Source organism: Gadus morhua, chromosome 4, assembly GCF_902167405.1.
Source record: "Gadus morhua chromosome 4, gadMor3.0, whole genome shotgun sequence".
NCBI lineage: Eukaryota > Metazoa > Chordata > Actinopteri > Gadiformes > Gadidae > Gadus > Gadus morhua.
The window spans coordinates 14,897,473-14,958,420 of record NC_044051.1 but is presented as its reverse complement, the minus strand read 5'-3'; the positions used below and the strand labels follow the sequence as shown (position 1 = coordinate 14,958,420).

General features: G+C 40.9%; 5 protein-coding genes and 1 pseudogene across 6 annotated transcripts in view; all 6 read right to left on the bottom strand.

The window, feature by feature from the left end:
- Nucleotides 1-736: 736 nt before the first annotated feature.
- LOC115542539 (myosin heavy chain, fast skeletal muscle) lies at nt 737-12,400 on the bottom strand. 2 transcript variants are annotated; one of them, XM_030354824.1, is made up of 41 exons: nt 12,352-12,400; nt 12,096-12,131; nt 11,775-11,993; nt 11,534-11,677; nt 11,287-11,443; nt 11,167-11,194; nt 10,911-11,022; nt 10,374-10,466; nt 10,228-10,291; nt 10,012-10,110; nt 9,770-9,873; nt 9,364-9,502; nt 9,123-9,241; nt 8,887-9,036; nt 8,626-8,796; nt 8,233-8,533; nt 8,019-8,089; nt 7,799-7,886; nt 7,575-7,692; nt 7,332-7,455; nt 7,103-7,239; nt 6,758-7,013; nt 6,418-6,660; nt 6,157-6,333; nt 5,917-6,062; nt 5,737-5,827; nt 5,259-5,648; nt 5,053-5,179; nt 3,859-3,977; nt 3,551-3,747; nt 3,282-3,465; nt 3,017-3,182; nt 2,791-2,915; nt 2,389-2,697; nt 2,096-2,299; nt 1,872-1,997; nt 1,621-1,791; nt 1,435-1,539; nt 1,250-1,345; nt 1,035-1,166; nt 836-856 (listed from the first exon to the last, which is right to left on the bottom strand). In XM_030354824.1, the coding sequence occupies exons 3-41, from the start codon at nt 11,979-11,981 to the stop codon at nt 836-838; spliced, it is 5,811 nt and encodes a 1,936-aa protein (XP_030210684.1). In that variant the 5' UTR covers nt 11,982-11,993; nt 12,096-12,131; nt 12,352-12,400. The 2 variants fall into 2 exon arrangements, with proteins under 2 accessions (XP_030210685.1, XP_030210684.1); XM_030354825.1 differs by lacking the exons at nt 12,096-12,131; nt 12,352-12,400 and having other exon boundaries at nt 737-856; nt 11,775-11,981.
- An 8,360-nt stretch (nt 12,401-20,760) lies between these two features.
- On the bottom strand, nt 20,761-34,904 carry LOC115542541 (myosin heavy chain, fast skeletal muscle-like). Its single transcript, XM_030354828.1, has 39 exons — nt 34,698-34,904; nt 34,457-34,600; nt 34,210-34,366; nt 34,090-34,117; nt 33,834-33,945; nt 33,296-33,388; nt 33,150-33,213; nt 32,934-33,032; nt 32,692-32,795; nt 32,286-32,424; nt 32,045-32,163; nt 31,809-31,958; nt 31,548-31,718; nt 31,155-31,455; nt 30,941-31,011; nt 30,721-30,808; nt 30,498-30,615; nt 30,255-30,378; nt 30,026-30,162; nt 29,681-29,936; nt 29,341-29,583; nt 29,080-29,256; nt 28,840-28,985; nt 28,660-28,750; nt 28,182-28,571; nt 27,955-28,081; nt 27,662-27,780; nt 27,354-27,550; nt 27,085-27,268; nt 26,820-26,985; nt 26,594-26,718; nt 26,192-26,500; nt 22,285-22,488; nt 22,049-22,174; nt 21,800-21,970; nt 21,614-21,718; nt 21,422-21,517; nt 21,206-21,337; nt 20,761-20,880 (listed from the first exon to the last, which is right to left on the bottom strand). The coding sequence occupies exons 1-39, from the start codon at nt 34,902-34,904 to the stop codon at nt 20,860-20,862; spliced, it is 5,811 nt and encodes a 1,936-aa protein (XP_030210688.1). The 3' UTR covers nt 20,761-20,859.
- A 10,164-nt stretch (nt 34,905-45,068) lies between these two features.
- Nucleotides 45,069-46,115, bottom strand: LOC115542554 (myosin-7-like). Its single transcript, XM_030354846.1, has 5 exons — nt 45,935-46,115; nt 45,750-45,854; nt 45,558-45,653; nt 45,338-45,469; nt 45,069-45,160 (listed from the first exon to the last, which is right to left on the bottom strand). Exons 1-5 carry the CDS (start codon nt 46,097-46,099, stop codon nt 45,140-45,142), a joined length of 519 nt encoding a protein of 172 aa, XP_030210706.1. The 5' UTR covers nt 46,100-46,115; the 3' UTR covers nt 45,069-45,139.
- A 78-nt stretch (nt 46,116-46,193) lies between these two features.
- LOC115541340 (myosin heavy chain, fast skeletal muscle-like) lies at nt 46,194-46,723 on the bottom strand (annotated as a pseudogene).
- A 4-nt stretch (nt 46,724-46,727) lies between these two features.
- Nucleotides 46,728-49,005, bottom strand: LOC115541339 (myosin-4-like). Its single transcript, XM_030353014.1, has 10 exons — nt 48,817-49,005; nt 48,594-48,737; nt 48,347-48,503; nt 48,224-48,251; nt 47,986-48,097; nt 47,789-47,881; nt 47,642-47,705; nt 47,432-47,530; nt 47,186-47,289; nt 46,728-46,889 (listed from the first exon to the last, which is right to left on the bottom strand). The coding sequence occupies exons 1-10, from the start codon at nt 49,003-49,005 to the stop codon at nt 46,728-46,730; spliced, it is 1,152 nt and encodes a 383-aa protein (XP_030208874.1).
- An 8,664-nt stretch (nt 49,006-57,669) lies between these two features.
- The window catches only part of LOC115542543 (myosin heavy chain, fast skeletal muscle-like), an 11,530-nt gene continuing 8,251 nt past the window's right edge, over nt 57,670-60,948 (bottom strand). The window contains exons 29-41 of the mRNA XM_030354832.1: nt 60,733-60,851; nt 60,425-60,621; nt 60,156-60,339; nt 59,891-60,056; nt 59,665-59,789; nt 59,261-59,569; nt 58,968-59,171; nt 58,733-58,858; nt 58,483-58,653; nt 58,297-58,401; nt 58,105-58,200; nt 57,889-58,020; nt 57,670-57,790 (exon numbers count right to left, since the gene is read on the bottom strand). Coding sequence (XP_030210692.1) covers nt 57,770-57,790; nt 57,889-58,020; nt 58,105-58,200; nt 58,297-58,401; nt 58,483-58,653; nt 58,733-58,858; nt 58,968-59,171; nt 59,261-59,569; nt 59,665-59,789; nt 59,891-60,056; nt 60,156-60,339; nt 60,425-60,621; nt 60,733-60,851 — 1,955 coding nt within the window. The 3' untranslated portion in view covers nt 57,670-57,769. The remainder of the gene's footprint in view (nt 57,791-57,888; nt 58,021-58,104; nt 58,201-58,296; nt 58,402-58,482; nt 58,654-58,732; nt 58,859-58,967; nt 59,172-59,260; nt 59,570-59,664; nt 59,790-59,890; nt 60,057-60,155; nt 60,340-60,424; nt 60,622-60,732; nt 60,852-60,948) is intronic.

Here is a 60,948-nt window from a genome sequence, read left to right as displayed (position 1 = left end):
TGTAGGACAATTGGTGCCTCAATCCGAGTCGCAGTTTGTTTGGAAGATCGCCATTGAAAACATTGGCCTGTTAAATGACATGTACTGTACGCAAAATCTACTTTTGATTGTTCACAACAATGAAAAACACTCCTTAAATTCCTTATTCATCATGAACACCATTAGCGAATGGTTACTAGCAATTAGTTAACTTTTAATTAGCCCTGGGTGAATGCTTACTTCAGAGTGAACTAATATCAATTAATGGTGAATGATTGTACCGTCAAGTGTCAAACTGATTAATGGATAACATAATAAGGCGGATACTTTATGGATACGGGACCTGTTCCTCTCACATTAAAGGATCCCCGCCCCATTTAACATGGGTGGATTTTTTTTGTGCCAGTGTGAATCAGAAAGACAAAAGTAAGGTTATTGAGTTTCAGGAATGGTTTTGGGGTTGTTTGTTCGCCAGTATGAATTGTTACCTCATCTCTTAAATGTACAGTAAACCTTTTGCATGGCACAACTTTGATTCATTAAACAACTGATGAATATACATATCATATTTCAGTGATCATTTTCTGTTATAATATATTTCATAGTGCCCATTCCAAAATTGTGCTTATCTGTACAATTTTGTTTTCATATTCATTATTATCGACAGTTTCAAATTAAAAAATTGGTGAAATGGTGGTGAATGGCCAATTGTAAGTCAAAATAATGAAGTAATTAGTGAAACGACCCACAAAAAAGATGCTTTGTAATAATATTTTATTGCAGCTCATAATTTACTATAAACAAGAAGTCATATTTTATGACATGCATTTATAAATGTACAATGAAGCATTACATCTTATTCAGCTGCCTCCTTTCCCTGGGGAAGGTAAAAAAAAAAGATAATGATTAAACCAACCAACATTTTTGTTTGCATTTAATTTCTTTCTGAGTCAATGGGCTTATAGTGTGTTTGAGATGCCTTGTACACCTGGACAAGTTGCAAAGTGGTAAATCTCCCAGCTTTTGAACAGACCATTATACAGTGATGATCTTACCTTGCCACCATCACGGCTCTTAGACCTCAGCTTATTGACCTGAGTCTCAGCGATGTCAGCACGTTCCTCAGCCTCCTCCAGCTCATTTTGAACCTTCCTGCACTTGGACAGGTAAGAGTTGGCCTGCTCCTCCTGTTGGAACATTCATGTTTTGTTTAAATAAGAAGTACAAAATTGATGCAACAACCTGATTTTGTTACATTGTTTCTACTTACCGCTTCCTCAGCCTGCCTCTTGTAAGCCTTCACCTTCAGCTGCAGCTTATCAACAAGATCCTGGAGTCTGGCACCATTCTTCTTATCCTCTTCAGTCTAAAGTAATGAAAATGGTTCTGTCTCAGACTGTAGTCTTTTCTGATATTCTTTGATTTATATATTATTTTCAATGTAAGCTGGCATACCTGGTAGGTGAGTTCCTTCACTCTCCTCTCATATTTGCGGACACCCTTAACAGCATCTACTCCACGTCTCTGTTCTCCCTCAACCTCTGTTTCCAGCTCACGCACCTTAAGAAATCAAATATTTTCAATAAATATACTCTTATTATGCTGTAACTGTAAATACGTCCATGTGTGCCCGTATCTTACTCTGGACTCCAGTTTCTGGAGCTGCTTCTTGCCACCCTTCATGGCCAGGTTCTCAGCCTCATCCAGGCGATGCTGCAAGTCTTTCACTGTGACCTCCAGGTTCTTCTTCATCCTCTCCAGGTGAGAGCTTGTATCCTGCTCCTTCTTTAGCTCCTCAGCCATCATGGCAGCCTAATATAAAATATAACATATTAATCAGAAGTTCAAGCAATGTCCAATTCAATGAAATAAGAAAATAATACAAAACCTACATCAGTGATGGCCTTCTTGGCCTTCTCTTCAGCATTCCTGGATTCCTGGACGGTGTCGTCCACCTCGCCCTGGACTTGGACCAGGTCAGTCTCCAGCTTCTTCTTTGTGTTCAGAAGACTTGTATTCTAAAATGAATGTCAGTGTTTATGACACGCATATAATCTTGCTAAATATTTTAGGGAACTTGGGAGCATTTCTTGGAAGAATATGTTTGTTTGTTTACCTGAGAGTGCAAAAGTCCAACTCGCTCACTGGCATCAATCAGCTCTTGCTCAGCCACTTTGCGGCCTCTCTCTGTCTGTTCCAGAGCTGCCCTCAGCTCCTCAATTTCAGCCACCATTAGACCGTTCCTACGGTCCACCATGGCCGCCTGCTCCTTCAGGTCTTCACCTCCTCTGACAGCATCATCAAGATGCAATTGGGCATCCTAAAATGAAAATGAGAACACCATGGAAGATGTCACAACAGGAAACAAATGTCCAGATATTATGCCCTGTACAGTAGTTTAGTTCATACCTTCAGTTGTCCTTGAACATTCCTCAGCTGCTTCTGAGCCTCAGCAGCCTGGCGGTTGGCATGGCTCAGCTGGATCTCCATCTCATTCAGATCTCCCTCCATCTTCTTCTTGATTCTCAGGGCATCATTCCTGCTCCTGACCTCAGAGTCCAGCGTGCTCTGCATGGAGTCAGTGATCCTCAGGCTGTTCCTCTTGATCTGCTCCATCTCCTCATCCTTCTCAGCCAGCTTCCTGTCAACCTCACCCTTAATCTGGTTGAGCTCCAGCTGGACACGCAGAATCTTGGACTCTTCATGCTCCAGAGTACCCTAAATTATAAACCAATGTTGGCATATTCATTACATATTCTATTTCATAATAAATACAATTTCACTAGATTCTTTCTTTTTTTTTGTAGTCACCTCAGCTTCCTCTAGGGCTGTCTGGATCTCACTCTTCTCTGTCTCCACTTGCTTCTTGGATTTCTCCAGCTCATGGATGCTCTTTCCAGTCTCACCAATTTGTTCAGTCAGGTCAGAAATCTCCTCTGTTGAGAGGGTTAAATATTGTTGTTTGCATGAATTCTAATAAAGTTATATATGTAGTAATATAGGAATCATTGATGCCAAAATGATCAGTTTAACTCACGTTGGAGGTTCTTGTTTTCACGCTTCAGGGTCTCCAGCTGATCCAGAGCTTCTTCATAGGAGTTCTTCATCTTGAAAAGCTCCGTGCTGAGAGAACGAGCCTCTTTCTGAGTTCCTTCAAGCTCTGCCTGGCCCTCCTCATATTTCTGCTTCCAGTCAGCCAAAACCTGCACAATATTGTTAATAAAGCGGTACATGTTAATCACTTGAAGAATAATAAAAGGATAAAACAATTTAAACGGCCATCTCAATGAATGACAAAACACCTTGTCAAAGTTCCTCTGCTTCTTGTCAAGGTTGGCAGCCAGTCCGTTGGCCCTCTCCACATCAATCATGAGATCCTCCACCTCACCCTGCAGTCTCTGTTTGGTCTTCTCCAGAGAGGCACATTTTGAGTTCACTGCCTCAATCTGTTCCTCAGCCTCCTGAAGGCGCTGGGCAAGCTTTTTCCTGTTAAAGTATCACATGGTTTAATTTGTGGACATTCATCAAATAGAACGTGTACTTTAGATAAGATATTAAGTATTTGACTCACTTGGACTCCTCTAGCTCCTCAGTGCGCTGGATAGCATCAGTTTCATACTTGCTCCTCCACTGAGCCACCTCACCGTTGGCCTTGGACATTCCACGCTGCAGCTCTGCCTTGGCCTCCTGCTCCTCCTCAAACTGCTCCCTCAGAAGGTCACAGTCATGGCGAGCTGATTGCACACCATGAGCAAGAGCATTCTTGGCCTGCAAAAGGTGATTGTCTCAATAAATTCACACATCTAAATATACAGAAATGTAAAATCTGCAATGACATAATGAAATCATGAAATTAAATGAATAAAAATGATGGTTTACCTTGACTTCCTCCTCATTGAGCCTCTTCAGCTCCTCAATCTGCTGAGTAAAGGCCTGCTTGCCTCTGGTAAGCTGGGAGACGAGACCCTCTTTCTCCTCGAGCTGACGACCAAACTCACCTAGGTGATGACATAAATTGTTAGTAGGGATGGGCACGAGTAGTAAATTCCAAACTCGAGTGATCGAAGGAATTCCTCGAGGATCAATCGAGTACTCGTTAAATCAAATCTATTTTTAGAATGCAACGCATCTGCAGCAGGAATAGGCGGCAGGCCCGATGATGAACGGCAATATTACCAACCAAACATGTAATGCTTATTCTCCATCAAAACAGTCAGAGTTATCAGAGTATTCATTATTTATTTTTGCAAACGTTCAAAACACATTTTCCTTACAAAAATAAATATGCGCAGCGTCTCACAATTTAAATCACGTCGAACCAAGGCCTGTAACAGTTTAAAAAAAACGAAACAAGTAGCCTAACCATTGCAAATAAATGCTTAAAGCTGCAAATAAAACGGCAGCAAATGGACTATGGAAATACTCAGAGTTGTGATCTTCTCTACACGCCCGGGATTACAGCTGCGTCTTGCGGCGGTGAAAATAGCCGACACAATTTCACCGTTGCTGCGGGTCTGCTTTCCCGAACTCACCGTTGTGTTTCAGGAGCATATGTTGCCGCATAGTACTTTCTGGTAGCTCGATTTCGCTTGGCATATTTTACATTTCACCTTATGATCTCCTATTTCTTTAAAGTATTTAAATTCTTCGCTGCGATTTGCTTTAACTGCCATCTCTTAACTTTTTGAATTCTGGCGTGCCTGCACACGGCACGGAACGCGCCATGGAAATGGATGCATTTAATTTTCTTTGTGCCCACGTCATCCGTTAGTGGCGCCGACAGAAAATTGATACATTTGCTTCAGAAAACTTTGTTTGTGTGTGTGTATATGCCAACTCGAGTTTGCCTGTCCACCAACCGAGTTCATTTGTAACGAGTAGTACTCGAGTAATCGATTCCTCACGCCCATCCCTAATTGTTAGCTATAAAATATAGCAATACCACATTTTCCCCCTAAATATATGAATAAGGTTGGGTTGCATTTGTTGGTGGTTAGTGTTAAGGTTATTTATGGTTATCATTAGGGCTATTCTAATATGCAGGTTTTTCTTTAAGTAATTGTGAATACTTACCATTCTCTGTCAACAGCCTTGCTCTCTGAGCACTGATGTCATTTATCTGGCGACTGTTCTCATCACTCTTGGCCTTGATTTCACTCAGCTGGTCCTCCAGGGTACGGCACATCTTCTCCAGATTTCCCTGGTGATACAACGTTTTACTTGTTAGCACAAGTGGTTTCTTATACAGATTATATTATATAATTTGAAAGATAATTCACCTTGGCCTTTGCAACTGCTTCCATGTTGCTTGAGAGGTCATCAATCTCCATCTTGTACTCGCTCTTCTCCTTCTCAAGCTTCTGCTTGACACGCTGGAGGTTGTCAATCTGCTCTCCCAGCTCTGCTACACTGTCAGCCTGCTTCTTACGCAGAGCAGCAGCAGTGGCTTCATGCTGCAGGGTGGACTCCTCAAGGTCACGACGCAGCTTCTGGAATTCAGCCTCACGCTTCTTGTTCATCTCAATCTGAGCAGAAGTGGCTCCACCAGCCTCCTCAAGCCTCTCACTGATCTCTTCAAGTTCTCTGGAGAGATCAGCTCTCTGCTTCTCAACCTTGGCACGAGCAGCACGCTCAGCCTCAATTTCCTCCTCCAGCTCTTCAATACGGGCCTAATAAGTAAGGAACACATAATACTTTGTAAGAATGTACTAATATTTATGAAACATTCATGTGGGATTGTCATATATATTGCCTTACCTGAAGCTCCTTGATCTTCTTTTGAAGCTGAGCACCCAGGGACTGCTCATCCTCAATCTTGCTTAGAAGCTGACTGGTCTCAAAGTCTTTCCTGATGATGAAACAATACCACATAACTTATTAACATACTTCTTGTGAATCTTTCTAATCAAAAGCACGATTTTTGTTCAATCACATTACTTTTTGAGTTTCTCATCAGACTGCTGTTTGTCATTTTCCAGATCCATTATTGATTCCTGAGCCAATTTCAGGTCACCCTCAAGCTTTCGCTTGGCTCTCTCAAGGTCCATACGGAGTTTTTTCTCTTGTTCCAGAGAACCTTCAAGCTGCAATTAAAAATTATATTTTATTTGACTGCATTTCAAAAGAATAACCATGTTTTTTCTAATGTCAGAAAGGAGGGTTAGAAAGGAACCTCACATCATCCACTTGCTGTTCAAGCTTGGTCTTGGCCTTGGTCAGAGTGTTCACTTTGTCTTCCTCTGCCTGTAGGTCATCAAGAGTCTGCTGATGTGCCTCTTGGAGGGCTTTCTTCTCCTTTGATAGCTTAGCAACGCTCTCATCCTGAGAGGCCATCTCCTCTGTAAGGTTCTTCACCTAAACAAAACAAAATTATGTGTAATGCGTGGAACATGCTTATTTGTATTTTATTTAATCTCCTTTCAAAGAATCTTTGCAAACCTTGTTCTCAGTGGCATGTTTCTCCTTCTCCACTTTGGCCAAGGTAAGCTCCAGGTCATCAATGTCCTTCTTGAGCTCAGAGCATTCATCCTCCAGTTTCCTCTTCTTGGCAGTCAACTCAGCATTCATTTCCTCTTCATCCTCTAGTCTCTCGGTTGTCTCCTTGAGTTTAGCCTCCAGCTGGATCTTACTCTTGATGAGTCCCTCACACCTCTCTTCAGCATCATTCAGATTATCTCCTTCCTGTTTAAAATGTGTCATCATATCAGTCATATCAAATATCATATCACATGTACCTCATTGTGTCTACATGTTGAGACGGATAAACATTTTTACTTACAGAGGCCACTTGCAGCGCAAGATCATTCTTCTCCTGCAGTAGAGAAACCATCTTTTCCTCAAGTTCCTTCTTCTTGGCCAGCGCAGTGGCCAGGTCTGTCTTCATCTTCTCATAGTTCTCCTTCATTGCAGAGAGCTCCTTCTCCGTTTCAGCACTCTTCAGAAGAGGCTTGATCTTGTAGTACACCTTCATCCATGGCCAGGTTTTGACATTCATGAATGAGCGGATGTTGTACTGAATAGTGTAAACAGCTTCCCTGTGGCGAAAAGGCAGTCCATTTTAATGCAACATTTTTGATTTGACAAAATAGCAAAACTTCTTATGTGTCAATCTTTTGAAACATACCTTGTAGCTGTCATTTTCACATACTCCTTCCTCATGAGGTAACCCCGAGAGAGAGCCTGAATCATTCCGACCAAAGATGCCAGCTTCTCATCTCGCATCTCCTCAAGAGTACCCAGAAGACCAGCTTTGAAGAACACCTTAATGTAAGAAAGACATCTTGTCAGAGACTATCTTTCAGTATCAGGGAAGTATCCGGTAAATATTTAATTTTTGACAACAATAAACAGACCTTGGTGTGTCCAAATTTGTACTCGTCGTGAGGCACATCAATGGATCCAAGCAGCTTCTCAGAAGCCTTCTTGTTGTCAATGAACTGTCCCTCAGGAATGACACTGGCATTCAGTACTTTGTATCTATAGGAGTGAGTATGTTAAGTGTTTAAAAGAAAGGTGTATATAAACAAGTTTTAAATATGTAGGCAAAGGAATTGTATTATCGTGACAATAGAATTGTTCTGTCAATTAGGTAATACCTCTGCTTGAAGTCAGCATAGATGATTCTGCTGGGAAAGCCCTTTCTGCAGATTCTGATGCCCTCCAGCACACCGTTACATCTCAGCTGGTGGATAACCAGGTGGTTCTCCATCATTCCTGTGAAGTGTTATAGATTTTTTACTTTTAAAATATGACATTCATTTTTGCTATATCCTACTAAAACATCAACCTCGAATGTAGAGATTATTTGAAGAAATATTACCTGGTAGTTTAATTTCATTGGGAATGAGACAACGCACAAAGTGAGGATGGGTGCTCCTCAGGTTGGTCATCAGTTTGCCCAAGTTATCCTAAAGACACATCACAGAATAAAATATGAAATATATACAAATTGACTGATAAAGAACAAATTCAGAGAATACTTATGAAATATGGCATCAAATTACATGTATTTCTACATGTAATTGCTTGTTTAACTTTACCCTGAATTGTGATGACACAGTCTGCATGGAGCCACCCTTCTTCTTGCCTCCCTTCTTTGCACCCCCGACCTCTGTTTTAGATTATTGTTAATTAGTAAAAATGTTCCCGTTTTTGTTTATAAAATAGAGGCAATAAATGGCTTCAAAATAAATGGGTATTACAATATAATGGGTCAACAGTTTTTAACTATGATGACATGGTATGAATATGTACCTTCCACTACAGCGGGGTACAGGACAGGCATCAGTTTGTTTGAGGACTTCTGGTACAGTCCAATAACAGAGTCATTCAGGGGATCCTTGTTCTTGTCCAGCCAGCCCGCGACGCTGTAGCCCACGGTACCAGCATAGTGCACCATTGCGAAGTCAGCTTCAACCTTGCCCTTCCCCGGCTTGGGCTTCTCAAATGCTTTGTTTTTGCCAAGATGCTGTTCATACAGCTTGTTCTTGAAGGAAGTGTCTGAGGCTTTGGGGAACATGCACTCTTCTTCAAGAATGGAGAAGATGCCCATTGGCTATGCAGAAAAACATATTAGGAAACATTACGATAAGATAGTTTTGAATCACACTTAGAATTGTGATATTTAGTTATATAAGTCATGTTTACCTTCTCAATAAGCTCAATGCAGGCAGCCAAGTCCATACCGAAGTCAATGAACTCCCAGATAATGCCCTCCTTCTTGTACTCCTCTTGCTCCAGGACGAACATGGTGTGGTTGAAGAACTGTTGCAGTTTCTCATTGGTGAAGTTGATGCACAGCTGCTCCATACTGTTGTACTGATAGAGAACATTAGTTTAGAGAACGTTCATCCACGTAGACACTGCTTTTAGCCAGGGAAATTGTTGTTATAAGAAATTGAATCTTACATCAAAGATCTCAAAACCAGCAATATCCAGGACACCAATATAGGATGATCTTGATTGCTTGGTGTCCAGCATCTGGTTGATACGGATGACCATCCACAAGAACATCCTCTCATAGATAGACTTGCCCAGGGCACTCACTGAGTTGTATACCTAGAGCGTGGTGGAAGATTAGATATACATACAAATTACAACTATTGCAATTACTTTTTGAAAGGTATTCCTTGGTATTTCCATACCTGAGGTACTGTCTGTCCCTTAGTGACAAACTCATTTCCGACCTTCACTCTGGGGTAGCACAAACCCTTGAGCATGTCAGCAGAGTTGAGACCAAGCAGGTAGGAGATTTTGTCGGCCTCTGCATTTTTCATATGAAAGAAAGAATGATGACAAATTCGTACAGATAGTGAATACATTTAATGACAGCAAACCTGGACTTTGGAAATGTTCAGTGGTTGTTTTAAAACATTTTTAACTCACCCTCAGTGCCGTCAGGCTCAGCCTGCTCCTCACGCTGCTTCTGCTTGAACTTCATGTTACCGTGGTGAAGCACAGCACCAGTGAACTTCCAGATGGCATTCTTCTCCTCACCATTGAAACCCAAAATATCAATAGCATCCTGTAGGAAAATAAAGTATATAATATGAAATTAAATTCAAAGAGTATTCAAAGAGTCTCTATTAACTCTACCTTGGTTTGTACTGTACAGAGATTTCCTGATTCTGCTGTACGCGGACAGAGCAGAGCGCACTGAGATCGGGCTGAAACCATTCTGAGTAGATTCCGCAGGCTGTAACACTGAGTTAAAGTCCTCATAGTTTTCTGGTCCCGGTTAGTCCCTGCCGATTAAAATACCTACCTAAGGTAGTTGTAAACATTGACTCACATCAGTAGCATCCAGCTCCTCTTTGTCATTAATGCTGGCCACAGTGATATGACCCTGACTGCACATGGGGAAGTCGTAGGGGTTGCTGGTGATGAGGCACATTTCTGCAGAAAATAGAAAATGGTCACTTTAATGATTCTAATTGTTATTTTTCTACTTCAGAATCCTGAATGATAAGTTAAAGGCAACCCTATACAACAATACAACTTACTGCAACATTTATTTCTCACTACTAATCTTACCAACAATTTCAGGTTTGTGGTTGGACATCATCTGAAAGAAGATGTGATAGCCTCTCTCATCGGGAAGCTGGAATGTCACTCGGGATTTCTCCAGCAGATCTTCATGGTTTTAAAATATTATTATTATGTTTTGATACACATTAAGAGATCAAAACCAATTATGAGACCCCCAATAATGAGAGTTAATTTGTTGTTATTTGGATACAAGATACTTACACGTCTCAATGTCAGCACTGGCCAGTTTACCAGTTGCACCGAAATGGATTCTGATGAATTTACCCTGTAGAAAAGCCTCATTTCAGTTTTTTTTCAAAGATCAAGTATGTTATTTAATTTGTTTGACATACTAAGTTTGTACTTACGAAACGAGATGAGTTGTCATTTCTCACAGTCTTGGCATTACCGTAGGCCTCCAGCAGGGGATTGGCTGCAATAATCTGGTCCTCCAGTGACCCCTATGATGAAGTTCCAGTATTGATCCTCAGTTCTCAGGTCATCCTACATCCTTTGTGTGTGTCATGTCTGTCATGTTTTTTTTTAAATGTATATATGTATATATATTAGGGATGGGCGTGAGGAATCGATTACGCTTATTGCGCTTTGCTTTTACCGCCATCTCTTAACTTTTGGAATTCTGGCGTGCCTGCACACGGCACGGCACGCGCCACACAGGAATTTGATACATTTCATTTGCTTTGTGCCCACGGCATGCGTTAGTGGCGCCACACAGAAAATGTATACATTTGCTTCAGAAAACTTTGTGTGTGTTTATGCAAACTCGAGTTTGCCTGTCCACCAACCGAGTTCATTTGTAACGAGCAGTACTCAAGTAATCGATTCCTCACGCCCATCCCTAATATATATATATATATATATATATATTTTTTTTTAAAGCATACCTGAATCTTTCCAGGGGCTTGGTCCTTCTTCTTGTCAGAAGCCACTGCGATGGTAGCAAAGTACTGGATGACACGTTTGGTGTTCACAGTCTTTCCAGCACCGGATTCTCCACTGGGTATGAAAATGAGGTAATTTAGAGTTTTTTTCCATTGTCTGATTCTTCATGAAATTTTTGTGAGGTCATATTTTACTTAATGTTGATGATTCAACGTAATGTTGAATCATCCAACTCAACACCATCAGGTTTAAACTTACGTGATCAAGACAGACTGATTCTGCCGATCTGCAAAAAAAACCATTCAAAGTATTACATTTATCCAAAAATGTTGACCATACATCATAACATTTATTTTTGCCCGACTTTCTTGTACATACCAGTGAGCATGTTCTGGATGGCATTGTCAGAGACAGAGAAGATATGGGGTGGTGCCTCCATACGCTTCTTGCCTCTGTAGGCATTGACAACCTCCTGATCGTACACTGGGAGCCACTTGTACGGGTTTACAGTGGCACAGAACAGCCCAGAGTAGGTCTGAAGGAAATCGTTCAGACATGATCATTAATATGATCTGGGATATCATTAGATATTATTTTACTTCATTTAGTTGGTAAAATATCTTACGTAGATCATCCATGCTGCATAACGCTCTTTGAGGTTATACAACACAGAGGCTTCATTGAGATGGGTCATCATGGCCATGTCCTCAATTTTGTCGTACTTGGGAGGGTTCATGGGTGTGACATCATCATCCTTGACTGTTCTCTCCTAAAAAAAAGGCACCCCATCTTTCGTTTCGTTTCATTTTTTACCTTTAAACGTTTCAAACTATTTTCTGCATAGCAATAAATCACAAGCAGCATACCTCTTCCGTAGCCAACACTTTCACTGTGGTTTTGCCAGCCTCCTTCTTAATGATGGTACACTTGACGTACAGCTCCTTAGCATCAGCCACATATGCAGCACTCTTGGCATCAAAGGGCGCGCTCTGGGCCTCAAGCCTCTCCTTTTCTGGCTTACGGAGGTAAATCGCAGCCTTGCCATATAAGGCCATCTCCGCGTCCGTACTCATGGTGGCCGCTTACTGTCAGACAAAGATAGAAAATGTTTTAATGTATCGCATATGATATTTTCCTCACACTGTTTCTCATAGAGATCGGTATGGCTGAGATGAAATAACTCTTACCTTCTTTTTCTTCCAATGAGAAAAAAGATTTAAGCCCTGAAATTGAGAGACATGATGTTTAAGCATTTTAACTGATACTACTCAAGCACTTACTTCAATACAAATAAAAATGACACATAAACAAATATTAATTGGAAACACGATTATAATAGTTTGGCTTGCTTTGCATCCACTCTAATCGAACAGTTTCAAATGAAAATCCAACTATCCATCAAAGTTTGGAATGAATGAGAGCTTAAGCGTCACTCTGACTTACCACCAGTTGTTTCTTCGTCAACTGCCCTGCAAGCTGTTTAACCCTGTTGGGGTCCTCTTATATAGCAGAACACTGGGTGGGCCCACACTCAATATGGGCATGAGGCTCAAACCCTCTAATAGATTTGATTTGCATATGCTTTGTACTCTGCTTTTTGGCTGATTTACAATTAGCAAATTAACAAATGAGATGAAGAACAAGTAACAATTTTACATTTTATTGTATTGCAGTTTACACATCTATAAATATGACATGAAAGCAAGTTCCCACTATGAAGACCATGACAGGATGCTTACTGCTTACAAAGCACTATGCTTCAGTGGGAAACCTGATCTCTTTTTATGATTTCAAACCGTTTAATTTTGTCAACCGCCTTTGTTTGCTGTAAAAATGAGGTTGCAAGTGTCGATTCATGATAGATTGTATTATTGAAAATAACTTTATATTTGTATTAATCATTAAGTACATACAAATGTAAAAAAGTCCAAAGCCAAAATCCATACCTTATGGTAGAAGTAAAAATCTATAAATATGACATACCAAGTTCCCACTATTAAGACCATAACAGGATGCTTACTGCTTACAAAGCACTATGCTTCAATGGGGAAACCTGATCTCTTCGTTTGGGCGTAATGTTTCAGCATGTAAATATGATTTTTGAGTACATGTACATACAAATGTAAAAAATCCTGCACAAAAACAATAACTCATATTAACTGGTGTTCAGAAACAAACATGAACGGTAATGTAAATGTTATGGTATGAACAATAGTTTTATGTCGTTTTCAAGGTGTTAACCAAGTTCTTTATATTTTCTTGACTATTCTGTCATTCAGACGGAAAGTATTTGAGGAAGAAATGACCATTGTGTTTATCTTCATTTGTATATACTATTCATCAAACAATTGAAATATGCGTATTAAATGTCCAACGATACAGGGAACATGTTGTTTTTACGTCTCACTTTTCTGTGAAACCATCAGATGTTTTCAATCATCGAACTGCAATAATCGCAGTTTGATATAATAAAATAAATGCTTGTAACAAAAAAGCTAAAGAAATACTACAATACAGACAATGTACAACAAGTCATGTTCAGACCAGAGGCAGTATATTTCTAAATTCGATTGTAATTTTTTGTATATATTGCTAAACAAAGTGTAACAACCATCACACCAGAATTATTTCATTATCTTGTCTTTGGATTCAGTTTGGTCGTCTGATCTGGCTGTTCAAAATCACATTGATATCTGATTCAGTAGAAGCAAATATCTTGAGCACACGTTGACTCCACCCAATCAATACATTTGCAAGATAAATTGAAAATACACGGTAATAGAGAAGGAATACAGAAAAACAGTATAAAAACATATATGGTACTCAAAGCACTGCTGAACGTAAACGTTTTCAGTCTAGATTTAAAAATGGCAAGAGTTGGTTCAGAGTGAAGATTATCTGGAGAGTTTGTTCATGCTATGCGAGAGGGGTCGCCACCTTATCGTGGTGAGGCGGTTTGCGAGTCCCAATGACAATTAGAGCCGACTGGAGTCCTAAACTGTGTTCGAAATTGTTCCCTATCACGGATATAGTGCACTATATAGGGTGCTCACCATTTTGTAGTGGTGTTCGAATTCTTAGTGGTTAATTTCAAGCACTAAATACCCAAAATTAGAGTGTACATACGATGTTCCGTACATGTTACTCCCGTATAACACAATGCAACGCGTGGTGTTTTTCCGGAGGTGAAGAAGCTGAATAACCGCGAAAACTAGTACATTTAATGATGGAGTCTCCGGCTTTCGTTGAGAAATGTCAACAATTTATTTGGAATTCAACATAGAAAATGTAACATTCAAAATTAATTTAAAAAAAACCTGATCAAGGAAATTTAACAATCAACATCAATACAACCCCCAGCTTTCCTTGTGAGTGCCCGGTTTGTTTTCATGATGTGGGCGCATCTGTCTGCGTCACACAAATACCCGGTGCATTTACTGACGCAAATGATGTTTAGAAATGTTCAGCGTAGTGTCCGAATTCTCGTTTGTTCGTTCCCTATATAGTGCACTATATCATGAACTTATGTGGGAATAGTGAGTGAGTGAATGGGGAACGATTTTGAACACAGCTCTAGACTTCTGGCAGGGTCACCCATGTCGGACAGGTCAAAGGGTAGGGGCCAGACGAAGAGAGATCCCCTGGTCCTCCTGGTTGGGGGTTGGGCTGACAACCCTCTCCTGGAAACACAGATTTAATGCTGAAACCAGAAGAACTAATTCATTAGATGAAGGGAATACCATGACCGTACCTCAAAGTAGATGCATGATGATGAATAGGCGGCAAAGTCAGAAGGACGCACCTGGGCTGATAGGGTCATTGGTGCACCCGAAACACACCATGAGGATAGGAAACTGGAATTTGCGCACGTTTTATAGAGCTGGAAATCTCGATCAGGCGGCAAGGGAAATGGGTAAGAGAGGAATAGCTATCATGGGTATTAGCGAGATGCATTGGACAGGCCACGGTAAAGTACAACAAGACTTTTATTTATTTTTATTTACTAGACGATGATATCCACAGAGCTTGGGTAGGTATTCCAGATTCCTTTCGAGGCCCATCAAATTGATGATCATACATGTCTACGCACCAACTGAGAACGCAGATGATGGAATCAAGGATGAGTTCTACTCAAGGCTACAAGATGTACTGGATAGGAGGAATGTCCATGATATGTTTGACCATGACAATCGTTTGCCGTTTGTCTTTTGAATTCCCTTCAATGTAAGTTCCCCTTTACTCATTGGATTATTGTTTGTTTAAGAAATGATTGTGATGGTTTAATGGCTAATCCTTACATGTTAAATTATGTCATAAAGTACTGCAATGTCGAAGAATTTCATTTGATTTAAAGGCCATATTTATGTTTGCCAAGAGAGATATTATAATTCATCTTTCTTTCTCTGTCTAGAACCATGGCATTCATCATGGCAATCATCATGACAAAACAACTTTGCTTCCAAAATAAAGTCAAGTAAATGAATCCTTGTTTCCTGTTGGTTTGTGGCTCCAGTGGAACCTACTCTTCGCTACTAAATGGTCCTTCGAGACGGAGTACTGAGCCACACCATTCAACATTAACCTAAACTGGCTGAAGCTAAAATAATTGATATCGATGATGAGCCCTCTACTGAGTTTATGATGGATGGAACCCAATTGGGAGTACACTCAACCCAGCTTTACCCGGGCAATGCAGATTTGTCTCAACTAGCACCTGTGCTATTAATACCTACTCCCCAAACAAATCCTAGCCTTCCACCTAAATCAGTATTGCCTACTTTCTTTGGTGAGCACCAAATCCCCTTGCCATCAGTACCATGTGATGCATCAGCTCAACCCCCCACAAAGTCAATTGGCCATGAACTAGCGGCTAGACCTAAAAGAGATAGGCAGCCCCAAGTATACTATGGGATCCAAATGCCCCAGCAGGGGGCGTCCGTGAAGACCACTACGTAGGACGCCACCCTGCCCAGGGGAACACCCTTGAGAAGGGCGGAGGGTCCTTTCCAATATTCCAGGTCTGGCGACACCGAACGGGAAACGAGGAGCACCCTGAGCTTGTGTCGCCTGGGGTCCAACCGTTGGCGAGCAAACCACCGCTGGAGTCTGCGCATAAAAAGCAGACCCAGGGGGACCACGGGGTGGGCAGCTGCCATCAGCCCTAACAGGCGCATGGTGGACAGTGCGGTCACGTTTCTGCGAACGTGAAAACGGGAGAGCGCCGACAGGATGGCGTCTCGCCGAGGAGGCGAAAGCATCGCAGTCATGGTGGCTGAGTCTAGGCAAAGCCCCAAGTAGACTGTCTGCCGGCTGGGGAGCGGGGAGCTCTTCTCCCAGTTGATGGCAAAACCCAGGAAGGAGAGATGGTTTATCACCAACATGGTGTCCCTTCTCGCGGTCTCTTCTGAGTTGCTCAGAATAAGCAGATCGTCTAGGTAGAAGAGAATCCTCTTTCCCTGACGCCTGAGCGGTTCCAACGCCGTCTCCACACACTTCGAGAAGGTGCGCGGAGCCAGGGAATAGCCGAACGGCAGACACTGGTACTCGTACGCCATCCCCATAAAGGCAAAGCGGAGAAACTTCCTGTGCACCTGCCGAACAGGGACGTGGAAGTAAGCATCCTTGAGATCCAGGAATGTGAACCAATCGCCCTCTCTCGCACACCGGAACAATGCTCCGACCGTGAGCATTCTGAACTTCCTCGTGGCAACAAATCCGTTGAACACGCAAAGATCCAGAATAGGTCTCTGACTTCTTGGAAACCAGGAAACCAGGAAGTAGCGGGAATAAAAACCTAGGTGAGACTCGTGGGGGGGAACGACAGTGATGGCCCCCTTTACCAAGAGACGTGCCACCTCTGCTGCCAGAGCCGTGCTCGCAGCCGGGTCCCGTAGCGTGGTCTCCACCAACCCCATAAAGGGTGGGGGACGACGCTTGAACTGTATGGGATGGCCCCATCTCAACGTGGTGTCCAACCACGATGGCAGAACGCACCGCTCTTGCCAACACGCATAGCGGTTGGAGAGAGGGCGAGCCGACAGCTGAGGAAGACCGTCCAGGTATAACCCGTATTCCTCTGCCCCTACCGCCTCCACACTGCGTGTGAACCAATGGGGGCTTCACACGAAAGAGAGGAGGCTCAGCGAGCGTAGGAGACGTACCAGAACCAGCCGCTGTAAAAACAACGAGTTGTCTAGACGTTGCACTCGTGACCGCTGAACAGGGAGCGAGCCGTCCGGCCGCCGCACCTATGCGCATGCGCTGTCCACAGGCTGTAGCCACAGCGTGTGGACCCGTCTCCTCACCTTTAATGTGGGGAACCAGGGGACTGGTACAAGCGGCCGCATCCACAGGCTCGTGCAACGAGTCTCTGATACGTCCACGAGGCTCCAAGGATTGCCGCATCTTAGAAGCAGGTGAACCAGAGGCCATGTGAACAAGCCGTCCGACCGCCACCCTACAGCCACCGGGCTGAGGGGGGGAAAGAGGCAACATGGAGGGACGCGCCACAAGCGTAGGACGCAGGTGGCCTAAGGAATATCGCTCCTTGGGTACCATGTACTGCCGTTCAGGCGAACGGTCTTTAATTATTTCTTTATTAGGGAAGGAAAAAGTCGGAGCCAGCTTCCGGAACTTCCCGGTCCGTGGCGCTGCTCCACCCGTCCGCGGTGTCGGCGGCCGCGGCTGCTGCTGCTGCTGCGGCACCGGGACTGGAGTCAGAGGCGGTCCCCTGGAACGCTGGGCCCGGCCTGGACCCCGCTTCCTCCTGGCCTGCTGGTGGGAGGAGCCCGTGAGAATCGCCGCGAACCGGGAACGATTCTCACGGACAGACTGCTGGTGCGCGAGAACCTCGGAGAACCGGGGACCAAATAGGCCATCCGGCGCTAGTGGCCCCTGGACCAGGCTGGCCCGCTCCCGTTCCGGCACCGCAGTGTGGGAGAGCCATATGATTCGCTGAATCATAGTTGTCCATGCCATATGCCGGCCGGCCGAAACGGCTATCGGCTGGCATAGCTGGAGGATGGCGCTGGAAAAGCGGGAAACCGCCAGCCATCTTGCGGCTTCCTCCGGGCCGTATGCCTCCCGGTCAGCCGACAAGGAGACCATGGCGGAGGAGAGCATGGCGATGTTGTTGACCGCCGCCGCAGATTGAGAGGCACAAACGAACAACCTGTCCGTTAGGCCGACAATCTGTTTCTGGAGGCGGTCAGGGGGCAGCGGCTTTTCGTTAGGGCGCCATCCGGCGCCCGGACAGAGAAGCGCTGCCAGGGGAGGCTCCAGGCGAGGGATCCCCCTCGCCTGAGTATCGGCCCACCCTTCCAAGTTGGTGAAATCCGTGTAGGACTTCACCGGGGCCTTCAGTGTAGAAGGGTCCCCACCGGCAGCACTAAAAACTAAAAAAAAGTGCTGCACAGGCGGGAACAAGGGTCACTGGGTAACCCGTCGGGAAGCGAGGGGTGCGAAAGCACTCGCCCTGCATATCTGGCCCTGAACAGGTCAATGGCGTCAGCCAGGTCCACCGCAGGGGAGAAGTAGAGGGGCCTGGAAAGGATCCCTTCTTCAGACAGCTCCCGGCATGAGACACAGGAGACGGAGGGCGCCATTGCAGCCGCGGCGTGGTCGGCGCCGAGGCACCGAAAACACGCCACATGCCCGTCACCCGGTGCCAGGGAGGAGGGACAGGAGGCGCAAAGGAGTCCTGCGAAGGACCTAGCCCCAGGAGCGCTCTCAGGTGGCCCTGAAAAGGGCCGTTTGTCCGAGGCCTCTCCCGGGCCGCTGCCACCGGCTTGGGAGATCCGTTGTTCCGTTGAAGACATCTTCTTTTAGGTAGTTCTCTAATCTGCTGACAAGCACAAGTGCTGAAAGAAAAGGGAGGATGAGCGACGGTATGCACCGTGCTATATACACGATACCGTGGGAAATGTGGGCGGTGCCCACGCTGATAGGTGCATAGTTTGAATTTTCAGGACAAGACCATCAGGCGAAGCCTAGACGGCGTTGCCTACATGAAATAGAACACCTTCACGCACTCAGTTGTGGTGAGAACAAAGGGGGGAAGGCCTCACTAGGCCTCTATTTATAGTGGGAGGAGCAATCGATTACCCTGAATCACCACTTGGTGTCCCTTGTGGAGGTGAGGTGAAGCTGAATAAACTTGCAGTTTCTAACGAACGTTATTGGTTTATTATAGTCTACAGTGTATGTCATTGCACATACATTTGTTCCTTGGCTTTAAACTGTAGTGTGCGGTCATATTCATAGAGTGGCTCTGTGGACTTGAAAGCGCTTATGCGTCAGTGCACGTGCCGAGGGTTTGTGTGAGTGTCATGTGCGTTGGAGGCGAGCAATATAGTGGCCTCCTCCTGGTATATAGCCCCAGGCCTCAAAATGACTTAATCCGGCCCTATGCGCAGCATGATAGGTAAAAGATGAACAGTTAGAAGGCCAGGATTTGATGACCTTAGCTGATTACGGGGTTCATCATCAGCGAGCAATTCAGAGATATGTTTTTGGCCCAGTGTTTGTTAATGATTTATAGCCAACATAATTTGAGGTAAATTCTGAAGTGCATAGGAAGCCAGTGTTTGAATTTAAGTATAAGGGTTATGTGATCAGCCTTCTTTTTCTATGTTATCGCATCATAATTTTTGGCCCAGTGTTTGTTAATGATTTATAGCCAACATAATTTGAGGTAAATTCTGAAGTGCATAGGAAGCCAGTGTTTGAATTTAAGTATAAGGGTTATGTGATCTGCCTTCTTTTTCTATGTTATCGCATCATATTTTTTGGTAATGGCTTGTAAAATGTTTACAAGCCAACTTCAAATCAGTAGAAAGTAATTCAGAGGGTATGGGTGGGACTGGCCAAATTTTGGGTTGACATGCGTCCAGCGTCGAGGCCCATTGGGAACCAAATTGAATTGAATTTATTATTTAAAATTTGATACATTTTCTAAATTTCTTAAACATTTTGGATGCTGCGAACATGGACTAGAGGGGCAGTCTGACTCCCTCACATGGTCGTTCTTTATCACCGTCTCCCCCTGCCAATTCACTTAGTAAGGTATAATGTACAGCGAGCCGGTCATTATCATTGAATAAACCCTGGCAGGGTGAAGCACTATCCCAACGTGAAGCGGAGGGGTATTGAAACATTCTGAAGAGTGATTCACTGAATCACTCATTGTTTATAGGAGAACATTTAAGAAAAGACAACATTTGGAGGACAATTGGTGCTGTAATTGGAGCTTTGGGCTAGTTTGATTGGAAGATTGCCAATGAAAACCATGGCCTGTTAAATGGCATGTACTATATGTAGAATATACTTTTGATTGTTCACAACATTGAAAAACGCTACTACGTTCATTCCTTATTCATCATGAACACCATTAGTAAATGATTTCTAGCCCTTAGTTAACTTTTATTTATTAATATTACTTAATGATGAGTGATTGTAACATAATAAGGCAGATCTTTAATGGATACAGGACTTGTTGTTCTCAGGTTGAAGGTTCACCAGCCCATTCAGTTTCAGAAATTGTTTTTTGATTGTTTGTTCCCCAGTATCAATTGTTATCTCATCTCTTAAATGTACACTAAACCTTCTGCAAGGCACAACATTGAATCATTAAAAAACAAATTAATGTACATATAATAATTCAGCGTTCATTTTCTGTTATAATATATTTCCCAGTACCCATTCCAGAGTTGTGCTTACTTTTACAATTCTGTATTCATCAGTGTCATTACTATCGACTATCAGATTCAAATTCAAAAGTTGGTAAAATGGTGATGAATGGCCCATTGTTACTCAAAATACTGAAGTAATTAGTCAAACTACCAACGAGAAAAATGATGCTTTGTAATATTTTATTGCAGCTCATTATTTACTATAAACAAGAAATCATGTTTTATGACATGCCTTTCTAATTGTACAATGACGCATTACATCTTATTCAGCTGCCTCCTTTCCCTGTGGAAGAGAAAAAAATTAAATAATTAAACCAACCAACATTTTTGTTTGCATTACATTTCTTTCTCAGTCAATGGGCATATGGTATGTTCGGGATGCATCGTATACCCAGATTTCATGCGTCATTTAACCGAGGCACTCCCCTTTTGGTCGTAATATTTCGGATTCTGAGTCAAACGAGTTCAGTGAGGTTAATCGTACGACTCGACAAACAAAGATGGCTGCGCTGTAAGTGCTACAAGCCAAGAATTTGCATCACAATAGCAACTTGTGGGGTTGGTGTACGATGCATCGTGAACCCACCATTATGCAGTGATGAACTTACCTTGCCACCATCACGGCTCTTGGACCTCAGCTTGTTGACTTGAGTCTCAGCGATGTCAGCACGTTCCTCAGCCTCCTCCAGCTCATGTTGAACCTTCCTGCACTTGGACAGGTAAGAGTTGGCCTGCTCCTCCTGTAGGAAGATTCATATTTTGTTTAAACAAGAAGTACCAAAATTGATGCAAAAACTCGATTTTGTGACATCGTTTCTACTTACCGCTTCCTCAGCCTGCCTCTTGTAAGCCTTCACCTTCAACTGCAGCTTATCAACAAGATCCTGGAGTCTTGCACCATTTTTCTTATCTTCTTCAGTCTAAAGTAATGCAAATGGTTATGCCCCAGACCCTTGACTGTAATCTTTTCTGATATACATTGATTTAAATATTTTTTTCAATATAAGCTGCCATACCTGGTAGGTGAGTTCCTTCACCCTCCTCTCATATTTGCGGACACCCTTAACAGCATCAACTCCACGTCTCTGTTCACCCTCAACCTCTGTTTCCAGCTCACGCACCTTAAGAAATCAAATATTTTCATTAAATATACTCCTATTATACTGGAACTGTAAATACATCCATGTTTGCCAGTATCTTACTCTGGACTCCAGTTTCTGGAGCTGCTTCTTGCCCCCCTTCATGGCCAGGTTCTCAGCTTCATCCAAGCGGTGCTGCAGGTCTTTCACTGTGACCTCCAGGTTCTTCTTCATCCTCTCCAGGTGAGAGCTAGTATCCTGCTCTTTCTTCAGCTCCTCAGCCATCATGGCAGCCTAAAATAAAATATAACATTAATCGAAAGTTCAACCAATGTCCAATTCAATGAAATAAGAAAATAATACAAAACCTACATCAGTGATGGCCTTCTTGGCCTTCTCTTCAGCATTCCTGGATTCCTGGACGGTATCGTCCACCTCGCCCTGGACTTGGACCAGGTCAGTCTCCAGCTTCTTCTTTGTGTTCAGAAGACTTGTATTCTGAAATGAATGTCAGTGTTTATGACACGCATGTAATCTTGCTAATTATTTAAGGGAACTTGGGAGCATTTCTTGGAAGAATATGTTTGTTTGTTTGTTTGTTTGTTTACCTGAGAGTGCAAAAGTCCAACGCGCTCACTGGCATCAATGAGCTCTTGCTCAGCCACTTTGCGGCCTCTCTCTGTCTGTTCCAGAGCTGCCCTCAGCTCCTCAATTTCAGCCACCATGAGACCGTTCCTACGGTCCACCATGGCCGCCTGCTCCTTCAGGTCTTCACCTCCTCTGACAGCATCATCAAGATGCAATTGGGCATCCTAAAATGAAAATGAAAACACCATGGAAGATGTCACAACAGCAAGCAAATGTCCAGATATTATGCCCTGTACAGTAGTTTAGTTCATAGGGCTTTGACTTTTGGCCAAAAATCATATTCGAAGTTCGTTTGTTTATTAATATTAGTATTCGAATATATTCGAATATTTATTAATAATATTTTGACCATTAAATGCCTTCAGTAATACCTGGGCTGAATCCGAGTACTTAGTACATACTATTTATGTTCAGTGTCTACTACTTGTAGTACGGTCTACAGCAGGGGTCTCCAACACGTCGATCGCGAGCTACCGGTAGCTCGCGGGCAGGTTTTCAGTAGCTCGCCTGATAGGTTGACCGAAAAAAATAAAAAAATAAAAAATTATAATAATAATTAAAAAAATTAAAAATAATAATATTCCGACGACAGTAAATGCACCTCATCTCACTTACGTTCACATATATGTCACATTGGTGTCCGGTGTAAATGTAGCCAAAGTGACGTTGTGACGTTGAGTGACGTTGTACGCTCGCTAAGCTAAAGTGAGGAGTTTGGTGGTATTAGCAGAACTTTACACAAACAACAAAGATGGAAAACCAAGGTGGCCAAGTCAAGAAAAAGCAGAAAACATACCATTTCCATTTAGAGTGGGAATGCGAGTTCTTCTTTACTAGCGTGAAGGACAAGTGTGTGTGCCTCATATGCGGGAGCAGTGTTTCGGTCGGCAAAAGAGGTAACGTGGAGCGCCACCACACTCAAGTCCACGGTAACTTTGCGCGGGATTTTCCAGCAGGCAGCACTCTACGGACTGAGAAAGTGAACCAGCTGAAAGCAAACCTTAAAAAACAGCAATGTTTATTCATCGGACCGACGAAGAAAGCCAACGCGGCCACGGAGGCATCATTTAAAGTGGCGCACATTTTGACAAAACACAAGAAGCCATACACCGATGGCGGGATGGTGAAGGAAGCAATGACAGCGGTGGCCGACACATTATTCAAGGACCATAAAAGTAAGACTGAAATCATGTCCGCTATCGCTGATGTACAGCTTGGCGCAAACACAGTGGCACGGCGAGTGTCTGCGCTCTCTGCCGATGCAGTGGGTCAGTTGGAGCGGGACATGATTAAATGCAAATGGTTTTCAATTCAATGTGACGAGTCGGTGGATGCGGCTGATACCGCTCAGATGGCTGTGTTTGTCCGGATGGTTTTCGAAGACGCTTCCACCAGAGAGGAGTTTTTAACGTTGCTTCCACTAAAAACCACAACCAGAGGAGTCGATATTTACAACGTTGTGAAAAAGTACTTCGTTGAACATAACGTGCCTATTGAAAAGCTGGTGTCTATTACAACAGACGGCGCACCAGCTATGACAGGACGCCACTCAGGATTTATTGCACTGTGCAAGGCCGACCCGGACTTTCCTAAAATTGTGAACTATCACTGCATCATTCACCAGCAGGCTATATGCGCCAAAGTCATGAGATTTGATCATGTGATGACACCTGTCATTAAGATCATCAACTCCATTCGCGCAAAGGCCAAGCAGCACAGAAGCTTCAAACTGCTCCTCCAGGAACTGTCTGCTGAACACAGTGATCTCCTTCTCCACACTGAGGTGAGGTGGCTGAGCCGAGGAAAAATACTGCATCGCTTCTGCTCATTGCTGAACGAAATCAAGGCTTTCATGGAGTCAAGAGAGGAGGACACTACACTTTTGTCTGATGCTGAGTGGCTGCTTGATCTTGCGTTCCTGACAGACATGACAGAGAAACTCAATCAGCTCAACACCCAGTTACAAGGTAAAGACAGAACAATTTCGGACATGATCAGTGCTGTTAAGGCTTTTAAAGCAAAACTGTCATTCTACCTCCAGCAACTGAAAAACAAAAGACTGCAACACTTCCCAACAGTAGTTAAGATGTTAGATAGCCATGCAGGGGCTGACTTTGTTTTGGATGTCAATAAATATTGTGACCTCATGTCAAAGCTAGGCCAGGAGTTTGAGGATAGGTTCAATGATTTTGATAAGCTGGAGCCATGTGTGGCATTCATTGCCAACCCATTCATGGAGGTAGACATCACAGAGATTTCAGAAAAGATGGCTGAACTGTTCACTGTCAATCCTGTGGAGATGGAGATGGAGGTTATAAATCTCCAGAATCATGTTCAGCTTAAGTCTCAGCAACACTCACAACATTTCTGGAGCCTTGTAGACCCAGAAAACTACAAGAACATTCACCAAGCAGCACTTAAAATTTCTGCTTTATTTGGTTCGACATACCTTTGTGAAGCTGCTTTTTCTGACATGAATGTCATCAAATCTAAATTCAGAACAAGACTGACAGATGAACATTTAAATGACTGTATTAGAGTGAACCTGAGCGCATACACTCCAGCATACACCTCTTTGGTGGACTCCATGCAGTGCCAGTCATCTCACTAAGTTTTAAAAAGAGTGAGTGTACTAATGTTTTCTTGGACCTTTGATGTTGAGTTATTGTGTTATTGTTATTGAGTTGAGTTATTTTTGATAAGCATTGTGTATTGCAATTGCACACGTGTACAAACAGAAGGACTCCATGCAGTGCCAGTCATCTCACTAAGTTTTAAAAAGAGTGAGTGTACTAATGTTTTCTTGGACCTTTGATGTTGAGTTATTAAGTTATTGTATTAGAGTTGAGTTATTTTTGATAAGCATTGTGTATTGCAATTTCACACGTGTACAAACAGAAGCACGTGTGATTAATTAATCAGTTAATCAGTTAATCAGTTAATAAATGCATAATAAATTCATGCATTTATTAATCAGTTCATTAATAAATATGTGCGATGTGATGCAAGTAGCTCTTGGCCACTTAATTTTTTTCTAAGTAGCTCTCAGTTGAAAAAAGGTTGGAGACCCCTGGTCTACAGCTATGCGTAGAACGCCTAGAACGGTCTACAGCTATGCGTAGAACGCCTCTGAACTCTTCCGAACACCGCCGTAACTCCACCGGATGTTTGGAGATGACGTGTCTCCCCTCAGATGCCGGCAAAATTACCTTGATAAGTTACCTGTTTTCCATCTTGTCATCGTTGCTATTAAATTAAAAATGTCTCTTTTTACTTAATTACTTACTTTACTTTTTTACTCTTTTTAATGTCTCTTTTTTTCGCCGCTTTCTATGACGTCTTTCTAAGCCGCTGTTGGTAGTGTCGGGTCAGCCATCTCTTCTTCGTTCGTTACCAGACTCGTAGTCTGGTAACGTAGTGACCTACCGTTGTATACTGTGGCGGTAGTACGCATTCGGAAACGTTTTCCGTGCTACACAATGCACACTGAGCATTCGGACGCGCTATATTTGTGGCGTACTACAAAATCCATACTATAAGTATGAGTATTCGGATTCAGCCCTGGATTGGGCTTTGCGAGGTTTGTTTACAGGCGTTGCTATGGTTACCGGTCTTGCGTGTTCCAACGGTTTATTATGTTTCTAATAAATCGCTGTCTAATCAATACTTCATTCACTGCCTCTTCCGTGGTCATTACAATATTATGAATAGACTGCATGGGTTCTCCGACGTCTCTCCCTCTTGGCCTGCCCATAACAGGTTCGAATATTAAGGGCTGCCTAATATTCGTTCGAATTATTTTTATTTTTTTTGATATTCGAATTATATTCGAATCACGAAGTTCGAAGTCAAAGCCCTAGTTCATACCTTCAGTTGTCCTTGAACATTCCTCAGCTGCTTCTGAGCCTCAGCAGCCTGGCGGTTGGCATGGCTCAGCTGGATCTCCATCTCATTCAGATCTCCCTCCATCTTCTTCTTGATTCTCAGGGCATCATTCCTGCTCCTGACCTCTGAGTCGAGCGTGCTCTGCATGGAGTCAGTGATCCTCAGGCTGTTCCTCTTGATCTGCTCCATCTCCTCATCCTTCTCAGCCAGCTTCCTGTCAACCTCACCCTTAATCTGGTTGAGCTCCAGCTGGACACGCAGAATCTTGGACTCTTCATGCTCCAGAGTACCCTAAATTATAAACCAATGTTGGCATATTCGTTACATATTCTATTTCATAATAAATACAATTTCACTATATTCTTTCTTTTTTTTTGTAGTCACCTCAGCTTCCTCTAGGGCTGTCTGGATCTCACTCTTTTCTGTCTCCACTTGCTTCTTGGATTTCTCCAGCTCATGGATGCTCTTTCCAGTCTCACCAATTTGTTCAGTCAGGTCAGAAATCTCCTCTGTTGAGAGGGTTAAATATTGTTGTTTGCATGAATTCCAATAAAGTTATATATGTAGTAATCTTGGAATCATTGATGCCAAAATGATCAGTTTAACTCACGTTGGAGGTTCTTGTTTTCACGCTTCAGGGTCTCCAGCTGATCCAGAGCTTCTTCATAGGAGTTCTTCATCTTGAAAAGCTCTGTGCTGAGAGAACGAGCCTCTTTCTGAGTTCCTTCAAGCTCTGCCTGGCCCTCCTCATATTTCTGCTTCCAGTCAGCCAAAACCTGCACAATATTGTTAATAAAGCGGTACATGTTAATCACTTGAAGAATAATAAAAGGATAAAACAATTTAAACGGCCAGCTCAGTGAATGACAAAACACCTTGTCAAAGTTCCTCTGCTTCTTGTCAAGGTTGGCAGCCAGTCCGTTGGCCCTCTCCACATCAATCATGAGATCCTCCACCTCACCCTGGAGTCTCTGTTTGGTCTTCTCCAGAGAGGCACATTTTGAGTTCACTGCCTCAATCTGTTCCTCAGCCTCCTGAAGGCGCTGGGCCAGCTTTTTCCTGTTAAAGTATCACATGGTTTAATTTGTGGACATTCATCAAATAGAACGTGTACTTTAGATAAGATATTAAGTATTTGACTCACTTGGACTCCTCTAGCTCCTCAGTGCGCTGGATAGCATCAGTTTCATACTTTGTCCTCCACTGAGCCACCTCACCGTTGGCCTTGGACATTCCACGCTGCAGCTCAGCCTTGGCCTCCTGCTCCTCCTCAAACTGCTCCCTCAGAAGGTCACAATCATGGCGAGCTGATTGCACACCATGAGCAAGAGCATTCTTGGCCTGCAAAAGGTGATTGCCTCAATAAATTAACGCATCTAAAGATACAGATATGTAGAATCTGCAATGACATAATGAAATCATGAAATTAAATGAATAAAAATGATGGTTTACCTTGACTTCCTCCTCATTGAGCCTCTTCAGCTCCTCAATCTGCTGAGTAAAGGCCTGCTTGCCTCTGGTTAGCTGGGAGACGAGACCCTCTTTCTCCTCGAGCTGACGACCAAACTCACCTAGGTGATGACATAAATTGTTAGCTATAAAATATAGCAATACCACATTTTCCCCCTAAATATATGAATAAGGTTGGGTTGCATTTGTTGTGGGTTAGTGTTAAGGTTATTTATGGTTATCATTAGGGCTATTCTAATATGCAGGTTTTTCTTTAAGTAATTGTGAATATTTACCATTCTCTGTCAACAGCCTTGCTCTCTGAGCACTGATGTCATTTATTTGGCGACTGTTCTCATCACTCTTGGCCTTGATTTCACTCAGCTGGTCCTCCAGGGTACGGCACATCTTCTCCAGATTTCCCTGGTGATACAACGTTTTACTTGTTAGCACAAGTGGTTTCTTATACAGATTATATAGTATTAATTATAATATGTTATTTTTAATTTGAAAGATAATTCACCTTGGCCTTTGCAACTGCTTCCATGTTGCTTGAGAGGTCGTCAATCTCCATCTTGTACTCACTCTTCTCCTTCTCAAGCTTCTGCTTGACACGCTGGAGGTTGTCAATCTGCTCTCCCAGCTCTGCTACACTGTCAGCCTGCTTCTTACGCAGAGCAGCAGCAGTGGCTTCATGCTGCAGGGTGGACTCCTCAAGGTCACGACGCAGCTTCTGGAATTCAGCCTCACGCTTCTTGTTCATCTCAATCTGAGCAGAAGTGGCTCCACCAGCCTCCTCAAGCCTCTCACTGATCTCTTCAAGTTCTCTGGAGAGATCAGCTCTCTGCTTCTCAACCTTGGCACGAGCAGCACGCTCAGCCTCAATTTCCTCCTCCAGCTCTTCAATACGGGCCTAATAAGTAAGGAACACATAATACTTTGTAAGAATGTACTAATATTTATGAAACATTCATGTGGGATTGTCATATATATTGTCTTACCTGAAGCTCCTTGATCTTCTTTTGAAGCTGAGCACCCAGGGACTGCTCATCCTCAATCTTGCTTAGAAGCTGACTGGTCTCAAAGTCTTTCCTGATGATGAAACAATACCACATAACCTATTAACATACTTCTTGTGAATCTTTCTAATCAAAAGCACGATTTTTGTTCAATCACATTACTTTTTGAGTTTCTCATCAGACTGCTGTTTGTCATTTTCCAGATCCATTATTGATTCCTGAGCCAATTTCAGGTCACCCTCAAGCTTTCGCTTGGCTCTCTCAAGGTCCATACGGAGTTTTTTCTCTTGTTCCAGAGAACCTTCAAGCTGCAATTAAAAATTATATTTTATTTGACTGCATTTCAAAAGAATAACCATGTTTTTTCTAATGTCAGAAAGGAGGGTTAGAAAGGAACCTCACATCATCCACTTGCTGTTCAAGCTTGGTCTTGGCCTTGGTCAGAGTGTTCACTTTGTCTTCCTCTGCCTGTAGGTCATCAAGAGTCTGCTGATGTGCCTCTTGGAGGGCTTTCTTCTCCTTTGATAGCTTAGCAACGCTCTCATCCTGAGAGGCCATCTCCTCTGTAAGGTTCTTCACCTAAACAAAACAAAATTATGTGTAATGCGTGGAACATGCTTATTTGTATTTTATTTAATCTCCTTTCAAAGAATCTTTGCAAACCTTGTTCTCAGTGGCATGTTTCTCCTTCTCCACTTTGGCCAAGGTAAGCTCCAGGTCATCAATGTCCTTCTTGAGCTCAGAGCATTCATCCTCCAGTTTCCTCTTCTTGGCAGTCAACTCAGCATTCATTTCCTCTTCATCCTCTAGTCTCTCGGTTGTCTCCTTGAGTTTAGCCTCCAGCTGGATCTTACTCTTGATGAGTCCCTCACACCTCTCTTCAGCATCATTCAGATTATCTCCTTCCTGTTTAAAATGTGTCATCATATCAGTCATATCAAATATCATATCACATGTATCTCATTGTGTGTACATGTTGAGACGGATAAACATTTTTACTTACAGAGGCCACTTGCAGCGCAAGATCATTCTTCTCCTGCAGTAGAGAAACCATCTTTTCCTCAAGTTCCTTCTTCTTGGCCAGCGCAGTGGCCAGGTCTGTCTTCATCTTCTCATAGTTCTCCTTCATTGCAGAGAGCTCCTTCTCCGTTTCAGCACTCTTCAGAAGAGGCTTGATCTTGTAGTACACCTTCATCCATGGCCAGGTTTTGACATTCATGAATGAGCGGATGTTGTACTGAATAGTGTAAACAGCTTCCCTGTGGCGAAAAGGCAGTCCTTTTTAATGCAACATTTTTGATTTGACAAAATAGCAAAACTTCTTATGTGTCAATCTTTTGAAACATACCTTGTAGCTGTCATTTTCACATACTCCTTCCTCATGAGGTAACCCCGAGAGAGAGCCTGAATCATTCCGACCAAAGATGCCAGCTTCTCATCTCGCAACTCCTCAAGAGTACCCAGAAGACCAGCTTTGAAGAACACCTTAATGTAAGAAAGACATCTTGTCAGAGACTATCTTTCAGTATCAGGGAAGTATCCGGTAAATATTTAATTTTTGACAACAATAAACAGACCTTGGTGTGTCCAAATTTGTACTCGTCGTGAGGCACATCAATGGATCCAAGCAGCTTCTCAGAAGCCTTCTTGTTGTCAATGAACTGTCCCTCAGGAATGACACTGGCATTCAGTACTTTGTATCTATAGGAGTGAGTATGTTAAGTGTTTAAAAGAAAGGTGTATATAAACAAGTTTTAAATATGTCAGCAAAGGAATTGTATTATCGTGACAATAGAATTGTTCTGTCAATTAGGTAATACCTCTGCTTGAAGTCAGCATAGAGGATTCTGCTGGGAAAGCCCTTTCTGCAGATTCTGATGCCCTCCAGCACACCGTTACATCTCAGCTGGTGGATAACCAGGTGGTTCTCCATCATTCCTGTGAAGTGTTATAGATTTTTTACTTTTAAAATATGACATTCATTTTGCTATATCCTATTAAAACATCAACCTTGAATGTAGAGATTATTTGAAGAAATATTACCTGGTAGTTTAATTTCATTGGGAATGAGACAACGCACAAAGTGAGGATGGGTGCTCCTCAGGTTGGTCATCAGTTTGCCCAAGTTCTCCTAAAGACACATCACAGAATAAAATATGAAATATATACAAATTAACTGATAAAGAACAAATTCAGAGAATACATATGAAATATGGCATCAAATTACATGTATTTCTACATGTAATTGCTTGTTTAACCTTACCCTGAATTGTGATGACACAGTCTGCATGGAGCCACCCTTCTTCTTGCCTCCCTTCTTTGCACCCCCGACCTCTGTTTTAGATTATTGTTAATTAGTAAAAATGTTCCCGTTTTTGTTTATAAAATAGAGGCAATAAATGGCTTCAAAATAAATGGGTATTACAATATAATGGGTCAACAGTTTTTAACTATGATGACATGGTATGAATATGTACCTTCCACTACAGCGGGGTACAGGACAGGCATCAGTTTGTTTGAGGACTTCTGGTACAGTCCAATAACAGAGTCATTCAGGGGATCCTTGTTCTTGTCCAGCCAGCCCGCGACGCTGTAGGCCACGGTACCAGCATAATGCACCATGGCGAAGTCAGCGTCAGCCTTGCCCTTCCCCGGCTTGGGCTTCTCAAATGCTTTGTTTTTGCCAAGATGCTGTTCATACAGCTTGTTCTTGAAGGAAGTGTCTGAGGCTTTGGGGAACATGCACTCTTCTTCAAGAATGGAGAAGATGCCCATTGGCTATGCAGAAAAACATATTAGGAAACATTACGATAAGATAGTTTTGAATCACACTTAGAATTGTGATATTTAGTTATATAAGTCATGTTTACCTTCTCAATAAGCTCAATGCAGGCAGCCAAGTCCATACCGAAGTCAATGAACTCCCAGATAATGCCCTCCTTCTTGTACTCCTCTTGCTCCAGGACGAACATGGTGTGGTTGAAGAACTGTTGCAGTTTCTCATTGGTGAAGTTGATGCACAGCTGCTCCATACTGTTGTACTGATAGAGGACATTAGTTTAGAGATTGTTCATCCACGTAGACACTGCTTTTAGCCAGGGAAATTGTTGTTATAAGAAATTGAATCTTACATCAAAGATCTCAAAACCAGCAATATCCAGGACACCAATATAGGATGATCTTGATTGCTTGGTGTCCAGCATCTGGTTGATACGGATGACCATCCACAAGAACATCCTCTCATAGATAGACTTGCCCAGGGCACTCACTGAGTTGTATACCTAGAGCGTGGTGGAAGATTAGATATACATACAAATTACAACTATTGCAATTACTTTTTGAAAGGTATTCCTTGGTATTTCCATACCTGAGGTACTGTCTGTCCCTTAGTGACAAACTCATTTCCGACCTTCACTCTGGGGTAGCACAAACCCTTGAGCATGTCAGCAGAGTTGAGACCAAGCAGGTAGGAGATTTTGTCGGCCTCTGCATTTTTCATATGAAAGAAAGAATGATGACAAATTCGTACAGATAGTGAATACATTTAATTACAGCAAACCTGGACTTTGGAAATGTTCAGTGGTTGTTTTAAAACATTTTTAACTCACCCTCATTGCCGTCAGGCTCAGCCTGCTCCTCACGCTGCTTCTGCTTGAACTTCATGTTACCGTGGTGAAGCACAGCACCAGTGAACTTGTAGATGGCATTCTTCTCCTCACCATTGAAACCCAAAATATCAATAGCATCCTGTAGGAAAATAAAGTATAGAATTTGAAATTAAATTCAAAGAGTATTCAAAGAGTCTCTATTAACTCTACCTTGGTTTGTACTGTACAGAGATTTCCTGATTCTGCTGTACGCGGACAGAGCAGAGCGCACTGAGATCGGGCTGAAACCATTCTGAGTAGATTCCGCAGGCTCTAACACTGAGTAAAAGTCCTCATAGTTTTCTGGTCCCGGTTAGTCCCTGCCAATTAAAATACCTACCTAAGGTAGTTGTAAACATTGACTCACATCAGTAGCATCCAGCTCCTCTTTGTCATTAATGCTGGCCACAGTGATATGACCCTGACTGCACATGGGGAAGTCGTAGGGGTTGGTGGTGATGAGGCACATTTCTGCAGAAAATAGAAAATGGTCACTTTAATGATTCTAATTGTTATTTTTCTACTTCAGAATCCTGAATGATAAGTTAAAGGCAACCCTATATAACAATACATCTTACTGCAACATTTATTTCTCACTACTAATCTTACCAACAATCTCAGGTTTGTGGTTGGTCATCATCTGATAGAAGATGTGATAGCCTCTCTCATCGGGAAGCTGGAATGTCACTCGGGATTTCTCCAGCAGATCTTCATGGTTTTAAAATATTATTATTATGTTTTGATTCACATTAAGAGATCAAAACCCATTATGAGACCCCCAATAATGAGAGTTAATTTGTTGTTATTTGGATACAAGATACTTACACGTCTCAATGTCAGCACTGGCCAGTTTACCAGTTGCACCGAAATGGATTCTGATGAATTTACCCTGTAGAAAAGCCTCATTTCAGTTTTTTTTCAAAGATCAAGTATGTCATTTAATTTGTTTGACACACTAAGTTTGTACTTACGAAACGAGATGAGTTGTCATTTCTCACAGTCTTGGCATTACCGTAGGCCTCCAGCAGGGGATTGGCTGCAATAATCTGGTCCTCCAGTGACCCCTATGATGAAGTTCCAGTATTGATCCTCAGTTCTCAGGTCATCCTACATCCTTTGTGTGTGTCATGTCTGTCATGTTTTTTTTTAAATGTATGTATGTATATATATTAGGGATGGGCGTGAGGAATCGATTACGCTTATTGCGCTTTGCTTTTACCGCCATCTCTTAACTTTTGGAATTCTGGCGTGCCTGCACACGGCACGGCACGCACCACACAGGAATTTGATACATTTCATTTGCTTTGTGCCCACGGCATGCGTTAGTGGCGCCGCACAGAAAATGTATACATTTGCTTCAGAAAACTTTATGTGTGTTTATGCAAACTCGAGTTTGCCTATCCACCAACCGAGTTCATTTGTAACGAGCAGTACTCGAGTAATCGATTCCTCACGCCCATCCCTAATATATATATATATATATATATATTTATTTTTTTTAAAGCATACCTGAATCTTTCCAGGGGCTTGGTCCTTCTTCTTGTCAGAAGCCACTGCGATGGTAGCAAAGTACTGGATGACACGTTTGGTGTTCACAGTCTTTCCAGCACCGGATTCTCCACTGGGTATGAAAATGAGGTAATTTAGAGTTTTTTTCCATTGTCTGATTCTTCATGAAATTTTTGTGAGGTCATATTTTACTTAATGTTGATGATTCAACGTAATGTTGAATCATCCAACTCAACACCATCAGGTTTAAACTTACGTGATCAAGACAGACTGATTCTGCCGATCTGCAAAAAAAAACATTCAAAGTATTACATTTATCCAAAAATGTTGACCATACATCATAACATTTATTTTTGCCCGACTTTCTTGTACATACCAGTGAGCATGTTCTGGATGGCATTGTCAGAGACAGAGAAGATATGGGGTGGTGCCTCCATACGCTTCTTGCCTCTGTAGGCATTGACAACCTCCTGATCGTACACTGGGAGCCACTTGTACGGGTTTACAGTGGCACAGAACAGCCCAGAGTAGGTCTGAAGGAAATCGTTCAGACATGATCATTAATATGATCTGGGATATCATTAGATATTATTTTACTTCATTTAGTTGGTAAAATATCTTACGTAGATCATCCATGCTGCATAACGCTCTTTGAGGTTATACAACACAGAGGCTTCATTGAGATGGGTCATCATGGCCATGTCCTCAATTTTGTCGTACTTGGGAGGGTTCATGGGTGTGACATCATCATCCTTGACTGTTCTCTCCTAAAAAAAAGGCACCCCATCTTTCGTTTCGTTTCATTTTTTACCTTTAAACGTTTCAAACTATTTTCTGCTTAGCAATAAATCACAAGCAGCATACCTCTTCCGTAGCCAACACTTTCACTGTGGTTTTGCCAGCCTCCTTCTTAATGATGGTACACTTGACGTACAGCTCCTTAGCATCAGCCACATATGCAGCACTCTTGGCATCAAAGGGCGCGCTCTGGGACTCAAGCCTCTCCTTTTCTGGCTTACGGAGGTAAATCGCAGCCTTGCCATATAAGGCCATCTCCGCGTCCGTACTCATGGTGGCCGCTTACTGTCAGACAAAGTTGATGAAATGTTTTGATGTATCTCATATGCTCAAATGGTTTTTATACAGATCGGTATGGCTTTGGTCAAATAACTCTTACCTTGTTCTTCTTACCAATGAGGAATCTTCAAGTGTCAGCCTTTAAATCGAAAGACATGTTATTTGCACAATTTCATATGGCAGAGGAAATTTGTAGCATCATCAGAAGGTGCAGTGTATTGTAAATGCTGGTTCGTATTTCTTAAATTACAATCACACTGCATGACATGCATTGGTCATTCAATGCATGTGGTCAATCGGTTTTATTTGTTTAAAGGTCCAGTGTGTAGGATTTAGTGGCAACTCTTCGAACGGAAATGGACTATAACATTCATGAGTATGTTTTAATAACTGTATAATCCCATTGAAATAAGAATAATTTTATCGAAAGCAACCTATAGTCACGTGCCGTAGTGCAAGGAAACATTTGCTTGTAGCGCAGACTGCTATGGAGATAAATGATCAATACATAAAACCGATAGCTATAATTATGTGTCTATGAATGCAGTTTACCACTTTGGATCCAATAAGAAAAAAAATTAAAAACCTGCTACCTATAACATATCCCACAACATGTACATTGTCCATGGTGACCATGAAAAAAAGTTACCCGACTCTGATCGGGTAATCTGATTCGTAGAATGAAAATGTGATCCTGGTGCTCGTACATTTAAAACCCTTTTCCGGGATAGGAGACGGTATAGTCCCATTCAGCTCAATGATTTGTTATTATTTATTGCTGTGATAAAAGACGTGACGACCAATCACATTCAATATAAAAGGACCTTTACTTGTACGCCATGCCATATAGCTTTACATTTACAGACTAAATAAACAAATACAATTAATGGATCTATCAAAGAACCTCATCAATTGAGTCTTTGCTACTCAATGCTGCCGTAGGTGATAAGATACTTTTTGCATAATTATAATAATCTCTAAATTACACAAGAATATTAAGTGAATGTCAAACAGAGCATTAAAGTTTTAATGCATGAGAGTTTTATCTACATTCTGACTTACCAATAGCTGTTACTTCCTCAACTTCCCTGAGAGCTGTTCATCCCTCTGGGTCCTCTTATATACTAGCCCGCAGGGTAAGCCAACACTCAATATGGGCATGAGGGGTAAACCCTCTTATAGCTTTGGTTTATATTTCACATGGGGTTTATTACCGACGTACTTACTATTTACATGTGTACATGAGTATGAATTCTAATGCATTGCTTATTCTGTCTTAAATTATAGCACACAGCACAGTTTTATGTGTACAGATTTTTTACCTTTGAGGATAAAGCAAATCCAGAATGTCACTAATAGTTTTCGACAAATTAATATTTAACAATCTTTAATTCACATTAGCTCAAAATGTATGAATAATCCAATAATGTGAACAAATGCATATTATTAGAACTTAAGAACTTAAGGCATGCCTAATGCTTACTACCAACCAGACTATTTATGAAACACAATATTAACATGGGTGTAGTGCTGCATATATATTTCATTTTCTCACTTTGTGTTACAGTCTTGTCGATAGACTAGACTGGCAATTAACTAACTGTGGTTATGTTTAGTTATGCAAGTTTCATTAAATTATGTAACTGGTATTTATGTGTAAACCTTAGGAAGTGATTGACCTAGTGGCAGAATGTAAGAAACAAGATTCTGCATGTCATAAAGAGCTTTGTGTGAAAACATGAAAACGTGTATGTAGAACAAACAAAAACAAATAAATTAACAATTACCTTTGACAATGTAAAAAACACCTTTTTAGTTCAATGATAATTTGAAGAAGGCTAGCCCATTCAAAGGTGTCTTTTTTAACAGGAACATCTGTTTCACGTGCCACAGTTAAATACAATGCCAACAGCCATTGTATTTAACTGGGATAATCTGATGTGCATTCTCTTTCTACTAAAGAACTCAAAGCAGACGTAACACACCAGACGAGCCACTGTGCGCTGTGTCGCACCGCGTCAAACAAGTCTGACTCAGACCAAGAGCTGATCCTAAAGAGACTCAATTCCTATTAGTTTTTTAACCAATTAAACCGTCTCAGAAATTAAATGGGAAAAAAGGACGTAGCACGGTGGCGCTGGAAGGGGTATGGTGGCACAGTGCAACTTTAGGCAAAATGGTTTGGGGAGAACCCTGATATAAATGTTGCACGGTTGAGCCTAATTGATAGTCAATATATTTCCTTAATTTCTCCATGTGATAGAAAGCAGAGTGCAACGCCCCCGACATGATAGACAGGCTCAGACAGGGAGAGAGTAGATAACTTTATGAAAACAGACGGTATAAACAATATGAATTATTAAGTGTGAAGTGTAAATTCTAAATTGGCTGCGTACCATTACTTACACAGTATATTATGGTGTATAAATGCAAATTTAAATATATACATGTATATATATATATATATATATATATATATATATATATATATATATATACTTTGTCCTAAAACTATTTCTGTATTTAGCTGTGGATTAAAATTCATTATTTCAGAATATCTATTTCAGTATTAGCTGATTGATAATGAAGGCATAATTATTTTTCATACATTTTGACCTCTGTTTCAGCCAACGACGGTAGTAATGAATATATAAGTATGCAGCAACCAGTTATTTCAAAGGATGATAACCAGATTAGTCACTCAGGAACAGTATTTTGTAGCTTGAATTGGTTAGTCCATCTTTATTCAAATAAGATAATTTGAAATTCGAAATAAATGACAAACTGAAAAATAAAAACATTTTCATGTATATTGTTTATGACATTGATGTATGTTAATATGTTCTATGGCAAAATATCCATCTCATTCAAATTGATATTGTGTTATACCTCCTGTAGACCAGGAGATGTAGGACCAGAGCTTGCAGGATCATAAGGGATCACCATCACATTACATTTCACTGCATACTTGTATGCATTTGACAAATACAACTTTGTGAATCTTCAGCAGGGACCTTAACCTGGGTAATGAAAAAAAATAAAGGTGTTTGTTGAAACCATTAGCTTTTTCTTTTATTAGAATTGTAATGGTTTTGGAAACTTAACTTGCCACCATCACAGATCGTAACTCTCAGCTTGTTGAACTCAGTCTTAGCAGTGTCAATTATTTACATTTTTATTTAGGTAATAATCAACAAAATTATAAATGCTCAGTTCAAAAATGCATATGTATATGATTTAGTTTCAATTGAATGGGTCCTATGAAATCATAGGACACATTTTCTACAAACATTTTATTACAACAGTGCAGTCCCATTGTGAATATTCACATCTGTGAGAAGTCCTCATCATCAATATTTTCAGCAAGAACAATTTCCAATTTAATTTGGCTATAAAGTCTGGAAAAGACTACATCAAAATTTGGTAACATCTTAGATAGTCTTTGGATACACTAGTGTTGTCTAATTATTGTTATTGGTATTATTAATATATTCATGTATTATCAATATTAAATAAATTCTAGCAAATTTGCCCCACTTTGTTTTTATTAAATTGGGTTTTGATTTAGTCTCATGGCTCAGAACATTCAGACTCATTGAAAACACAATTTGATCTAAACAAATTAAGCAGCTGAAGCGAGATCAAAAACATGTCTGGAAACTGATCTCACCACTCGTAGGACTCATCCACAGTCAATCAGACATTAAATTATCCCATGTTAGAGGCCCCTTGCCTCTTGGACAACACAACACTACTCTGCCCTCAGGGAACAAATATTAAAAAGATGTGCAACAAATGTTTTGCCAAATGAGGGCTTTATAAAGTCTCCATTAGTATAGTCCACTGCGTATTGCAGTGTTTGTAACATGGTGAGATCTGTATAGTATATTAGACCTCATCTAAAGATACATGAATGGAGAACGTCCATAAAAGCAAGTGAAAGTCTATAAATAAAACAGGCTTACATCTTAACCTCCATAGCTGGCAACCCTCATGGGATGCCTAGGGATCAAGTAAGTTTTATGACACCATGCTATGTATCTTGCTGTTGGAACCAGATATATTTCTTAAGGTGTACTATTACATTTTAAAATATTTTCTTCAGGTTGCCTCTCGTCAAAGTGTTAAAATTGAATTCCAAGCTTTATTATTCGTTGATTTTTTAGATGAACTGTTTCTTAATTGGTATTCACAACAACACAGTAAAGTATATATGTGATATATTTAGATATTCCAAACACATACTGATGCAAGTCTAATATAGGTTAGCAAGAGCCAGCCCCCGCACAGAAATTATGATACACCTTAACCTTTTGAAAATGAGTTTACCGTTTTCTTGAATTATCTATATATCTCCAGACTGCAATCGAGCGGACTACAGGGATTTAAAGGAGGTCTTCAATGTCCCTGGCATTGCTCCATCGACCTGTGGCTGTGGATTTTGATGTAATTGCCTCTTTATCTTGTCCATCACAGTGATAAAGTCCAATGAGAAGCATAACCACAAAGCTGTGACAGTCCCTCTTCCTTTCACATCAAGGCTGGGTTCTTCACTTTACTCTGTAACCATGAGGGGAATGAATTAAAAGCTTTCAAGCCCAGGTGATTGTATACATTGGTCCACTTGGCCATATGTCATGGCCAACATATACGAGCAGTTTTTAAATGACTCTTCAGCAATCCAAAGTATGTCAAGGCTGTGCAGTGCCAGTTCCACCAGTCCATGCTCTTCGTTGTGTGTTGTGTGTGCTTCACACCCACAAATAGGAGGTGAATGCATAGGCCATGCAAAGAGGAAGATCTTGCTCTCACTTCATGTTCTTCAGAACGCACCCTACATCACTATGGGGGAAAGTGATTAGCTGCTGACCTGGATGGCCAGCCGCTAATCCAGTGTGTGAGGCACACACTGGAATGCTAAAGGAGCTCAGCTCTTGTACAACCCCGGCAAGCCATGTCCAGGGAGCTGCAATCCCGGAGACCCAATGTGGTCCGGGATGCATCTGGCTGGCATGTAAAAACAGATAGAGCCACACATTGCTTTCGTTCCCTGCCATCATCCCCATTCACTAAACAAATCGGTGTGTTCACTTTAAACAATGTTGTATTGCACAATTCTGTGTTCTTGTTCTAGAAGGCCAGGCTCTGATGACCTAAGCTGTCCAGGGGGTTGTTCATCAGTGAGCAGTTCAGAAATGTACTTTGACCAAGTGCTTATAATTGATTAAAGGCTGACATAATTTGAGGTAAATTCTGACGTGCATAGGAAGGCAGTGTTGGAATCTGATTACAGGGGTGATTTGATCAGCCTTTTAAGTATTTGTTAATGGTCTAGTTGCATCATCTTTTTTGCTCATGGCTTGTCTAATGTTTACAAGCAAACTTATTACATGCATCAGTATAAAGTAATTCAGGGTGTATGGGTGAGACTGGCCAAATCTTGGTGATTGAAGTGATTCTTGTAAATAATGCCATTTCACCAGCATCAACTGTCTTGGAAATATCAATCGTAACTATAATATACAATTATATGCTAATTATATTAACCTTGTTTACATAATTACTATTCACATTAAAATGAATTGTATACATTCTCCCTGTACCTAGAGTTATCTCCCTTCCTCTCTCTGACTGAGAGCTATTAAGATTGTAGTCATATAACAAATAGGCTTAAAAACAGTTTCTACCCCAGGGCTGTTATCCCTCTAAATAATGCAGAATTATGAATTATTGCATTATCATACCAATCTGACCTTTAAAATTGGCTGACATTTTAAAATATATATATTTGTTTGAGTTCTTTAACATTCTATATATATTTTTAAAAAATAACCCTTTTTCTCATTTAGTTTTTCTTTTAAAAATCACTTATTTTGAGAGCCTCTACCCCAATTTCGTTGCACTTTGTGCAATGACAATAAAGAGATTCTGATTCTGATTCTGATATGCATTGCCATTGTAGTTGAAGTCTGATCATTGAAGTCTGATCGTGAGCCCAAGCCAATTGATTGTATTGTATTTTAACTTGGCCTCCCCGCCAGTTCAGAAACTCTCCACAATGGTCACTTCCACTCACCTTTGTTACCTGTGTATTCAATACCCATAATGCCAACGTTTCCCTTGCTGCATGTACTTTCCCATGATCCTGCTCTAATATTAAATCAAAATATGTCGCTTGCCGACGTGTCCTAAAAATAAGTTTCTCAGCATATTTCTAAACTGTTCGTACTGTTTTCGTCATAGTAGTAATTTTTGAAGTGGAGATCAGGGCAACTTGACAGGTTTGATCAGAAGGCCGAACAGATTGTTTATTTGAGGATGTAATACAGCACAGGTACAGATGTAGGTGGAAAAGTCTTAGTGTAGGTAGTGAGTAGCAGTCTCCATATGTGCTCCTTGTCTGTTGATCCCTCTTCTCGAACCAAATTTTGTGAGTATTATAAGAAAGAAAGCGTGACTAACAAAATAACAGATGCAGTGTCTCCCTTGATAAGGTATATGGCCCTGGCTATGTCCCAGATGACCGGGTTAGTTCGTCCTTGTTGGGACATCACAAATGGCGGAATGGCGGAAATAACAACTCGTATCAGTAGGAGAGGCACTTGCCTGTTCCTAAACTAAGAAATGTGAACACAGAGATACACTAAAATACGCCAACATTCTACAATGCCCATTTGGAACCAATTTGAATTGAATTGATGAATGTGTTTTAGGGCGTATTCACACCTGCCTTGTTTGGTTCGAACCAAACCAAAATAATAGCTGGTGCGGACCTTTTTGGCTTGTGTGAAGCCCAAACAACCGGTCGGAGACCCAGCCGGAGAGGTGGTCTCGGTTCGCTTCCAAACGAACCCTCTAGCGGTTCGCTTGAGATGTGAAAACGACCGCACTCGGTCCGACCCGGTTCAAAAAATAATATACCTTTTTGGACGCAACAGGCTCCCATTGCTGCTTATTTATATTGTTTGATTTGCGGTAAATTCAAAGATCAACGTCACGTTATCAGACCCGTTAAAAATGAGTCGTGGCTCAACATGGAGCGAAGAGAAGACAAAATGTCTTTTGGATATTTGGGCAGACGGCAACATAAAAAGTAGCCTATGTTGGAGAACAGAAAATTCTGATGCATTTAATACATTCAGTACATGGATGGGGGAGAAGGCGTTCGAGCGGTCCGAGGATAGCATAACATCATAAAAATCTACGTTGCGCCTCTGATGCTCCAAAAGTACTGCAAATGTTTGTAACTGTATGAAACCAATCAGTATAAGCACAACGAGGGCAACACGCTGAATCTCCATAATCTCCATAGCTTGTTTTCTTTGTTTCATTTTTTTTATGCGGCCCCCCGCGTTACCCCGCCCCCGACCGTCTTGTCCAATGATTGAACGATCTATGCACACACGTGTGTTTTTGACAAATTCTCGGACTGTTGGGAAAATTGCAATGTGAAAAGGAACCGCACCTGGCCAAAAAATAAACATTGCGTTTTGGTCCGGACCATAGACATCGAACTAAGGGCTTTCCTGTTGTGAATACGCCCTTAATTTCTGAAAATGTAAGGATGCTGTGAACATGGACTAGCGTCTTTCCCTGCCAATTTACTCAGTTAGGTATAATGTACAGTGAGCCGGTAATTCCTATGAACTAAACCGAAGCAGGGTGAAGCACTATCCCAATGTGAAGCGGAGTGGTCTTGAATCACTCTAAAGAGGTTTATTTAGTGCCTGCTTATTGCACAGCTACTATATGAAGAAATCAAAAATTTCTATAACATATAATGAAGAAAACGCTCACACTCTTATCAATGAGAACTGCTATACTGAGGCCAAGACGCGTCACGCAGCAGACTCACAGTGCAGGAAAATGATACAATATAAATTTTGTATTTCTATTTTTACATCTCTCGATGCGTACTTCTTTGAATAGTGTGTTTTCGAAAAATCCATGTACGTGTATGTCTCAATAAATTCTATTGTTTTTGGACTAGTAGTTTTTGTTACATATTGCAGGGGGAAAAATTGCCTCGATTAAAATTTGTTAATAAAAAATGTACAACTTACTACAATCTACTTGTAGTTGCATGCCTGTGTACATTGCATTGATGTCTGGCTACACCGTAGGCCCGGGCGTACCGGGGTGCAGCAGGGTCTCACCGTATGGATCACATGGCATCCCAAAAGCCTATTAAAGGAAATAACCATAGTTATAGGCCCCCCATAAAACTAAAACCCTGTGTCCGTCCACAGACTATGAACCCCTTCATTACTTTGCATCTTCTTGCTCTTTTCAATTTGCTATCATGGAGGTGGTGCAGTTGATAGTTGAGGTAGAGTAATAAAGTGAGGGTTATGACCCCAGACATTGTTTTAAGGAGGACAATTTAAAGAAAATATAACATTTGTAGGACAATTGGTGCCGTCATTGGAGCTTCAGGCTAGTTCGGCTGGATTATCGCCAATGAAAACATTGGCCTGTTGAATGACATGTACTGTACGCAAAAATCTACTTTTGATTGTTCACAACAATGTAAAACACTACATAAGTTCCTTATTCATGATTAAAACCATCAGTTAATGATTACTAGCCGTTAGTTTTTTACTTAATGCTTTTAATTAACTGTGGGTGAATGCTTATTTCTGCATTAACTGTTATTAATTAATGGTGAGTGATTTTACCGTTATTCTAAAGTGTCAAACTCATTAATGATTAACATAATAAGGCATATCCTTTATGGATACAGGACTTGTTGTTCTCAGGTTAAAGGATCCCCACCCCATTTAATATGAGATTTTTTTGTGCCAACGCGAATAAGGACGACAAAAGTAACGTTAATGAGGTTCAGAATTATTTTGGGGTTGTTTGTTCCCCAGTATGAATTGTTGGTAACCCTTCCTTTAACAATCCGCTGATCACTAGGTAAATACAGAGGAACTTCAGCTGAAATAGTAAGAAAAACTCTCACTATTACTCATCAACTCAACTAAGTACTGTGTAGTTGCAACTGTTTTAGGTCGGTAATAACTCAGATGTAATTGTGTACTTCCTAGGAAAGTAGGCAACCGATTTTTAGAAACACCTCTTCTATTACCCATCAAGGTATATGTTGGTAACAGCCCATGTTTAATTATGTACTATCGAGAAATTAACATAGTACTTTCCAATAAATTACATTTTATTTTATAGTTGTTGTTCATAGCAACACCCATTTAGAAAAGGTTTATTAGATTTACCTCAGAAATTACGGAATTGTTTTTATCTAAATTGAAAAATTACAGCAATTCTTACCTGGTAACAACCTCTGCAGGAACAGTTTTCATCTATCTCATTGTACATCTTCTTAAATAATGGGTACGAAGCCTTGTTAGTTTCCATGGTATCACCAGGTTCTTACCATATCTTTTCTAACAGATAATTCCATTGTCCATGCAGTTAACTGCAACTTGTACCATATATGTTCTGCAACGTTACTAAATAAAACAATTCACCCAGTTTACTTCCTCTAAGAACTACTTTCCTAGGAAGTACACAATTATATCTGAGTTATTACCCATCTAAAACAGTTACAACTACATGGTACTTAGTTCAATTGATGGGTAATATTGGAGGTTTTTCTTAGTACTTCAGCTGTATTTCCTCTGTATTTATCTTCTCATTACCAGTGGTAATTACCCAATATTATCTATGATTTGCAATTTAATAACCAGGTCAATACCTAGTAATTAGGGGACTGTAAAAGGAAAGGTTACCAAATTGTTATCTCAGCTCTTAAATGTACAGTAAACCTTTTGCATGGCACAACTTTGACTCATTAAACAACTGATGAATATACATATAATATTTCAGTGATCATTTTCTGTTATAATATATTTCATGGTACCCATTCCAAAATTGTGCTTATCTGTACAATTTTGTTTTCATATTCATTATTACGTAGATGAATGATGCTTGCCAAGTCGTAAGAATTTTGCTGTGCTGAAGCAATTTGGTACATGCAACAATAAACACACTTTGACTTTGACTTTGACTATTATCGACAGTTTAAAATTAAAAAGTTGGTGAAATGATGGTGAATGGCCAATTGTAAGTCAAAATAATGAAGTAATGAGTGAAACGACCCACAAAAAAGATGCTTTGTAATAATATTTTATTGCAGCTCATAAAATACTATAAACAAGAAGTCATATTTTATGACATGCATTTATAAATGTACAATGAAGCATTACATCTTATTCAGCTGCCTCCTTTCCCAGGGGAAGGTAAAAAAAAAGATAATGATTAAACCAACCAACATTTTTGTTTGCATTTAATTTCTTTCTGAGTCAATGGGCTTATAGTGTGTTTGAAATGCCTTGTACACCTGGACAAGTTGCAAAGTGGTAAATCTCCCAGCTTTTGAACTGACCATTATACAGTGATGATCTTACCTTGCCACCATCACGGCTCTTAGACCTCAGCTTATTGACCTGAGTCTCAGCGATGTCAGCACGTTCCTCAGCCTCCTCCAGCTCATGTTGAACCTTCCTGCACTTGGACAGGTAAGAGTTGGCCTGCTCCTCCTGTAGGAACAGGAGGAGTACTTCTAGTTTAAATAAGAAGTACAAAATTGATGCAACAACCTGATTTTGTTACATCGTTTCTACTTACCGCTTCCTCAGCCTGCCTCTTGTAAGCCTTCACCTTCAGCTGCAGCTTATCAACAAGATCCTGGAGTCTGGCACCATTCTTCTTATCCTCTTCAGTCTAAAGTAATGAAAATGGTTACGCCCCAAACTCTTGACTGTAATCTTTTCTGATATTCATTGATTTAAATGTTATTTTCAATATAAGCTGGCATACCTGGTAGGTGAGTTCCTTCACTCTCCTCTCATATTTCCGGACACCCTGAACAGCATCTACTCCGCGTCTCTGTTCACCCTCAACCTCTGTTTCCAACTCACGCACCTTAAGAAATCAAAATGTTCAATAAATATACTCTTATTATGCTGGAAATGTAAATACATCCATGTGTTCCAGTATCTTACTCTGGACTCCAGTTTCTGGAGCTGCTTCTTGCCACCCTTCATGGCCAGGTTCTCAGCCTCATCCAGGCGGTGCTGCAGGTCTTTCACTGTGACCTCCAGGTTCTTCTTCATCTTCTCCAGGTGAGAGCTAGCATCCTGCTCTTTCTTCAGCTCCTCAGCCATCATTGCAGCCTAATATAAAATATAAAATATTGATCGAGAGTTCAAGCAATTTCCAAATCAATGAATTAACAAATAATATCAAACAGATCAAATCAGTGATTGCCTTCTTGGCCTTCTCTTCAGCATTCCTGGCTTCCTGGACGGTGTCGTCCACCTCACCCTGGACTTGGACCAGGTCAGTTTCAAGCTTCTTCTTTGTGTTCAGAAGACTTGTGTTCTAAAAAAATATATAAATATAAATATATATTATATATATATATAACATAAATATATAAAGATTCTAGGAAACTTGGGAGCATTTCTTTGAAGAATATGTTTATTTGTTTACCTGAGAGTGCAGAAGTCCAACGCGCTCACTGGCATCAATGAGCTCTTGCTCAGCCACTTTGCGGCCTCTCTCTGTCTGTTCCAGAGCTGCCCTCAGCTCCTCAATTTCACCACCATGAGACCGTTCCTATGGTCCACCATGGCAGCCTGCTCCTTCAGGTCTTCACCTCCTCTGACAGCATCATCAAGATGCAGTTGGGCATCCTAAAATGAACATGTGGTGGTTGAAGAACTGTTGCAGTTTCTCATTGGTGAAGTTGATGCACAGCTGCTCCATACTGTTGTACTGATAGAGAACATTAGTTCAGAGAAACATTTTTAACTCACCCTCATTGCCGTCAGGCTCAGCCTGCTCCTCACGCTGCTTCTGCTTGAATTTCATGTTACCGTGGTGAAGCACAGCACCAGTGAACTTGTAGATGGCATTCTTCTCCTCACCATTGAAACCCAAAATATCAATAGCATCCTGTAGGAAAATAAAGTATATAATATGAAATTAAATTCAAAGAGTATTCAAAGAGTCTCTATTAACTCTACCTTGGTTTGTAATGTACAGAGATTTCCTGATTCTGCTGTACGCGGACAGAGCAGAGCGCACTGAGATCGGGCTGAAACCATTCTGAGTAGATTCCGCAGGCTGTAACACTGAGTTAAAGTCCTCCTAGTTTTTTGATCGGCCCAAAGTCCCAAGACATTTTCTGGTCCCGGTTAGTCCCTGCCGATTAAAATACCTACCTAAGGTAGTTGTAAACATTGACTCACATCAGTAGCATCCAGCTCCTCTTTGTCATCAATGCTGGCCACAGTGATATGACCCTGACTGCACATGGGGAAGTCGTAGGGGTTGGTGGTGATTAGGGCCATTTCTGCAGAAAATAGAAAATGGTCACTTTAATGATTCTAATTGTTATTTTTCTACTTCAGAATCCTGAATGATAAGCTAAAGGCAACCCTATATAACAATACATCTTACTGCAACATTTATTTCTCACTACTAAACCATCTCACCAACAATCTCAGGTTTGTGGTTGGTCATCATCTGGTAGAAGATGTGATAGCCTCTCTCATCGGGAAGCTGGAATGTCACTCGGGACTTCTCGAGCAGATCTTCAAGGTTTTAAAATAATAGCATAAAGTTTTGATTCACATTACTAGATCAAAACCTATTCCCCCCATGATGAGAGTTAATTCGGTGTTATTTGGGTACAAGATACTTACACGTCTCAATGTCAGCACTGGCCAGTTTACCAGTTGCACCGAAATGGATTCTGATGAATTTACCCTGTTTAGAAAAGCCTCATTTCAGTTATTGTCAAAGATCGAGTATGTCATTGCATTTGTTTGACATACTAAATTTGTACTTACGAAACGAGATGAATTGTCATTTCTCACAGTTTTGGCATTACCGTAGGCCTCCAGCAGGGGATTGGCAGCAATAATCTGGTCCTCCAGTGACCCCTCTGAGGAAAGTTCCAGGATTGATACTCAGTTCTCAGGGCATCCTACATCCTTTGTGTTTTTTCTATATATAGTGTACTGATTTTATGTTTTTTGAAGCATACCTGAATCTTTCCAGGGGCTTGGTCCTTCTTCTTGTCACTACTCACTGCGATGGTAGCAAAGTACTGGATGACACGCTTGGTGTTCACAGTCTTTCCAGCACCGGATTCTCCACTGGGTGGGAAATGGAGGTAATATCGAATTTTTTACATTGTCTGATTCCTCGTGAGATTTTTGTGAGGTAATTTTGTACTTGTAAATTTAATTAATCCAACTAAACATCAACAGGTTTAAACTAACGTGATCAAGACAGACTGATTCTGTCGATCTGCAAAATAAATCAATTAAAGTTACATTACATTTTCTCAGACATTTCGACCATACATCATTACATTTATTTTTGCCAGATTTCCTTATACATACCAGTAAGCATGTTCTGGATGGCATTTTCAGAGACAGAGAAGATGTGGGGTGGTGCCTCCATACTCTTCTTGCCTCTGTAGGCATTGACAACCTCCTGATCGTACACTGGGAGCCACTTGTAGGGGTTTACAGTGGCACAGAACAGCCCGGAGTAGGTCTGTAGGAGATCATTCAGAGATGATCATTAATATGATCTGTGATATTGTTAAGTATTATCTTACTTCATTTAGTTGGTAAAATATCTTACGTAGATCATCCATGCTGCATAATGCTCTTTGAGGTTATACAACAAAGAGGCTTCATTGAGATGGGTCATCATGGCCATGTCCTCAATTTTGTCGTACTTGGGAGGATTCATGGGTGTGACATCATCCTCTTTTACGGTCCTCTCCTAAAAATGGCACAAAAAAAAGTGACATTTGGAAATTGCAAAAATAATTCTGCATGGCAATAAATAAATAGCAGCCTACCTCCTCTGTAGCCAAGACTTTAACAGTGACTTTGCCACCATCCTTCTTAAGGATGGTACACTTGACGTACAGCTCCTTAGCATCAGCCACATATGCAGCACTCTTGGCATCAAAGGGCGCGCTCTGGGACTCAAGCCTCTCCTTTTCTGGCTTACGGAGGTAAATTGCAGCCTTGCCATAATGGGCCATCTCATGGTGGCAGCTTACTGTCAGACAAAGATGATGATATGTTTTGATGTATCTCACATGCTCAAATTGTTCTTATACAGATCAGTGTGGCTTGGGTGAAATAACTCTTACCTTGTTCTTCTTCCCAATGAGAAATCTTAAAGTGTCAGCTCTTAAATTGAGAAAGACATGTTAATTGCACAATTTCACATGACCCAAAAAAGTTGTAGCACCATGGCGAGGTGCAGTGTATTGTAAAATGCTGGTTCATATTTCTTAAAATACAATCACACTGCATGACATGCATTGGTCATTCAATGCATGTGGTCAATAGATTATATTTGTTTAAAGGTCCAGTGTGTAGGATTAAGTGGCAACTAGTGGAACGTACTTGGCAGAAATGGACGATAACATTCATGAGTATGTTTCAATACTGTATAATCCATTAAAATAAGCATCATGTCATCAAAAGCAACCCTATTCATGTGCCGCATTGCAAGGAAACATTTGCTTGTAGTGCCGACTGCTATCAAGATAATTGATCAATACATAAAACAGATAGCTATATTTATATGTCTATGAATGCAGTTTACCAATATGGATGCAAAAAGGTGTATAAACCTGCTACCTCTGCCATATCCTTCAACATGTGCAGTGTCCATGGTGACTATGACAAAGATACCAGAGTGTGATTGGTTAGGCTGATTCATAGGCTAAAAAGCCATGGAAATGTGATCCTGGTGCTCGTACAAGTAAAGCCCTTTTCCTCAAAGGAGACAATATAGTTCATTCAGCTCCATTATTTGTTATTGTTTTTTTGATGTGGAAAAAGACGTAATGAACAATTACATTCAATATAAAATTACCTTTACTTGTACATGGGCCTATAGTTTTACACTTACATACTAATTAAGCAAATACAATTAATTAATCTATCAAAGAACCTCATAAATTGACTCTTGGCTACTCAGTGCTGTCATAGGGGATAACATCATTTTTGCATAACTATAATCTCTAAATTACACAAGAATATTAAGTGAATGTCAAACAGAGCATTAAAGTTTTAATGCATGAGAGTTGGATCTACATTCTGACTTACCACTAGTTGTTACTTCCTCAACTGCCCTGAGAGCTGTTCATCCCTCTGGGTCCTCTTATATACTAGTCCGCAGGGTAAGCCCACCCTCAATATGGGCATTATGGGTAAACCCTCTTATAGCTTTGGTTAACATTTCATATGGGGTTTATTACCTACTTACTTACCATGCGTACATGAGTACAAATTCTAATGCATTGCTTATTCCGTCTTAAATTATAGCACACTGCACAGTTTTATGTGTACAGATTTGTTACCTTTCAGGATAAAGCAAAAATAATTATTTTCCACAAATTAATATTTAATATCTTTTAATTCACATTACACTTTGAGCTGCCTATTTAACGCTCTTTTCAATACTGGAATATCACATAAAATAAAGTCAAAATTTATGAAGAATACATAAACAGAAAACAGTAATCAGATTTACATTATTAGAACAATAACTGGCAGCCTTAAGGCAATGCTTAGTGCTTACTACTACACACCAGACATTATATGAAACACGATATTAATATGGGTGTAGTGTTGAGATATCATTTTCGAACGTTCATCACTTTGTGTTACAGTCTTGTCAATAGACTTCCAAAAAGTGCATTCATTTGTAGAAGCCCTGAAGGGAGATCTGTATGGCAATTAACTAACTCTGGTTATGTTTAGTTATGAAAGTTTCATAAAATTATGTAACTGGAAGCTATGTGTCAAACTTAGGAAATGATTGACCTAGTGGCAGAGTGTAAGGAACAATATTCTGCATGTCACAAAGAGTTCTGTGTGGCTTTCTAACCTATGGAGTAACTGCTTGTACTGTCGAAACATGTGTTGACAAGGAGGCCCACCACTATCATCAGCCTCCAAAGAAGGCCTGCCTTTCCTGTGGCACTTAAATAGCCTTCTCAAATCACTATGATAGACTCTATACTATTGTGAAAATGTATATGTAGAACAAATAAAAACAAATAAGTAAATAAACGATTATCTTTGCACAATGTTCAAAATACCTTTTTAGTTTAATGATCATTTGAAGAAGGCCAGGCTATTCAATGGGGTCCGTCTTAACGGGAACATCCGTGGCACTTGTTTCCATTGAGCGCTCACAACGGTACAACCACGCCATAAATTCCAACCCGTCTGTACTCGGACCAAGAGCTGAAAGATTCTTGTCTCAGATTTTAAATGGAAAAAATTGATGATGTAAACTAAATGTCAGCATCGCGAAAGCGCTATCAGGAAGTGTAGCACGGTGGCGTTGGAAAGGAGTATGCGGGCACAGAGCCACTTTAGCCTACATTTTTGGAGGAGAACCCTGGTATAAATATTGCACGGTTGAGCCTAAATTGATAGTCAATATATTTCCTTAATTTCTCAAAATGAAAGAAAGCAGAGCGCACTTCCCCTACAAAATAGACAGGCTCAGACAGGGAGAGAGTAGATTAACAGCCCAGCAGCAGTGGAAAAGACAGGAAAAGATGAAAGACAATAAAAATACAAAGAACTAAAATGTAAATGCAAAGTAAAGACGAACAGAACAAACAGGGCCAACAGAACAGACGGCAGAAACAATATTAATTATAAAGTGCATAGTGTAAAGTGTAAATTATGAAGTGACTTAGTACCAGTACTTCAAAGAATATTGAAGTGTATAAATGCAAATTTCAACAAATAGAGGTGAACCAGTGATGAAGTATATATATATATATATATATATATATATATATATATATATATAAAGTATATATGTGTAGATATATATATATATATATATATATATATCTATATATATATATATATATATATATATATATGTAGATATATATATATATATATATATATATATATATATATATGTATATATATATATATATATGTATATATGTCAGACATTGACGGTAGTAATGAATATATAAGTACGCAGAAACCAGTTATTTCATAGGATGATAACAAGATAAGTCACTCATGTGCAGTATTTGGCAGTGTGAATTAGTTAGTAAATCTTCATTCAAATAATAGAATTTCAAATTTCAAATAAATGACAAACGAAAAAAAACATTTGAATATATTTTGTTTACGACATTGATGTATTTTAATATGTTCAGTAGCACAATATCCATCTTAACCCACAGGCCATCAGGAATATCAATGCCCAGCCCACCAGTGCCCCCTTCGATTCACTCAAACACACTCTCTGACAATGACAATGACAATCCCAAACAACACTACAAGTGCCTGACAGACACTGGATATTGTATATCGTCACCTCTTCATTCATTGTTACACTGTATACATGCTGCTATAGCATAGAAATCACGTTGTGTATTTTATCTTTTTGTTTTATATTGTACCGCTTCTGCAGTACAGTGCAATATACATTTTACATTTCACTGCATACTTGTTTGCATGTGACAAATACAACTTCGTGAATCTTCAGCAGAGACCTTAACCTGGGGAATGTACCAAAAAAATCAATTAAAGGTGTGTGGAATCCATTAGTTGTTGTTTTTTAATGGAATTGTAATGGTTTTGTGTGTAAGACCTCATCTAAAGATACATAAATTGAGAATGTCCATAAAAGCAAGTGAAAGTCTGTAAATAACGCAGGCTTACATCGTAACATTCATAGCTGGCAATCCTCATGGGATGCCGAGGACTCAAGTCAGTTTTATGACACCATGTCAGGCTATGCATCTCCATGTGGGAACCAGATCTATTTCTAATGGTGAACCCTTACATTTGAAAATATTTTCTTCAGGTTTCCTCTTGTCAATGTGTTACAATTTAATTCCAAGATTTTTTATTGCTTGATTATTGTTATCCAGGTGATTATAGATATACTGTTTCATAATCGGTATTCACAACAATACAGTACGGTATATATGTGGAATATTAAGATATTCCAAACACATACTGATGCAAGTCTAATATATGCTAGTAATAGCCAGCCCTCGCACAGAAATGATGATGCACATTAACCTTTTGCAAATGAGATTACCATTTTGTTAAATTATCTATAAATCTCCCGACTACAATTCAGCGGACTAGAGGGACTTGAAGGAGGTCTTCAATGTCCCTGGGATTGCTCCATTGACATGTGGCTGTGGTATTTGATGTAGTTGCCTCTATCTCGTCCATCACAGTGATAAAGTCCAAAGAGGAGCATAACCACAAAGCTGTGAAGATGTGAAAGACCCTCTTCCTCTCAAATCAAGGCTGGGTTCTTCACTTTCCTCTGTAACCATGAGGGGGATACATTAAAAGCATGTAAAACCAGATAGACCACACCTTGCTTTCGTTGCCATGCCATCATCCCCCTTCACTTTATAAATCTGTCCGGTCATTTTAGACAATGTTGTATTGCACAATCCTGTGTCCTTGTTCTAGAAGGCCAGGCTCTGATGACCTAAGCTGTTGAGGGGGTTGTTCATCAGCAAGCAGTTCAGAGATGTACTTTGGCCCAGTGTTTGTAAATGATTAATAGCAGACATAATTTGAGGTAAATTCTGAAGTGCATAGGACGCCAGTGGTGGAATCTGAGTGTAAGGGTGATGTTATCAGCCTTTAAAGGCCCTGTCCACACTAACCCGGGTAAATCTACAAACGCATAAAGAAAACGATGCTTTTCAAAAACTATCGCTGAGGTGGATAAATGTGAAAACGCAGGGTTTGTGTTGTAGTTTGGTCAGGCAGATGGAGGCTTTCAGAAACAATGACGTTCGGTTGCCATGACACTGCCATGATGCTGCCACAAGCTTGCGCTCATGAACGAGACGCTCGTCAAAAAATGGCAGGTGAAATTATGATTTCTCTGTGCAATACTTATCGTTAGCCTCATATCAAAGGCGACATACTGTCTCATACATATTCTTTACTCCAACGCCGAAGGCGAGTGCTGTACTTGTTGTGCTTAAGCGATGGGAAAAAAATGCAAGTCGCCATTTCAAACCGTAGGCCTACTTGGAGTGGCGTTTCTAAAAAAACAATTTTGTAATTTTGGTTTGGGACATATTTTTGCTTGTGAGTGAAAATGATTAGCCAGCTGTTCAACTGCAACTATCACAGCTGATCGCGCGCCTGTTATCTAAACAGAGAGGCTTGGCAGGAGTCGCGTAACCTTGGCAACAAATGTTTATCAAAATCATTTCAATGTGGAACGTGGATGCAAAACATTCTGTAAACGATATGAAAACGATAGTGTGGACGGAGATCGTTTTCATTGCGAATGTGCATTTTTATATTTACCCGGGTTAGTGTGGACAGGGCCTAAGTATTTATTAACAATCTAGTTGCATCATCATTTTTGCTAATGGCTTGTCTAATGTTTACAAGCATACTTATAACATGCATCAGTAGAAGGTAAATCAGAGGGTATGGGTGAGACTGGCCAAATCTTGCGGCTGTAGGTGATTGATTCATGGAAATAATGCCAATTCACCAGCATCTGACTCACTGTCATGGAAATATCAATCGTAACTATAATATACAATTAAATACAAATGATATGAACCTTGTTTACTATTCACATTAAAATGAATTGTATATGTAGTTGTATTTACATATTGCAGGGGAAAAATGGCCTTCTTTCAAATTTGTTTATAAATATCTTACTACTATCTACTTACTACTATCTACAAATTATATGAACCTTGTTTACTTTTCACATTAAAATGAATTGTATATTTAGTTGTACATATTGCAGGGGGAAAAATGGCCTTCTTTCAAATTTGTTAATAAATATCTTACTACTTACTGCTACTATCTACTGAGTACAATTGCATTGTAGTCTGGCTACACCCTAGGCCAGGGCGTAGCGGAGGTGCGTCATGGTCTCACCGTATGGATAATGAGGCATCCCCATATCCTATAAAATGAAATAACCGTAGTTCTAGGCCCCCCATAAAACTAGAACCCTGTGTCCGTCCACAGACTATGAACCTCTTGATTACTTTGCATATTCTTACTCTTTTCCATTTGCGATCATGGAAGAGGTGCGGTTGATGGTTGAGGTAGAGAAAAACAGCGAGTTGTATGACCCCAGACACTGTTTATATGAGAAAATACAACATTTGTAGGACAATTGGTGCCGTCATTGGAGCTTCAGGCTAGTTCGGATGGAAGATCGCCAATGAAAACATTGGTCTGTTAAATGACATTACCGTATGCAAAATCTACTTTTGATTGCAATGACAATGACACTAATGACACAACACTACATAAATTCCTTATTCATCATTAACACCATTAGTAAATGATAACTAGCCATTAGGTTACTTTTAGTTGACACTGGGTGAATGCTTATTTCTGCATTAACTAATATTAATTAATGGTGAATGACTGTACCGTCATTCTAAGTGTCAAACTCATGAAAGGTTAACAATATAAGGCAGGTCCTTTATGGATACAGGACCTGTTGATTTCAAGTTAAAGGATTACCACCCCATTAACATGGGTGCATTTTCTGGGCCAGTGTGAATCAGGAAGTCTAAAGTAACGTTATTGAGTTTCTGGGACATTTTGGGGGTTGTTTGTTCCCCAGTATGAATTGTTATCTCATCTCTTAAATTTAAACGTTCCGCACGGCACAACTTTGAATCATTAAACAACTAATGAATGTACATATAATATTTCAGTGATCATTTTCTGTTATCTTATATTTCATAGTACCCATTCCAGAGTTGTGAATATTTGTACAATTCTGTATTCATTTGAGTTTTATTAATACTAGAGTTATTAAACCCATAGCAATAATGTGGAAACCCCAGTCGATAATGTAACAGATTTCTGAGCACAAAATATGATAACATTTTGCCTATAATGTTACAACGTATAACATTCGTTCACCAAAAATGACTCTTAAAAGCAGTGCCATAATTTAAATATTTTTTAACCATTCAGCGAACTAAAGGCAACAGGCTGATTTTCATTTAGGGGGCCACTCAATGACATGCAGAAGTGTCATCAACATGCCCACTAAATTGGTGTGAGAAATACTGACTTTCTACTCCTCATTCACATATAAGGTAATTTACATTTCCTAGGGAGAAAAAACTACGTCAAGGGTAGTATTATTCAAGAGATTTTAAGGGTACAAATGTCATCAAAGTTGTTCACACATACGGCCCATCAGGAGAATATCAGGACTTACACGTGTGTCTGAAAGCAGCTAGTGTGTGAGCATTTGATGGCATTATAAAATTAGTCAATTTGTGGTAACAGGGGTAATTGTTTAATGGAAAGTGTAGTATACTATGCATGCAAATCAATTATTAAATAGCTTTTATTGCTATTCAGGGCTGAAAAGTGCCTTGACATTTTAAAATGCGAGGCAACTACTATTGGTTAGTTGAAAATAATAATCATCATTGAGATTAATCATCTCTTCCAGTGACCGGCAGCAGTAGCCTACAGTCACACATACCATACACACAAAACATAAGAAAAATAAAACAACTAAAAAAGTCTGCAGGGGGGAAGGGGGATATCAATATCGCAAGACATTTCGGGAGGCTCAAGGAGGGGGGTAATATTAAGTTTCAGCAACAAAGTGTAAAGACATTTCGGGAGGCTCAAGGAGGAGAGTGATATTACATTTGAGCGTGTAGTCTTGGGGTGGACTCTATAGACATAATTCACCATACTGAGTTATTCAAATGTTTTCGTTGTGTTATAGGGACACTGTCTCTTTAAGACCACGTGACTTGTGTGTTGATATGCCGGTCGGCGCAATGTTTGAAATTAACGACCTGCCGTTGCTTGTCGAGGTGAGAAATTTTCTCTTCTTTTATCGCAATTTCTACAGTCTTTAGACAGAACGTCTTACCTGGGAGAGTTTGTCGCTGCGGTGTGTGCGTGTGTGTTTTTACCTAGGCACGTGTGTCGATGGCGGAGCCGTTATGTTTAAAAACATAACGTCTTACCTAGGCGAGGGTCGCTGCGGTGTGTGCGCGTGCGTGTGTTCTAACCTGGGCGTGTGTCGATGGCAGAGCCGTTATGTTTAAGGGTGAGTGTCGCTGCGGTGTGTGGAGCCCTTATGTTTAAAAACGTAGAGTCTTACCTGCGCGTGTGTCGATGGCGGAGCCATTATGTTTTAAAACATAACTTCTTAGCTCGGCGAGTGTGTCGCTGCCTGTCTTGACGTACGGTGTGTGCGCGTGTGTGTGTGCTCTTCCGTGTATGTGTCGCTGCCTTTGTCTTGACGTGCGGTGTGTGTGTGTGCGTGTGTGTGTGTGCATTTCCATGTATGTTTGTGCGCATGTGCGTGTGTGTGCTGTGTGTGTGTATGCAGTGTGTATGTGCGTGCTTGCGGTGTATGTATGCGTTCGCCCTCACTGTGTGCGTGTGTGTGTGTGTGTGTGTGTGTGTGTGTGTGTGTGTGTGTGTGTGTGTGTGTGTGTGTGTGTGTGTGTGAGCTGCAGGCTGCTTGGCACATGCGCACATGAGTAACTTGAGTAACTGGCGCGACAGGCCTGCTATTATAGTAGTAAGATTGACCGATCAGATTCAATCTAACTACTTCAAAAGTTGGTGAAATGATGATGAATGGCCCATTGTTACTCAAACTAATAAAGTAATTAGTGAAACTACCACCAAAAAAATATCTTTGTAATAATATTTTATTGCAACTCATTATTTATTATGAACAAGAAGTCATATTTTATGACATGCCTTTATGAATGTACAATGATGCATTACATCTTATTCAGCTGCCTCCTTTCCCTGGGGAAGAAAACAAAAGGAAGACATTAAACAACCAACATTTTTGTTTGCATTTAATTTCTTTCTGAGTCAATGGGCTAATAGAGTGATGAACTAACCTTGCCACCATCACGGCTCTTAGACCTCAGCTTGTTGACCTGAGTCTCAGCGATGTCAGCACGTTCCTCAGCCTCCTCCAGCTCATGTTGAACCTTCCTGCACTTGGACAGGTAAGAGTTGGCCTGCTCCTCCTGTAGGAACATTCAAATGTTGTTTAAATAAGAAGTACCAAAATGTATGCAATAACCTGATTTTGTTATGTTGTTTCTACTTACCGCTTCCTCAGCCTGCCTCTTGTAAGCCTTCACCTTCAGCTGGAGCTTATCAACAAGATCCTGGAGTCTAGCACCATTCTTCTTATCCTCTTCAGTCTAAAGTAATGCAAATGGTTATGCTCCAGACTCTTGACTGAAATCTTTTCTGATATTCATTGATTTAAATGTTATTTTCAATATAAGCTGGCATACCTGGTAGGTGAGTTCCTTCACTCTCCTCTCATATTTGCGGACACCCTTAACAGCATCTACTCCACGTCTCTGTTCACCTTCAACCTCTGTTTCCAGCTCACGCACCTTAAGAAATCAAATATTTTCAATAAATATACTCTCATTATGCTGGAATTGTGAATGCAACCATGTGTTCCAGTATCTTACTCTGGACTCCAGTTTCTGGAGCTGCTTCTTGCCACCCTTCATTGCCAGGTTCTCAGCCTCATCCAGGCGATGCTGCAGGTCTTTCACTGTGACCTCCAGGTTCTTCTTCATCCTCTCAAGGTGAGAGCTAGTATCCTGCTCTTTCTTCAGCTCCTCAGCCATCATTGCAGCCTAATATAAAATATAACATATTAATTGAGTGTTCAAGCAATGTCCGATTCAATGAATTAACAAATAATAGCAAGCCTACATCAGTGATGGCCTTCTTGGCCTTCTCTTCAGCATTCCTGGCTTCCTGGACGGTGTCGTCCACCTCACCCTGGACTTGGACCAGGTCAGTCTCAAGCTTCTTCTTTGTGTTCAGAAGACTTGTATTCTGAAATAAATGTAAATGTTTGCAATCTTTATGACAGACGTACAATCTTGCTAAATATTTTAGGAAACATGGGGGCATTTCTTGAAAGAATATTTGTTTGTTTGTTCACCTGAGAGTGCAGAAGTCCAACGCGCTCACTGGCATCAATGAGCTCTTGCTCAGCCACTTTGCGGCCTCTCTCTGTCTGTTCCAGAGCTGCCCTCAGCTCCTCAATTTCAGCCACCATGAGACCGTTCCTACGGTCCACCATGGCAGCCTGCTCCTTCAGGTCTTCACCTCCTCTGACAGCATCATCAAGATGCAGTTGGGCATCCTAAAATGAACATGGAAACACCATGGAACATGTCGCAACAGGAAACAAATGTCCATATATTATGTCCTGGACACTAGTTTGGGTAATACCTTCAGTTGTCCTTGAACATTTCTCAGCTGCTTCTGGGCCTCAGCAGCCTGGCGGTTGGCATGGCTCAGCTGGATCTCCATCTCATTCAAGTCTCCCTCCATCTTCTTCTTGATTCTCAGGGCATCATTCCTGCTCCTGACCTCAGAGTCCAGTGTGCTCTGCATGGAGTCAGTGATCCTCAGGCTGTTCCTCTTGATCTGCTCCATCTCCTCATCCTTCTCAGCCAGCTTCCTGTCAACCTCACCCTTAATCTGGTTGAGCTCCAGCTGGACACGCAGAATCTTGGACTCTTCATGCTCCAGAGTACCCTAAATTATAAACCAATGTTGGCATATTCATGACATATTCAATTTCATAATAACAAAGGTATGTCCCAATTTATTTCTATTTCTATTATAATCACCTCAGCTTCCTCTAGGGCAGTCTGGATCTCACTCTTCTCTGTCTCCACTTGCTTCTTCGATTTCTCCAGCTCATGGATGCTCTTTCCAGTCTCACCAATTTGTTCAGTCAGGTCCGAAATCTCCTCTGTTGCGAGGGTTACGTATTTTTGTTGTCATAAATTCCATTAAAGTTATATATAGAGTAATCTTGGAAACATTGCTGCCGAAATGAACAGTTTAACTCACGTTGCAGGTTCTTGTTTTCGCGCTTCAGGGTCTCCAGCTGATCCAGTGCTTCTTCATAGGAGTTCTTCATCTTGAAAAGCTCAGTGCTGAGAGAACGAGCCTCTTTCTGAGTTCCTTCAAGCTCTGCCTGGCCCTCCTCATATTTCTGCTTCCAGTCAGCCAAAACCTGCACAATATTGTTAATAAAGCGGTACATGTTAATCACTTGAAGAAAAATCATAGAATAATACCATTTAAACTGCCATCTCAATGAATGACAGCACACCTTATCAAAGTTCCTCTGCTTCTTGTCAAGATTGGCAGCCAGTCCGTTGGCCCTCTCCACGTCAACCATGAGGTCCTCCACCTCACCCTGGAGTCTCTGTTTGGTCTTCTCCAGAGAGGCACACTTTGAGTTCACAGCCTCAATCTGTTCCTCAGCCTCTTGAAGGCGCTGGGCAAGCTTTTTCCTGTTAAAGTATCACATGTTTTCATTTGTAGACATTCATCAAAGATAATGTGCTCTTAAGCGAAAGTATTAAATGTTTGACTCACTTGGACTCCTCAAGCTCCTCAGTGCGCTGGATAGCATCAGTTTCATACTTGCTCCTCCACTGAGCCACCTCACCGTTGGCCTTGGACATTCCACGCTGCAGCTCAGCCTTGGCCTCCTGCTCTTCCTCAAACTGCTCCCTCAGAAGGTCACAGTCATGGCGGGCTGATTGCACACCATGAGCAAGAGCATTCTTGGCCTGCAAAAGGTGATTCACTCAATTAATTAACACATTTAAAGATACAGAAATGTAGATTCTGCAATGACATAATGAAATCATGAAATTAAATGAATAAAAATGATGGTTTACCTTGACTTCCTCCTCATTTAGCCTCTTTAGCTCCTCAATCTGCTGAGTAAAGGCCTGCTTGCCTCTGGTAAGCTGGGAGACGAGACCCTCTTTCTCCTCGAGCAGACGACCAAACTCACCTAGGTGATGACATCAATTGTTAGCTATAAAATATAGCAATACCACATTTCTCCCCTAAATACATGAATAAGGTTGGGTTGCATTTGTTTGGGGTTA

Excerpts from the sequence above, each read along its gene's own strand:
- LOC115542539 (XM_030354824.1), bottom strand. The coding sequence starts at position 11,981 with ATGAGTACGGACGCGGAGATGGCCTTATATGGCAAGGCTGCGATTTAC. Across the intron at positions 9,037-9,122 it reads AGGGACAGACAGTACCTCAG|GTATACAACTCAGTGAGTGC; the intron begins GTATGGAAATAC and ends ACCACGCTCTAG. Across the intron at positions 5,828-5,916 it reads TCTGATGAGAAACTCAAAAA|GAAAGACTTTGAGACCAGTC; the intron begins GTAATGTGATTG and ends TTTCATCATCAG.
- LOC115542541 (XM_030354828.1), bottom strand. The coding sequence starts at position 34,904 with ATGAGTACGGACGCGGAGATGGCCTTATATGGCAAGGCTGCGATTTAC. Across the intron at positions 34,601-34,697 it reads AAGTGTTGGCTACGGAAGAG|GAGAGAACAGTCAAGGATGA; the intron begins GTATGCTGCTTG and ends CCTTTTTTTTAG. Across the intron at positions 21,338-21,421 it reads AGAGGCAGGCTGAGGAAGCG|GAGGAGCAGGCCAACTCTTA; the intron begins GTAAGTAGAAAC and ends ATCTTCCTACAG.
- LOC115542554 (XM_030354846.1), bottom strand. The coding sequence starts at position 46,099 with ATGATGGCTGAGGAGCTGAAGAAAGAGCAGGATGCTAGCTCTCACCTG. Across the intron at positions 45,470-45,557 it reads AGAGGCAGGCTGAGGAAGCG|GAGGAGCAGGCCAACTCTTA; the intron begins GTAAGTAGAAAC and ends CTGTTCCTACAG. Across the intron at positions 45,161-45,337 it reads AGAGCCGTGATGGTGGCAAG|GGAAAGGAGGCAGCTGAATA; the intron begins GTAAGATCATCA and ends TACCTTCCCCTG.
- LOC115541339 (XM_030353014.1), bottom strand. The coding sequence starts at position 49,005 with ATGGCCCATTATGGCAAGGCTGCAATTTACCTCCGTAAGCCAGAAAAG. Across the intron at positions 47,882-47,985 it reads AAGCCCCTGGAAAGATTCAG|GGGTCACTGGAGGACCAGAT; the intron begins GTATGCTTCAAA and ends CTTTCCTCAGAG. Across the intron at positions 46,890-47,185 it reads AGGAGCTGGATGCTACTGAT|GATGCTATTGATATTTTGGG; the intron begins GTGAGTCAATGT and ends ATTTTCCTACAG.